At 38.2% G+C, this 72,089-nt stretch overlaps 1 protein-coding gene, 1 long non-coding RNA gene and 1 pseudogene across 2 annotated transcripts; all 3 read left to right on the top strand.

Moving 5' to 3' along the window:
- The first annotated feature begins 16,240 nt into the window (after window positions 1-16,240).
- Window positions 16,241-19,123, top strand: LOC120294166 (annotated as a pseudogene).
- Window positions 19,124-49,519: 30,396 nt separating this feature from the next.
- On the top strand, window positions 49,520-50,903 carry LOC108959814. The gene is made up of 2 exons (XR_005550847.1): window positions 49,520-49,643; window positions 49,708-50,903. It is a non-coding gene; the product is annotated as an uncharacterized LOC108959814 (long non-coding RNA).
- Window positions 50,904-51,631: 728 nt separating this feature from the next.
- On the top strand, window positions 51,632-54,818 carry LOC104446251 (disease resistance protein RPM1-like). Its single transcript, XM_039312514.1, has one exon. The coding sequence runs from the start codon at window positions 51,704-51,706 to the stop codon at window positions 54,557-54,559; it is 2,856 nt and encodes a 951-aa protein (XP_039168448.1). The 5' UTR covers window positions 51,632-51,703; the 3' UTR covers window positions 54,560-54,818.
- Window positions 54,819-72,089: the final 17,271 nt, after the last annotated feature.

Below are 72,089 nucleotides of genomic sequence, written 5' to 3' on the forward strand. Positions count from 1 at the left end.
TTTATAGATATTATCATAATTATATTTAAGTATATTCAGTAATCTCTTTAAAAGGAAAGTAGAACCTGTACATTAGTTGATATTTTTGCTATTTTAATTTTCTAGTATGCATAGTTAACTAAAATATAATTAAGAATATACGAAACACATAACTTGAAAATTTTAAATATGTAAAAGGTTAGGAACAACATTTAGACTAATATAAACACAAGAATTTGAACTATAGAAGTATTTGTAAAAACTGAAAAGTTAAAAAGGTAATAGAAAATAGCATTTTTTTGGTTGATTTAGGTAAAGGATTAAATTGAAAGGATATTATAAAATACGGGCACAATGTAATTATAAAACTTGTAAATAGGACTGATTTGACTTTGTTATAAAAAGTTGAAAGATTATATTGAATAAATTAAAAATTTAGGGACTAAACTGAGCATTTACTAAATAGTTAAGTGATCACATTGATTGAATTTAAAGTCCAAAAATAACATTACATATTAAATCAAAATTTATGATCTATTTTTCACTTTTCCTCTAGGATACAAAGAAAACCACAAATTCACTAAGAACCTCATTTGCTAACTCATAGATGACTCTTCCTAGTTCTTGGATTTGGATTGATTACATCCTAATTTAGTAAATATTATACTTTGATGGGAAGAATTACCAAAATTATCTTAAACCTATTACAATTGAATTAATTTAATCCTCTAAAATTTTCGTTTCGTAAATTGAGTCTTAAATTTTTGCATTTATATCAATTCAGTCCATCAAGTTAATTTTGGTTGGCCAATGCTAACGTAGACAATTTTTAATAATATTTTAATATTTTTCGAATTATTTATTTTTCTTTTTCTTTTTTTCTTCTTCCCTTTATCTTCATCTTGGTGACCAACCGGAGGCGAGATTAGCAAGTTCGAGTCTCACCTAAGTATGCTAAGGCTTGACCTTGCAAGGACGGCAAGGATGAGCCTTACCATAGCTAGGTAAGACTCACCCTCACCAACAGCTGGGGCCAAACTCATTGGCTAGAGGATTAAGATGAAAGGAAGAGAAAAAAGAAAGAAAGAAAAAGGGGTAAATAAAAAAATTGAAAGTATTATTAAATAAATTCAACGTCGGCACCGGAAGAGTCACATAAGATGGTTGGTGTCCATGTTAATATTGGCAAGCCAAAACCATCGGATGGACTTAATTGTCACAAATATAAAAGGTTTAGGACACATCAACAAAAATAGCAAAGAATTATAACTGAATTAACACAATTTAATAGATTTATGACTTTTTTATAATTCCCCTTTTGATGTCATGGATGATGCTATTTAAAATTTGGTAATGTCAAGCTAATGTAATGATTTTATCCTTAGGATTTAAATACAGAAGTTTTGAATTGAGAAATCGGTTTTGGTTATTTATTTAAAACTTTTGGTGCCTGTTGTTGCAACCTAAATAATTTAGAGATTGATGAATGGCAAAATTGATCCTCTTATGGTTGAACAATCATTTTTTCCGAAATCATCCGTCGTTCTTAGTCTCTACTTGATTGAGAAACCAAATAGTCGATATCGACTTTGAGTATGCTATACAACTTTAAAGACATCTTAGGAATCCTTTTGGCTATCTCAAACCTACATCTAAAATTTACAAAATACCCAAAATATTGTTAAGGTAATTAACAAAGGAAAATACTATATATCATATATGTAGGATAAAACTTTAGCATAATCACAGTCTTTTGTGCCAACAAATTACCATAGAAAGGGAGCCACAAACTAAATAAAGTTTGAAGGTATGGAAATAACACACTTGAACTCTCGTAGAGCAAGTAAGGGTGTGTTTGTTTATGTTTTTTTGTTTTTAAACACTTTTCTTTTTTGCCTGAACAAAAAGGAAACAAACGCTTGGGTGCGTTTCTGCTTTTTTGTTCTTTTGTTCCCAAGAACAAAAGAAACAAATAAGAAACACAAATTTTGTGTTTCTTACTGAAACAAATCTTAGAAACACTTTTGTATTTCTTCTTCTTTTTCTTCTTATTTTCTTCTTCTTATTTTCTTCTTCTTATTTTCTTTCTTTTTCTTTCGCCGATCGCCGCCTCGGCCATGGCCGACCGGCGGGACGAGGGCCGCGGCCTCGCCCACCACGAGGCTCGCGGCCCCGGGCGAGGGTCTCTCGCCCGGCCACGGCGAGGCTTGCCGGCTCGGCGAGGCTCGGCCCGCCTTGGCTGGGCGAGCCTCGAGCTCGCCGATTCGGCGAGGCCGAGCCGCCTGGGCCGCAAGGCTCGGCCTCGCGCCACCGCCGAGCGACGCCAACTGCGGTGGCTCGGGCGGCCGAGCCTCGCCGGCCGCCGGGCGAGCTCGGCCTCGCGGGACTGGCGAGCTCGAGCCCACCCAAGGCGAGGCCGACCTCGGCTGGGCGAGCTCGATCTCGCCCAAATCCGGGCGAGGCCGAGCCAGGCGGCCGGCGAGGCCTCGCCACGGCCACCGCCAGCGACGCCGACTGGCGGTGGCGGCAGGCCGAGACTCACGGCCGGGCGCTTGCTGCCTCGCCCACTCGGCGAGGCTCGACTCGCCGAGGCCGGCGAGCCTCGCCGTGGTGGGTGAGGCCGCCGGCCAAAAGAAGAAAAAGAAAAAGAAAAAAAGAGGAAAAAGAGAGAAAAATAGAATAAATAGAATAAAAATATTAAAAAATAAAAGAAATAAAAAAATTATACAAAATTATCAAACGTGTTTCTGTTTATTTTTATTCCGGAACAAATTTACCAAACGCATTTTTTGTTCAAAAATTGTTCCCAACAAAACACTTTTTTCTATTTCCTAGAACAATTTTTAAACAAACGCAAACAAACGCACCCTAAGTGTTTTCAATTCAAAATCTTAAACCATAAGGTAAAAGGAGACAATTTGCATATGAACTATTCAAACTCGGTATTCATGTAAAGTGGTATAACACTATAAAAAATAGTTTTTCTCTATAATGGCTAAAACTAGAGCTCTAGGTTGTAGGGGTGATCCGTTCTCGGTCCGATCCAATCCCACCCAGAACAGAACCAAACCGATCGGTCAAGGAACTAAGAACTAGACCGGCCGATGGTCCTATTCCTAGTTGGTCCGATGGAGGCCCCTCTCCTTTAAAATCAAACATTTGCTCTTTACCCACAAAAAGATCAAAATGCTACAAAAATTGAGTAAACATCACACATTGAACAAATACCATACTTAATCTTCACCAAAAGGCCAAGAAAGGCATGAATTAGCTTTTATTCACAATGCCTCTTACGGTCCTTGCATGATTGTTCGATGTGGGACTCTTAGCATTTTCATGGAAGGTTGGACACAGCAATAGAGATAAGCCAAGGGTCCCAAATTGAAGGTGTTTGCATGGAAGGCTAAACACCACAAGAGAATAGAGAGACAAGCTAGACATTGAGAGTCCCACATTAAATGGGCACACAAAGACGTAAGAGGAACTCCACCGTAACATCCTCGATTTTGACATTTAATTTGGTCCCAACTAGGAGGCTAAGTCGGATAGGTTAATCTTCTTGAAGAACAAGAGTCAAATAAATTAAACGAGGATAATGAGTGTAAAAGCTTATGTATCCCAAATAATTAATGAAAGGAGATGACTTATGACCTAAAGGAATGATGACAAGTGATCTTACAAGCCAAGAAGGCGCCACCTCTCCTCCATAGACTTGCCACCTTAAGTTTCATAGGTTTTGACTTTCCAGTTTTTCGAAACTACTAGACCTTTCCTGCTTTCCAATTTTATGGAGCTCTTTTTAGACTTCGAATTTGGAGAAACTTCCTCATGAAAGTTTTTCAAAACATCTTAATCTATAACATACTTAAATTTCATATTTTTCTAAGGTGAAATAGTTGGGAAGAAGGCCCAATCAATTTCCGTATAGAACCTGCTGAATATAGTGAAAACGATAACCAAGTTGCCTTCTAATTTTTATAAAATCTTCCCTTTCGAATTTTGACATGCTTCATAAAAATTTTAAATAACATCTATATCTACAATATATTAAAATTTCAAAGAGCTTTGTGAAAATTCGTATTTTGGAATGAGTCTCTCTCTGTGACCATTGAATTTACTCAACAAACGAATTTTTGGGTTGTGTGACGAATGAATTTTTGGGTTATGTTCAATGATTTGTTGCTCTTCCCATAGAACGAATTTGGCTTGGATTCCTCATGAAAAATGTTTTCCAAGGTCTTCTTTAAAACATATTAAAATTTTATAATTTTGTGAGCCCGTTTGATAAGCTAATAGTATTCATTTCAAAAGTTGTTCAAAACTGTTTTCACCTTAGAATGAGAGAACTACAAGCCAAACTTGAAGGGAATGGGGCTACACGCCTAACTTGAGGAGGAAGCCAATCTAGAGTCTTTTGTCTTGAGATAAGAATGTATTAAATGCTTTTGGAAGCTAGCTAATTAATGAGTTTAATGAGTCACACATTCATGTGATTAACTTGGAAAACAAGTTGTCCAAAGTCCAAGTTTCTTAATGAACAAATCTCAAGTAAATCTTAGGTTATGAAGGCCCTAGATTATAGGATTGGTGAACAAGTCAAGAACTAGCCAATTAGAAGAGGACATGATGCATCGAAAGGCTTCGTGTCTCCTTTGTCACTATAAAGAATAATGAACCAAAAATGAGCCTTGAAGAACAAGTTACTATGTGAACCAATCACAAGTGAACATCAAGAGACTTAGGCGCCAACTCAAGAGGATAGCTAGGCCAACTTGCCTCTTAGGCGTAATCTTGAGCTTGCAATAAAAATCTAAGAGGATGAGGCCTATAAATGGGAAGACCCACTCTCGCATTTTAAGGCTTAGTCCCTTCTCTCCTATCCTCTCCTTCCTCTCCTCTCTTTCACGCCCTTCTCTTCCAAGTCGCCATAGATGCCAATCGACCACCAAAGAAGCATCTTGGAGTTAGGTCCAAAAATAGTAAGTAGATTTTCCTGACTCTTCAATAGGGCGATGTGCTACGCTTATCAATTTTAGGATCATGTCATCATTTGCTTGTGTTAGCTTTGTATTGTTATGCTTGTTGTATTTCTATTGATTGTTGTTGCATTAAGTAAGTTCATAATCTCGCATGAGTGTCGAGCACGCTCGGATTCGAGGAGAAGTCTCGATGACTATGAACAATGCTAAAGCCTAAGCAAATGGTTCCAAGTTAAGGTCACAAGCCTAAATCACATCCGGCATGAGTTTGATTTAATAAAACACAAGAGTCGTTCATTAGTTCACCTTGTATGGCATGCATTCGGGCCTTTCATTAGTTAAAAGCTTAAACATAACATAAATCGGTTGATGCTTGAAATGCATGGGCTCATGATAGACTTATATGCTGATGGGGGATGCTGAGTCATTGCTTAGGGTAAAGGCCCGTATGTTGTCCCAATATTGAGATTGTAGAAGATGCCAGCCCAGTGAGGCCAATGCCGAGGGGTTGCCCTAGATGTCGTCTTGATAATGAGATCGGGACGATACCGATTGCCAAGAGGGGGATCAATGCCTAGTTGTTACCGGAAGAGTCGATTAATTTTGACAATATGATACTAAAAATAAAAATGAAAGTCCATGTGTGACACTTGCAAAGGTTGGGTTTGTTTTGATATGTATTGTTAAGTTCTTGCATCAATTTGAGCATATGCTTGAATTGGATCACTTAGTGTTTGAACGAGTTTCACGAGATACACGCATCCCTTTTTGTGACCGAAATTATCATAAGTCACGGATTTTTGGAAAGCTTGTTTATATGCACTAACTCATCGTCTTTGATTCTTGAAAGCACTTAGACGGTTGAGAACCTTTAATATACATAAGTAAGGCAAGGCACAAATCCTGCTATAGATTCGACATCGACAAGTGGGTGGTGATCTTATATCCAACGATCAACGTCGAGATGTCCTCCTATAGGAGAATTAAAGATTTCTACTACCGAGTCATCAACTCACTCTTGTTGTTCTCACAATTTCAAGTGTGATGGGTGAACTAATCTCGTTGCTCGTCCGTCCTAACCTCCCTATTGATATTATTACCACCATGACGTACATAGTAGACTTAGAATGGGACATCACTTATCGAAGAAAACTACTACCTTATGAGTCCAAGAAGGGAATGAACTTAGCATGGGGGTTGCTTTTGGGAGCAGCTTGGTAAAGGAGTTAGGCTACCCCAACCTTTTGATTGACTATTTATGGAAACGAAAATAAGTAGCCAATGACTAGGATAGGCATGTAATCAAAACAACTTTTATTATGTGAATATGTATATGAATATGTTGCTTTTATTTGCTTGGGTTGCATATGTCTTGCCCGTCTTCCATGTTTATTTGTACGAGGATTGTTTATGATTGTTTACGCATGTGCTTAACTAAAGAAAAAGACTTTCGGGACGTTCGATGTTGCCTGGGCATCAATGCTAACCCGCCGAGTCATGCTCTCGTGCTAGAGGTGGGGCGAGGGTGTGACAATCACGCCCGAACCTTTACGACCGCATGACAACCCGCGCCATCGAACATTTACTTATCCTTTGGTCATTCGATTGCAATGTCGTAGGAGGTGTCGCCAACCCAAATCGTAATGACATTAAAACACACAAGTGAAAACGTGAACAAATCTCCAATCATCAAATAGGGGATAGTTAAAACATAGTTATATATAAATAGAAAAGATTCATGAGTCATCATCTCATACATAGTGGCTTTAAAATTAAACAACCAGCTTCACATATCCGACACGCCCAACCACTTCACTACGACCTCCTCCAATAAGGGCCCAAGAGTAAACCTACGCTCTAATACTATGAGGGTGGTCCAAAAGTGCTAATACCCTTCATCTACCTAAGCCCCAATGGCCTTCGAGGTCCGGCCTCCCACACGGCAGCCAGACAGGTTGATCTAGGGTCAAACACCTCCCCATCGAGAACGTCACCATCCTTGGCATCCCAAATGATGTCGTCTTCAAATCGTCTAGCAACCAACGCACCATCAAAAACGTGGATGGGATCATGGCTCTCGCCGCCACCCAAAAATACCATGCCCCGAATCGTATGGCACGAGGTTAGGCAAACCCTCATCAACCCAAATGGTCATGACATATCTCATGTAGTGCACGTCGATCGTTCCTACTACCGAGTACTCGTCATCTCCGACAACACTCTGAGGAGGCCAAAACGAATCGACGGAATGGTTCAGTCATTCCTATGGCTCGAAAACATTTCAACAAATAGAAATGAGATAAACTTAATGAGTGAACTCCTAGACTTCGCATAGGGAAGTCGTGCATCTCGAAAGCGCCCTAAATGTGCAATTGTCTATCGATGGCATGTTGACACCTAAATTTTTCCATTTTTCATTTAGGATTTAATTGTCTACGAATTAGGAATTAGTCGTTTAAAAAACGAAAACAAAAACAACAAAAAAATAGAAAAAGGAAGACATGGAAGGGGCCGAGCCGGATCCGACCTTGGCCCACCCATGCCGCTTTCTCCCGCCTCCATCTTCGATGAAACCCTAGCAACGGTAAAGAGAGGAGGGGACAAAAGAAAAAGGGAAGCATGGAGAAAGAGAAAGAGAAAGTGCATAGAGAGAGGAGAGAAGAGACGAAAGCAGGAGGAAACCTTGGGGGAGAAGAGCGAACGGGAATGGAAGGGAGAGAGAGAAGGGAGGAGAGAGAGAGAGTCGAGGTGAAGCGGCATTGCCGCCACCGCCGCCGCCGGTGGTAGTGGCGCTGACCGACGCCGACCTCGCCGCCGCTCGACTGCCTCCTCTCTCTAAGCGACGCCTCCTCGTGCAGCCCTCCGAATGCGCCAATGCCCGACGGCCGCACTCGCCTCTCCGTCGCGTCGTCGCACTCGCGCCATCGAGCCCGCCTCAACGCTGAAGCCGTCGCTCCTACGCCCTGGTGCGCCGTGACGACCGCGCGCTCCGCTCACGAACGAATAGTACTCGCCGCCGCTACTCCCGACGCCGAACCACCGGAGACGAACCGATATGGGAGTATCTCGAACTCCGCCGCACCACCAGCCGGCCGCCACCGCTGTCTCGCTCTAGTCGCCGTTCAAACCCCCGCTGCACTGGTGCCGTCGTCACCCATCGCCCTCAACCCGACGCCGTCCGAGCTGCCTCGCTCGTCACCGCCGAGCGAGCTCCGCACCGGCCTCGCCATGCTGCCTCAGCCGCGTCTCGCTGGCCACCGCCGTGCCGACGCCACCGCCCGTCGTACCGCCGTTGCCATCCGAATCACCTTCGCCGCCGCTAACGCCGCCAAGAAACCCTAGGGTTTCGGCCAAAGGAACGGGTCGGACACGAGTCGCGAACCGGGTAGGGTTTCGAGCTATTTGGGTCGGTTTTTAGGCTTTTGGGCTTTTAGGGATTTTTGGATTTGTGGGTTTGGGCTAACTTAGGTAGTGGGCTTCTTCTTTTTTAAATAGAAAGTATTAGACCAGATTGGGCCCGCCGGTTAGCCTAATCGAGCCAAGGCAAGGCCCGACCAAGTCCGGCCTTGCTTCCAAGCGGGCGCCGGCCCGGCCCATTGGACCGAACCGGTCCGGGGGAGACCGGACCCGATCCGCGTTGACCGGGTCATCGAACCGAACCCGACCAGGTTCACCTTTTAAATCAAAAATTAATTTTGAAAATTAAAAATATTTAAAAATTTAAAAATATTTTCTTTAAAAATTTAAAATTTAAAATTTTAAAAATTTCGAAAAATCTAAAATGATGGGGTTTGATTAGGACTTGCCGTGTATTGCTATTTTAGTGTGATTAGACATTTATTTGCTCGTATATTAATTATGTTGCATGTTTTATTTACGTATCTAATTATGTTTAATTGCACGTGTTTAATTTTACTGTAATTAAGACCTTGATAGCTATGATTATTACTTTAATGATTTGCACCTGCATGATCACCTTGCATGTTAGTGGATAAGCATAAAATCAATTCAAGATGCTGGACAAAAATCATTTATTTTAAAATGAACAAGATTATGTATCAAAGGGCACTAATTAGTCAATTAGTGTAATCAAGTCTCCGATCCTAGATTCTCTGGTTGCGTAGGAAGTGAGGTACACTCTCATGCCTCACTTGGTTTCTAGCCGACCCCAATAGGCTAGTGGTAACTCCTTTTGTACAAAATTCCTAGAAAATATTCCAATGTCACGGGTATGGGCTTGGGAGAGCTCGTGCCTAATCATGGGCCTTAGGCCCGTCCTTAGGCAATAGCCCTAAACTGTTCTCCCAGGGGTAGGTCGCGACATGGCAAAACATGGCAACACACTTCTTGCTTTACTCTCATCAATCTCATAACAACTTGTCTACCATATAAGGCCATTAAAGTAGATGCATAGGCAATTTCATAACATAGACTTTATGTTCTCAAGCCAAACATAGGAATATGCATTATGATCTAAGTCATGCACTCATGCCATGCACTTTTCTCAAGTAACTCATAGATATATCCATGCCATATATGTGCAAACTATGGCATCATTCACATCATATGAAATCATCATTTATGCACTTTACACACGTGGCGTCTCGAAAATTGCATGACATCCCATACTACCATGCAACCCTCGAGATCATGCTTTCAAATTATTACAGCCACTCAAGACCCAAAGAAACTAAAGGTTCGCAAATCATCCGGCATAACTAAGCATCGTCTCGCCCCATTGAGCACGGCATCCCGTTGACTTGGGGGCATTCCAAGGAGTTTCATTCCAAAATCCATCTATAAATTGCATCCTATTAACTTGGGGGCATCCGAACTTAATTAAGCATTCTCCCACGTGAAACGCCTTAGGACGGGTTCACACCCCGCGTAAAATGCATTAGAACCTTAGGTGATCACACGGGCATACCATCACATACTACATTTCTTATCTTTCTCATTGAACCCATGTGATGCTCATGCGATATGCAACTTCCCTTGCCAAATGCCATCATTTGATAGACTTATCTCACTTATGTCACACACGATGCACCATTCACTTTCCAAACTCATGACACATAATTCACATATCATGTTTATCCACTAATTCACATGGCACATACACCATTTTTCATTTTTAACCATTAATCTACATGGCACATCATCCAATTGACATGGATAACCACTAAATCACATGCCACATAATCCAAAGAGCATATTTAACCATAGAATCACATGGCACATAACCTTAGCATATTTAACCATGGAACCACATGTCAGATAAACCAACTAACATGTTTAACTATAGTATCACATGAGACATAACCTAACTAGCATATCTAACCATAGATTCACATAGCACATAACCTAAATAGCATGTTTAACCATAAAATCACATAGCACATAACCTAACTAGCATGTTTAACCATAGAATTACATGGCACATAACCTAAATAGCATGTTTAACCATGGAACCACATAGCACATAACCTAAAGAGCATATTTAACCATGGAACCACCAAGCACATCATCCAAATGATATAGATTACCACTAATTCGCCCTAGACTACTCCCTAAATACAACGAAAGCCCTAAATGAAGGCTAGAAAGCCACTTGCGAACAATCTAGGCTTCAAACATGTCGGGGGAATGAACAACAAGATCGGACAGCAGCTAAAAGGCTGCTGGTCATGCGTCCACTATGCCCGAGGGAGTTAGACGATGGCTAGTTGCGGTCCAGCGGTGGCTGCGGCAATCCAGCGGTGGTTCTGGGCCGTATGGCCTTCAATGAAGGAAATAAGCAAAGAACGAGCTTAAATGAAGATGAAAATGGCTTGGGGGTTCAGCTATCCAAAGTGAGGGAGAGAAAGGAGAGCTCAAGATAGAAAATGGAAGTGTGAGAGAGAGAGAGAGAGAGAGGTGGCAGACGTGAGGGGGAGAAAAGGAGGAGAGAGAGTAAGGTCAAGTCCCTCATCAATGCCCCCATCACATCCCTTGTCCTTTGTCCATCAAGCTTATCCAATTTTAGAAGTAAATTAATGAAAGGATTTCACTCAAGTACATAGGTGAATGCTAGGCTAGGCTAGGTAGCCTTTTCCCCTTCCTCCTTACGCCCAAATTCCAATGCCGCTCCCCTTCCTTGCCCTTTTCCATTTTTACCCATTTGTCTTTAGTCCAATGGGAGGGCACTTAAGTCATTTCACCAAGATTTCACATTATTCATGCACTATTCATGTTTTTTTGTGCATTTAATGCCAAGATTTTGTTCAAAGTGGGCTTGATGGGCTCGAAGGGCCCATGGGCCTCCCTTGGCCGCCTACGCCTTGAGCGTGTGGGCCTTGGGCCGCCCACTTGGGCTGGGCTCAATGGGTCCTCGTCCATGGCCCGTTTCCACTTTTCCACACTCAAATGCCTCCGATGAAAAATCAATTTATAGCCCTTAAATGGCATTTCCCGATGTCCTCGTGGTTATTGATCCTCAAAACACTCTTGTCTAACGATCACTTGCCGGAATAATTCCATTCGAAAACCGGGTCGAAATGAGGATATCACAAGAACCGTGGATAAAAGCCACACACCAAAAGTCATAACCAAAGCATGAATTTCTCAACTTTTTGTCTAAATATTTGCATCTCAACAACATTGAAAAAATTCCTAATAATCAAGGGTTAAAATTATTTCATTAATAATTTTCTAGAAATAAAATTAAAGTTTTTAAAAATAATCGGTCTTATCCGAGCAATTCCATCCTTGGAATCGAAAACTAGACCAATATCACTGGTTCCAATTTTAGAGAACCGGGAATTAGATCGGCGCCCCAAGGACTAGACCTAATCGGCCGATTCAGTCTAATCCGGGTGGTTCCAATAAATCAGTTCCTTTTTAATTGATAGCCTTTTAAAAACTACTGATTTGCCTCCATTCTCCGTATTAACATATCTATTGAATTTTGTAAATTCACTTTTCTTTTCCAAAAAAAAAAGGCACACAATTCTTAGATTAGCCAACCATAGTGGAATAAAATAAACCATGTCTTAACTTCATAACTGAAGGTGTGAAATTTCTATTCAAGAAATTCGTTCGACATATGTTTCTTAAGTGGTCCATTGGCGGCAAGGGGCGAGGGTGTCGTGGCCCTCAAAGAACAAATCTAAAAAAATTTAAAAATTGTCCACGCAAGTGCTAGCCATGTTCTATAAGATAGACCACCGCGTCAATAATTTCTAACGAAAATTGGACGAAATGACTAAATTGGCAAATTAGTATAATATCTAGGATTAAATTGGCTCAATTAAAGGTTTATGATTGAATAGGTAAATCAAAAGGTTTATGATTAAATTGATCAAATTGAAAGGTTGAGAACTAATTTGATATAAATGCAATAGGTTCAAGACATTTTTGATAATTTTCCTCAGAGTAGAGTGTTGGAAAAATATAGCTTTGAATCAATTCAACAATCAAATTAGACTTTGAGGCGTGATATCACTTTTTTAAAGATATATTTGCCCCACAAAGTTGCTAATGATCACCGGCAAATATCCTCTAGGATACAACAAAGTCTCAAAATGAAAATATTAGCTAACAATTATAGTATTTCTTTAGAGTCTCTCTAGGAAACAATGAAAAGATAATTGTAGTTTTGGAAAGAAGACTCGAAAAAAAATGACCTCATTTTGTTCATCTAGAAAACTGACATATAATATATATATATATATATATACCTATATAGAACATAGGCAACTTTTGTGAAAGATTGCAAAGCGAATAAATGTATCCTTTTGAAAGAAGTTGCAAAATGAACAAATGCAACCCTTCTAAAAGGTTGCAAATTGAACAAGCATCATTTTCAAAAGTTATATTGAAAAGACACCTATATAAAAAATTCGAAAAATAAAAAATAAAGAAATATTATGTTTTAATTAATAAAATTTCGAACTTTCATAATTTCCGAAAATTCTCAATAAACAAAACAACCTTTGAACTAATTGAAGTTAATAAGATAACCGTACGGAATAATAAACAAAAAAAAAGAGGTTAATACTAATTAAACCGTAGGTGCGCAAGCGTGCAACGTGCTAAGTGCGCCTAATAATCACACCAAAATCACACAATTATTCGCGCACTTGTACGCAGATATGGTGGGGCCCACACTCAATCTTTTCTTTAGATACACTAAAGAGGTCTCATAATTATTAGGAATAAGTGCTGCGAAATCCTAAAACTTGTAACGAAAAGCAATTGAGTTCCAAAACTTGCAGTGCAATCAAGTCTTAAAACTTGTCAAATTATTTCAATCGAATTCTAAAGTTAACACTATCAGCATTTTCCGTTAAAAATGCTAACGTGGCATTTTAAATAATTTTTCATTTTCTGTGTGGATTTTTAATTATTTTTATTCGATTTTTAAAAAAAATTAGATTTGAAAACTAAAAGAAAAGTTAAAATTTATTTTTGAAAATTGTTTAAAATAAAATAAAATCAGTGGCTCCTCCGCCGCCATCATCGCCCATCGCTAAAAGGGCCGGCAATGCTTGCCGGCCTTGGGCGGGGGTGGCCTCGCCCGGGCGTGCAATGGCCGTCGCCCCTTGCAAGGGTCAGCCCGGATCTAAGCACCCTCACCAAATTTGGGCAAGCCTCGCCGAGATCTAGCGAGCCTCGCTAGCCCCGAGCGAGGACCGACGAGGCCTCGTCCGTGGCCGACAACCATCGCTAGCCCCTCCGGCGATGGGTGGCGATGGCGGGGAGGAGCCGCTAATTTTCTTTTCTTTTTAAAAAATAAATTTTAACTTTTCTTTTAGTTTTTAAATATATTTTTAAAACAAAATTGAATAAAAATAATAAAAACCATCTGAAAAAGAAAAATTATTTAAAAGGCCCCGTCGGCATTTTCCGTTAAAAAGGCTAGCGGTTTTAACTTTAGAATTTGATTGAAAAATTTGACAAGTTTTAAGACTTGATTGTACTTTTACAAGTTTTAGGACTCAATTGTATTTTTATGATAAGTTTTAGGACTTCTATAGCACTTATCCCTAATTATTAACTACCCACCTCCTCCCACTTTTCCTATGTGGGACAAGGAAACATACACTTAGTTTGTTTTGTAAACAAACTTCCAACAATCCCCACTTTGTTTGTAAAACAAAGATCAAAATTTAAAAATTTAAAACCAAACAACTAAAATAATTAAATAAATACAATTAAATGCCATAAATAGAAACTTAGGCCGGAAATGCCTAATTAAACACCGAAACGGGCCTAGAAAATTTCCGAACCTATTTAGATAAATAATACAATTTATCTAGTCTCTAATTAAGTCGATCTAACCACCTAACATGCATAAATGAATAATTAAATCTCTAATCAGTTCTAACTAACCACCTAAACCATACTTAGCCTAAACTAATCAATCCCTAAGTATCATAACTCCCAAAGCAGAGTTTAGTGAGTGAACTCACCAGTTTTACGATCCGATGAGTCCACGATGACGACAACGCGGACACGGGCGACAAACCTCCTAGCGACGAAGCCAAGTGGGCTCCAAAAGCGGCCTAAAATGGGCCTAACAGTCACGGCTGTGCGAGGGCTTCTCGATTATGTTCTTGGGCCAAGAGAGCTAGAATAGAGGCCGATTGACATGAGAACGGCGAGAGACGGGCGGATGAGCTGCAGCGATGAACGGCGGGCGACGGCAAGTACTCCGACAACCCGGACGATAGTCTAAGGAGCTCAACGTGGCCTGAGGAGGCTCATGAGAAGCGGATCGATGACGAAACAAGCGGGACGAGCGGCAGACTAGCGCGGGTTCGCACAAGGCTCATGGGCGGCACATTGAGGCACAACGGCGGCAGGCAAGAGTGCGACCGGGGGCGGTGGCCGGCTCGGCTTTCTTCTTTGGAAGCTCAAACACACTAAAAATGGAGAAAGCAAGCTCTGAAGAAGAAGATGAAGCCAAATGCCCAAATGGAGGGACCCCTTGGCCAAAATATCCTCTATTTGATCATTACATGGCCCCCACCATGTCTGCCCTATCCTCAACCAAATAGCAACCCACAAACTTCCCAAACAAGCTAATGAAATGGTCCAAAAGTGATGGAGGCCATGGCATGCGAATTTTGGGATAAATTCCCAAATTAAGTTCAATTTCCTCCAATTGAGCCTAAATTCGAGTCCATAAAAACCACCAAGGTGCCCACACTTTAATTCACATTTTTCTCGTCAATGTAACCACTTGTATCCCAAAACACAATAAAAATGGTCCCCTGAATTTTCCGGTCGAAAATGGCCTTATATTAAATTTTCGCCAAAATCTCGGTTTGCAAAAAATCTTCGAAGGATGAGTCGACGTTCTTAAAATAAATCGTGACATGACAGAACTTTCAATTTCTGAAATTGGGTTTAAATTCGCGGTTAATTTCAATTAGGCACGATTTTAGTGTGACCTAACCTACCGGATAGCTTTTATGAATTTTTGTGCATTGACCCGTGGTCGATTAATTTCGAGCCACAATAGACATCTTCGACACATTGGCGACTCTTGGTTGTCATGAAAATCTCGAAATTTCAAATACGGGCATAATGTACCAAAACGACTGAAAAATCGGTCTAGTGCCAATCAACGAAAATTTTGTAATATGGTGGAATCACCCACACTTTGATCTCATATCTCGGTCGAATCGACCTATATCCGATCTTTGATTGATTTTTAACCGTGCCGTAATGACCCTTGGAGACTAGCACGGTTGAGCAATTGATTCTGGTCGAATTCTCAAGTCTATTGCATTAAAATCCCTTCGTGGCTTCACCGCCAAACTAGTTATCTCGTGAGTGATCAGCTCAGAGAATAGAACTATATGCGCGTCGATGAAAAGCCCGATTCATTCAATGAAAAACAGAACCTGAAATTCGGATGTCACACAAGGGGTTTATCACACCTAATCGTGTTAGTTGATTGTTTCCAATCTCTTTTTTTTTTTATATGGCGGATGACCAGAACTTTGTAATGGTCTTGATTCTTGACATGTACAATATTTTACGAACTATACTGGTCTGTTTTCTCACAACGAATTGATTCAGTCTTAATGATAAAAGCAAACCACTTGGTTTATTTGCTCGTTTTTATGACTCTTAGCCTTGTGTAGTGATATTCAATGTATTGGTATTATGCACAGTTGCAAATGAATTTAGATGGAAATGAAGCTCTTCTGCCGATGGATTTTTCATTTTGAGTTTTTAATTCCCAATTGCTGAAGAGTGTACTGATTGAGCCTACAAGTGGCAATACTAGCATTGCCTTGGCATTCATGGCAGCAACAAAGGGCTACAGGCTAATCATTACAATGCCAGCATCTATGAGTTTGGAAAGAAGGATCATCCTCCCTGCTTTTGGAGCTGAGTTGGTCCTCACCGATCCTGTCAAGGGCGTTAAGGGGGCTGTTCAGAAGGCGGAGGAGATAATGGCAACGGCACCTAACTCTTAAATTCTTTAGCAATTCGAGAATCCCGCTTACCCAAAGGTCATGTGTGGTCAACTGTCATGTCTTCTCGGTTGTATATGCAGGTGACGACATGAACTTGAGCTTGGCTATCATTGTTCTGTTTAGATTCATTATGAAACAACCGGACCTGAGAAATGGAAAGGCTCGGGAGGCAAAATAGATGCCTTTGTTTCTGGGATCGGAACTGGTGATACTATAACTGGTGCTGGAAAGTTTCTGAAAGAGCAAAACCCTGACATAAAGGTAGATTGTTTTTATGATATTGTTTGTCACGTGTTGAACTCAGACAAAATATTGTCAATTTTGCGTGATTATCAACTATGGATGCCTTGAATAGAAAACCTTGTGCCTGAACATTCTTTTTGTGTTGAGAGCGCTGCATCAGCTGCATGTTATTCTTTTTCTCCCCTTCTAGTCTAAGTTCTTTACTGGTTCTCTTTTATTTGTCAGCTCTATGGTGTTGAACCTGTTGAAAGCCCTGTATTATCTGAAGGCAAGCCTGGTTAGTTCCCTTGAACATGTTATACCTTTCGCAATTATTAAATCTCCATGCACAATCTAGTTTATCATCCAATTTTGTTTCATTAAGATCAGTCGATGACTTGTGAAAGATTGATATGCTGGGGTCTCATTTTTAGTCCTTATAGTTCAAGGCTCATAGTTTCGCGTCAATGTATGGAAAGAGAGAGAAGCAATCTATGCAGAAAGCTGAAACATGAGCTGATAAATTGTCAATATAAATAGTCTGATCAAAGAAGAAAAGAACTGCAATTCTTTCAAATAATGATGGGGCTAAATATAAAGGTTATGACTCCCAAGATTTACTGTATGGCACATTGCCAATATTTCTAACGGAAGTTCTGGATTTGAAGTGGTGTTCTCATTTCCATATTTCAATTTGCGGCACCATTATGATACGTCGATGGAGCTTCTTAATTCAAGGCCTTATAACTTCTGGGGCATGTGGACTTCAAGGCGGTTTCTATGAACTTTGAAATTTGTAAAGGTCTCATCAACATCCTTGTTTGCCGCATCTATGGCCCTATTAAACAGTTTTGGAATGAGTAAATATTTGCACCTCTCTCTTCGATAGTTGTTTGAAAAACAAGCACTAATCTCTCTTGGATATTGCAGTTGCAGATTTAATCTTTTCTGGTTTAGATTATTTAGGTTGTCTAATAGATTGCTGCTGACTGCTTCCGGTAGGTCCTCACCAGATCCCAGGGATAGATGCTGGTTTCATTCCAGGTGTCTTGGAAGTTGGCCTTATTGATGGAGTTATTCAAGTAAGGATTCTTCTCTTCATTTGATAATTTCGATGAAAAGTAAACCTTTTATGGTGACAACAGGCTTTTGAAGTGATGTGACGGGCTCTTTCACGTGTCACCGGGAGCTTTAGTCATTCCGACCTCTGGTGGAACCAGTATGTTTGATTTCTCATCTGCTATTGGTCACTGGTCACATACAGAAACGATTTGACTTAGGAAGTTCCTAAGGTTTAGAAGTACTTCCTAAATCAAGCAATTGCAAACAAATGCCACCGCTGTGCTGATCTCCACAAAATGTGTTTTTGCTAGCTTGCCATTTTATGTAGATGTTGATGTATTGTTGTTATCGTTATTTTGCACTGGTACTTGGGATATGTGATAGACAATAATCATATTGATATTCAAAACACAGATATCAGGCTGCCGTCTCGTAGTGTAAGTTGTCCAATTTCCCACCTGCACCATCTGAAGGTCATACATAGACAATAATATTGGTTGAACAGAGTAACCTTATCTCTGGTGATAACTGGGCATGCGGCAAAGTTTCAAAGGCCATGCTTTCTAACCAGTTGAGGTTATTTGCTGTCACTGCCAAGCTTTACTTCGACCTTTTGCATCAGCTTCAATCCCTTTCATCAGTTTTATCGGCAATTCCTGAGAACAAATATATATTCTTTCCTGCAGATCAAGCGATGAAGCAATTGAAACTGCAAAGCTTCTTGCAGTGAAAGAAGGTTTGCTCGTAAGTTCCCATCACCTATCATTCCTGATTGTGCCTCTTACTTACGTTTATGGTCCACAGCAAATCCTTTTCAATTACATTTGATAGTTATAGAAGTAGTAGCTATCCCTGCAACTATATTTCAGAGTAGCAGGAGTAGCTGGGTCATCTTTTATTCTGATGTTACGAAACTAAACTGCAGGTGGGAATTTCCTCTGGCGCAGCAGCTGCAGCAGCAATTAAAATCACAAATAGGGAGAGAATGCTGGAAAACTAATAGTGGTAAGTCCTCCGTTCTTCATTGATCTTTCCTCTGAAACGAATAATGATGTGGGGTTCTTTTTGCGGTGCCTGAGTTGTCATGGACAAGTCGAGATTGTTTTCACTGGTGTTCCTGTTAAAGCGAAATAGCTAAGGGACTGGATAGTCGTAGTCCATGATGAGGGTTCTCTTAGGCCCTTGATCCCACTGCTTAGACAATAGCTCCAGGCTCCGCTTTTGGCCTTAACTTACTTGTTGGAATTAAAACAAGTTGCTTGAACTGGTAATGGGTTTGAATTACTGGTTGATAGAATAAATTAATCGGTGCAAGTTGTGTTTCCGAGCTTCGGAGAGAGATATCTCTCCTCTGTGCTGTTCGAGTCGGAGAGAAAGGAGGCAGAGAACTTGACCTTTGAGCCCTGAGCATTTCCAGGCTGACGTTCTTTTTCCAGACTAGAGCAGCATCTACTCTTTTCTGGGGCATTAAGATGTGCTGATGAATGTCTCAATGAGCTTCTTTTTCTTTCTCATGTCCAGCGTGGGGATTAGAATTACAGACCACATTTTGATTTCATCAATATAAAGTTACGCAGTATCAGGATTTTCACCCGGCTTCACTGCCTCATCTTTGTGCTCGCTCGAGGAGCACCTCGTGATTGACCTATCAAGATCTCCAACTGCTGCAATGACTTTGCCTTCTAGTGGTGCTCGCCTAGGTTCCACGTCCCCAATATCATCTAAATTCAGGGTAACAAGATTAGCGAGTACAAATCTGACACCTGTGAGAGTGAAACCTTCACGAAATTTATTTTATATCTTTCGAAATTGGACTTGTACACCAATGAAATTTAAGGGAAGCCAAATCTCGAAATAATACATTAAAAAAAAAGGCCACATTTAAACTAGATCGGGTTAGAAACCTTGCTGAAACAAGACAGGAGTTTCTAAATCCAGACTAGGTCAAAAAAGAAAAAGCTCTAGAAAACGGAGAATATCACAAAAAGAAAGCAGAGAACCAAATCAACCAATAAAAAGAGAAAGGGAGGGGAGGGAGAGATCTAACTCAAATCCTCTTTTCCATTGAGATTGAAGAAGAGGGTTGTGGAAGATGAGAGGGAGAGGAGACAACCCTAGGGAAAAATAGAAAAGGTGGAAGGATTTAAATGAAAATTCACGAGTTGTCATCAAGTCACCGTGACGGGTAGCAATATGGAGAAGGTCAAGCATTCTAAACAATAATTGAGCGTTCGCGCTCTAGCCATACTTTTTTGGCTGGGATTTTGAACGTCGTCAGAGTAGGCGACACCACACCTCTAAACAACCATGCCAAACTCGAACTGGAAATCACGTTTGTGGTTACAGCAATAGTTGATGATGAGTTCGTGCAACACACAAAGGATGCAAAGAGTCTCTTCGCAAAGGCGAATGATGCAAAGTTCGAAAAGCTGGAGGACGACCTTTTATCTATTGCTCAACAAGATCTGTATGTGAGCCAATTTTTAACAAAGGTAAGAGATCTTCGCAGCCAAATTATGAAACTAGGCCCTCAGAATCCTATCATGGAGTCAAGAATGAGGAGGATCATTATTCATGGCCTAAGACTAGAATACACTGATCTTTGTTTCTGCAGTGTGTGGTTTAACGGACATTAAAAGATAGTAAATTGTTACAAGTGTACCGATTTTGAGTTTTTGATAGTCAAAAAATTGGTTTTTGGTAAATTTATCAAAGATATATTAGTTTAAGATTTTTAGTGGTCAAAAATTAGTTTTTGGTAAATTTGTTATAAGTGTACCAATTTAAGATTTTTCATAGTATTAACCCTTATTTTTAGTTTTTTTGTATGTTTATCTTTATAAAAAAATTAGTATGCACAAATATAGATCTAACACATTCACAGAAATCACATCACGCAGGACCGTAGTAACTGTCAAGGGGGACTTGCAATATAGTGCAAAATGAAGATGAGAAGCTCTTGAACAAGTTTTTCAGGTTCCTAAACTCTTCAGGTCACACAAGATTTGGAAATTCTCATGCAATTTTTCCCGGTTCATTCGTGTGGTGCTCCTTTTGCTCGTAGCTTATTTGTGACATTGGTTTAGACATGTTGATGGCAAGTTCGCATTTGAGAGGTTTTTCTGTTTGTTTGAAGTGCAAATGTAAATGAATAACTGAGGATAATCCCACAAAAAGTCTTCGACTTTTTCGTAGAACATCAATATCATAAACTATTTTTCATGTCACAGACACCCGAAACTTCTATCAATGACCAAAAGATACCTACAATTACGCCATAAACATGTCCAGGTCTTCTAATACAGCAAAACTCACTCCATCGTTTCTTGCATGTGACAAAAAGGGGAGTTTTTGTCCATATACTAGAGGACTTCCCCTACAAATGGGTAGAAACAAAACCCCAGTCTTATCACATGATGGAGAGGCGGAACTGCAACTAGCCAATAGGAAATTTCCTGTTTCTATAGCAAGCTAGCATTGCAGTCTCATAAGATCGGTACAGTAGTTGCTTCACTCTCATACTTTTGCATTGTCACCCTATTTGCGGCCTCAATTTGTCTGTCACAGGATCGGATTCGAAAACTGCGACACGAATCCTTTCGCACCACTAAATCATATGATAATCAATTTGTTCCACTTATCCACTTGGGGCCTTGGATTCATAAGGATGAAGGATGTTGTGCTGTTTCCTAAACTTAGTCTGATGATGTTAACTGACCACACCAAACTCTGCCTTTGGATTTTTAAGGCTAAACATCGCAAACTCTCTCGTAGAAAGATATATGTCAAGGTAGAGGAACCATCTTAAAGCTTTTGTCCAAAGGTTGGATAGGATCGTGAAATTAACATCAAGATTAAACCTCAGATACCTTTCATTTCCAGGCTTCCAACACCAAACATATTATATTTGTGCCAAGTTAATCATAAACTTTTTGACCAATTTAGTTTTAAATCTTTTACAATTATGCAAATTCAGTCCATCTAACCAAAATTGGCTAGGTAGCGTTAACGTGGACGCCGGCTGTCGGACGAATGCTGAAATGACAATTTTTAATATTTCTTTTTCGAATTTTTAAATATTTTTGAACTTTTTAATTCTTTTTTAAATTTTTTCCCCACCTTCTCCTTCCCCCAAGGCCGAGGGTGGCGAGGCTGACCTCGTTGCCCCGCCAACCACTTAGGAGGGCAAGGCTTGCCCCCACCGGCGAGGCTCACTCACCCAGCCTTTGTATGGCCGAGCTCGCAAGATCGACAAGGTCGATCCTCGCCATGGCTGGGCGGGGCCTAGCCTCACCGGATCCAACAAGGCCTCGCCCAACCAAGGTGAGGTCAACCTCACTGTGGTCGGCGAGGCTCAACCTTGCCGGATCCGGACGGCAGCCTCGCCGCCACCGGCGAGGCTCGCCCAGGGATGGCAAGGCTCGACCTTGCCGATGTGGTGACAACGGCCTCGCCATCACTAGGCGAGGCTTGCTTTGCCAATGGCTGGCGGAGCGAGCCTCGCCAGCCCTCACCTGCCGACATCAACCGGCTAGAGGAAGGAGAAGGCGGGGAAAATAATGAAAAAAGAATTCAAAAAAATTTAAAAATATATATTAAAAATTGCCACATCGGTGTTCGCCACCAACATCCACCATTAGCGGTAGTTGGTCAATTTTGGCCGGATGGACTAAATTGGTACAATTATAAAAGGTTTAGGACTAAATTGGTCAAAAAAAGTTTATGACCGATATGATACAATCACAATAGGTTTAGGACATTTTTCGTAATTCTCCCAACTATATAAAATCTAATGAAACACTGACTTGGCTGTTTCTTCGTATCACTCTATCAATGTATAATATACTTGGAAAATGAAAATGCACCACGATCTGACTTAAGATCTCAACAAATGCTTGCTAGAGATCAATGATAGCTAAGGATGACAACTTCCTTGATGTTATGCTTGGGACAAATCCTCTGCTCTTGCTCTCCATGGCCCGTCACAATTAGCAACTAGAGCAATTTGAACAAAACAGAACGGATTAACGTTATATCCTGTCCTGTCCTCGTAATCACTATGATTTGGAATCCCATGATTTATCTTCCTTTCCCAAGACCGCTGCTATTATTTTGCAACAACCTGTGAATATTTGCAAATAATTATTCAAAATTCATATTCAAAACCGAATAGAAGATCATGAAAAAGAATGGGCATATACAGAAGGCAAATGACATCACACCCTGCTCGATGGACCATAGTCAAAGCAAATTGTGCCGGATCAAATTTGCTCCTAGGGTTATGGAGGATGGCCGATAGCTGTGAGACTACAATACGGTTTCTGCATGTTCAATTCAGCCATTGAATAAGCATTCTCTTTGTTCAAATCCTTGAAATGTTTGGAGTTTCTCATCTGTTCTTTGTCTTTTTTATTCAATACCTATAAAGGATCACATTTTATTTCAGTAGTATTCAAAAATAAAGAGAAGGAATCTGTAAAATTCTAAATCTGGCAAATAAACCTTATATGTTGCCATTTTTCAATGACCTGACTCTAATTACAGAACACAGAAAAAGCGTTTCATCTAGAAGCGTATGAAACAAATTTTATATTCCAATATATGAGAAATATGCCCATGAAATTTTTGAATTACTTATTGAACTGGGTATATTACATTTTGGAACATTACCTTATTTCCATAGATTAAATGCCTTCATTGCAACCTTGAGAGAGAAAGTTCTTCTTTCTTTCGTAAGGGAGAGATGTAGTGTGTTTCTACTTCTTTTTTCTTTTTTATTTTTTAAAGTAAAAGAACGTTTCATATTGAAAAACAAGGTGCCAAAGGTATTTACATTTGTAGGTTATGGGCTGGGTTAGCCCAACATGGGCGGCCCACCCATAAAACCCATCAAGTATGGCCGAACGATGGGCATGCCAACGAGTATCAAACCTACAAGTTGTTCTGGCTATGGAGAAAACGTTTCATTAGGAATTATACTTGATCGATGGGCACGCGAACCTAAATTCTCTGGCCTGTAATAAAAAAGATCTTACCTTACACAATAATATTCGGCTTATGCGGCCCAAATAGCAGTCTAAGCCCATCCATTTGCAGTTTGAACCTACTAGGCTATGGGAACAGATGTCCATGACAGTCATCATAAGCTAAGTGACTCATGCAGCGGGCCACAGTCTAAACTTGTCTAAGATGTAATGCTCACACTGGCCACTTTGAGTTTCTCAGATATCAGTCTAAGATTAAGTCTATCATCCTTTCACTATTGGTTGTCGTGGCATATTGTGCCATAAAAATTTAGGTTCACTCAAAATCTTAAACTAGTAAGTTATAAACCTATTAGACATATTAATTGGTTAACATTATTTATCCGGTATGGGACTACGTTTCTTTAACTCCCTCAAAGTTAATGTATAACACTGTGTTGCAACTAATCGTAAATTCATTCTTAAACACATAATGATTTATATTTTGACTAAGGAACACCTCAAGAGCCAAAACTTGACACATAGGGATACTTAAGTGCCATAATGAGATACTCAAATGTCCCATTTTTAAAAAAAAAAATGGGGTACTTGAGTGCCACATCCAACGAACCCCGTCAAAATCCTACTTGACAATTTTTTATTAATTTTGCTCTCTTACATGGCTTGTGGAAGGCTAACTTAGTAAAATGCAAAAACGGCGTTGTTTTGGCACAATTCGAATTTTAATATAAAATTAATTTAATTAAATTTAAAACAAAAAAAAATAGAGAGAGAGAGAGAGAGAGAGAGGGGGGAAGATGAATAGTAATCGGTAGCCGAGAGCTCAGCCCTCATCGTTGCCGCCACTCGCCATCACCGTAAAGGTGGAGGGTCCGTCGAGGTCACCCCGGATCTAAGCGAGGGCTCACAGCCCAAGCCGTCGGTTAGCTAAGATCATCGGCCTCCGGCGTGGCTGACCCCGATCGACCATCCCCCTACCTTCTCGGCGATGGTGAGGGGCAGAGGCAAGGCGAGGGCTAAGCCCTCCCCGTCAAATACTATTCATCTTCCTATTAAAAAATTATTTAAAATTTAATTTAATTAATTTTTATATTAATTATCTATCCACGCGCAAAAATGATATTGTTTTAGCACTTGTCTAGCTACGTCGCATGCAAAATGATATCATTTTACACTTGGCTCCTTAGAATATCGCTACATCAATATTTTGGCCGAATTTTCTCGCCATTGATACTTAACTAATTCATTTTACTCCGATTTTGACACTTAAGGGTGCGCATGACAAAATTTTTGAAACAAAAATTGATTTCTGCCAGAAATTGAGAAATTAAAAATTTTAGTTTTCGATTTCTTCTTCAAATCTATTTTTGGGAATAGAAATCAGCCAGAAATAAAAAATCAAATTGCATTATCAAACGGATTTATATTCTAAACCTGTTCCGAGAACGAGAAACAGATAAATACAAAAGTAGAAATTTTATCATGCGCGCCCTAAGTGTCCCCTCATGCTAAGATTTGGCATTCAGATGTCCCAAACTCTTTCTATTCATATTGGAAACTTGTGGTGAAACTTTTACATTCGATACCACATTGGAGAGTCGAGACCAAACATAGAAATACAACAATAGTTTAGAGATTGAGTATCAGCCACGGTGTTCCATTTTCAGGAATCAAAACTCCCCATCTTTCATGCTTCGAAGGAGGAAGGGCAGAATCAGATGAAAGAGGAAATGCATCATATTGTTTGGGGGCCTTCTTTAGTGGTATCTTTTGTCGGGCCGATACTTCTTCGTGCTTTTCTCATATGTTCTTTACGATGCCTTCTCCAGTGATAATTAATGATGAAAGTTCTTATGTCATTTGTCCTACGCCTTCGGAAATGCATGCACTTTTGATTAAATTCTACGTGTGAAACAAAGAAAGTTCAATACTGAGTTTGTCGCAGGTGTGGTCATCTCATTAAATAGAAAGGCGTATACTTTTGATTTAATTACATGTAAAACAAAGAAAGTCTTGGCATTGGATTTGTCACGGGTATGGACATCTCATTTGACTTATGGGGACACTCGAAGCATTGTGCGAAGAAGCGGTAGATGTTTCCTTCGCGAATTTGTCATTGCATACGTCTACCTAGTCGATAAGAAGTGGTTACCTACCTGCAGATGAAGAATTAAAAATAAAAGGCCAAAAATCTATTGTTTTGTGCCAAAAGTATTGACATTTCATGGGATAAATTTCTATAATGGATGATAATAGAACCAATAATTTTTGACACGGCACGGCACACAGCTAAGCATACTCAATTTGAGCTTAAATGGGTTGGAATCATAATTGGATCAATCCATTCAAACATGAAAATAAATGTGTTGCCGTGAGTTGAACCTTTAATCCTTTTAATCATTTATGACATGCCGAGATACATTTTAATTTATTGATTTATATGTTGAATATCTAATAATTGCAGGCTCAAGTTTGAAATACGACATTCAACAAGTATTTGACTTTTTATCTTAAGATTGAGCTTTCACCGATTTCGACCCCATTCAAATCAAACTAATTCACTTTTGTTAGACCCGTTAAACGGGTGGGTCGGGTCATAAATGGTCCAACCTAAATCGACCCATTTAATCCGTTTATAACCCAGTTCTCACGGTGCAAAATTTTGTACCCATACCAGATCTGACCTATATTCGACACATACCGGACCTATTTAACTAAACCTAAAAGGCTTATTTCACACACACGCACACACGCACGCACGCACACGCACGCACCCACACGCACACGCGCGCGCGCACACACACATATATATATATTTAAAAATGGTATTGCTAAAATAGTTTTATACAACACAAATTTAATAGATAATTTTTATAATTTTTCAAATAATTATTTTAAAATTTGAATTTTAATAATTTTATTATAAAAATTAAAATTTTAATTATTTTTTATTTTTATTTTTTAAGAATATAATTTTTAATTTTCTTTTTCTTTTTTTCTTTTGTTCCTCTTCTTCTTGGCCGGCCATGATGACAGCCAATAATCAGCCACAAGTGAGCTCAAGCTCGACACCGCGAGCTCGAGGCTCGCCAGATCAATAAGGCTCAAGCCTTGCACGTCGGCGAGGCCTCCGCCGCGTATCTGGCGAGCTCGAGCTCACCTAACGCCGGCGAGCTCGAGGCTCGCCAAATCGACAAGGCTCGAGCCTCACCGGAGGTCATGAGGCTCCTCCTCGCTAACACTAGATTCGGCAAGCTCGAGCTCGCCTCGCTGAATCTTGCGAGGCTTGAGCCTCACCCGACGCCGGCGAGTTCGAGTCTCGCTAGATCGGCGAGGCTTGAGCCTCGCCAAATCCAACGAGCTCGAGCCTCACCAAGCCGACCGCAAACAATCGCCGTGCGTGACCGGAAGGAGGAAGAAAAAGAAAAAAAGAAAGAAAAATTAATTATAATTTCAATTTTTATAAAAAAAATGTTTTGTAAAGTTAAAGAGAGAAGAGAGAAATTGTGATTTTTTGGTTGAAAATGGGTTCTAAATGCAACTCATTTAAGACACACTTAATACCCATTTAAGACCCACCTATTTTACGTCTTTAAGTGCTAAGTGACCCATATATAACCAATTTATGATTTAAATGGGTCATATATGGGTATAAGACCCATTTTGCCATCTCTAACTTTTGTCCTACCCAAATAATGATGATCAGGCCTAAGAATATAACTCACTGTAGTTGCAGTGCTTGTGCTGCAACCCTCGAGATTTTCTAGTCAAATCCTTGCTTCATCCAGAATGTGCTCTAAAATTGAATGAAGATTTTCAAGGACATTGCTAACTATTCTAAAATTTAAGTTATTAAATGAAAGTATAATTTAATATTTAAATATTCCAGCACTAATATCCAGCACGAGATAGCATCTCCTGACTTCAACATCAAGCAAAAATTATAGTGATTTGAAGGTCTGTCATGCATGCAAGAGGGAAAGAGTCCAATGACTTGATTTATTATTATTTGATCCGCATGATTAAGTTCATTTTATCTTTGTGAACACCTGAGTCCCTTCCCCATTCCAAAAACATTTATGTGTATGGATCACAAGTTGTTAATTTTGAGATTCCGTTCAGTCACTTGGCAATGTGAACACATAACATGAGGTATGTAGATGACTTTTAAGATCCATGGAAGCTCCTGACCCCATGGCCTATCCAATTGTTAAGGAATAATAGCAATCTCATGTGAAGTGTATAATGGATTCTCCAAAGCTTGAAGCAACCAATATTCACAAGTTGCGGCTCACAAATAGGCACATGATAGATGTCAGAGAAAAGCTCACGTCTCCTAGCTTGAGGTTTGATTTGCCACATACTGTCAACGTACACTTATGAATTGTGTAAAAAGTCCTACATCGAGAATTGGTATAGTGTAAAATAATTAATACATTTTACATAACAAATTAATTTAAACTTTTAAGTGAAGGTGAATTGAACTAGGTATGTTGACGAGCTCAAATTTAGGCTTTTTCTTAACAATCTCCTTAGGTGAAAGTATCGACAAGAGATCGACACTGTTGCGACCTAAATTTTGGGTGTTCCACCTACGATTAGGCTAATGGACTATCAAGTCTAAACTTAGCTCGGACTCTCCCAAGCCCATACCAATTCACGACTTAGATTCAAATATTTAACATGCAAAATATTATTAGCTATGAGTCTTCACTAATCAGTTTATGGTAGGTCAATTAGACACCTAAGTAAAATAATAGGATAATTATTTTACCCTACGAACTAGAGACTTTGGGTATGGGGATTTGATTATACTAGACTTTTCTAATGTTCTTTCGATACCTTTCTCTTTTTATTTAAAAAAAAATGTTTTGCAAGCAACTTGAATTAATTTTAATTTACTTCTCTAACATGTGAAGTGATCATGCATGTGTGCAAACCACCAATTTAACACCAAGATAAAGCAGTGAATAAATTGCAATATTTACTTCATGGCAACAAAAGTATCTGCAATGTTAGATCAAAATTCACATCAATAACCCTAGATTTGATTTCTAATTAACACGCAATCACTCAATCTTTTTTTTTAAATTTCTTTTGTTTAATGAAATCTAAAACTATACCAAATGACCTAATTCTAATGACATGCAATTTTTACTAAATGGATCTAGCAACAATCACTAATGACATTCATTTCATGAATCTAATTTTAGATGATGTGCACATAATATTTTTTGTGTTTTCTTGATAAATATGCAATCTATCATAGAGAATGGAATTAATTTATTCTAAGATGATTTTTTTGTATTTTTCATGAAATTCAAAATTAGAAAATTGCAAAAAGAAAAAAGTCTGTCGATTTCATCCAATTTATATCAGAATTAGGTTAGGCCAAACCCTAATTTAAACTAGAATGTTATCATAATTTCAATCTACCTAAAAAAATATATAAACTTATAATAAATTAGAAAATATTATCTATAATTAAATTACGTGCAATTTTATTTTAACATGCAATGATGTGCAAAGAATGCCCTAATTTTAGGTTTTCTTTATTTTTTAATAAAATTCGAAATTAAAATTGTCAAACAATTAAACATGCAAATTAAATTAATGAAACCAAAATCTAACATCCTAAATTTATGTTTTTGGTATTTTCTATTTCAAAAATTCAGAATAAATCAAATGCTTAGTCTAAATATGCGAATTACCCTAAAGCATGCGATATTCTAATATGAACCTAATCTAACTCAAACATATTCTAGGATAAATAAAGCAATCAAGATGAGACAAACACAAAGCCATTCAAAATTATCAAAGATACCATATATCATTCAAATCAAGGAATAATGTAAATCAAACTTGATTTTCTCACTAATAAATCAATAAATTGATCTTAAGCTTTAAAGATCAAAATATCAATTTTATTCCCGCTTGATTAATTATTTCATCTAAAACCTTATAGATGGAGTAAAAATCCATGTGCGTTGCAAATTAGGTGGCACATCGGAATTTTCAATTATGCATAGAGAAATATTTCAAATAAAGAAAACAAGATATAAAAAATAAAATAAGATAAAATAAATATGCCTACTAAAATAAAGTAAATCTACCTAATTTGATTTTTCTTTTTCTTTTTTAAACAAGGTTGGCAGTAGGTTCGGAGCTCCGCCGAGGCACAACAGCGCACGGCAAGGAGGCTCAAACGGAGGTGGCCGGGCCAGGGTGTTATAGATGAAGCCAAATATTTATTTTTAGGGGCTTTTTTGTCTTTTCTATCAGATTTCATTTTAGGTTAAAAATGATATCTTTATATTAGCGATGGCAAGACGCCGATCATTAAGACGCTAAAAAGGAAATAGAGAGGCAAGAAAAGAGAAAAGAAAAAGTGAGTTTTTTCTTGATGGGGATTCTCAATCTCTTTGTGCCCGATCTTGAAAGAAGATCGTCGTTGTATTCTAACCTTTTCAAAGTATAGTGGATTCGCAGAGTGCCTCGCGCGGAGACGTAGCTCAAGTTTGGGTGAACTTTGATAACAAATTTTCTAGCGTGTTCATCCGATTCTATTCTTTTATTACTATATTCTATCTAGTGAATTGTTTGCAAGCATTATTTTTTATGGAATCGACGTGCGATTTCGTAATAATTGGTATCAAAGCCTAGGTTGGCTAATCGAAAACTTTGAGGGTTTTCAGTGACGTTCAATTGAAAGCAAACAGGATGGCAAAAGATAAAATCATAATCGATAAGTTCAATGGAGAGGATTTCGATGGTAAAAACTACAAATAGAGGATTATCTTTATAAAAGATCTCTATGCATCACTTGATGGTTGGAAACCCAAGATGGCGGAAGTGGATTCGACAACAAAAGCCGAATGGAAAATTCTTGATCGAAAGACATTATGTGCGATTTGTTTAGGGTTGATGAAAAAGATAGGGTACCACATCGCGAAGGCAAAAACTGCAAAGAAGCCATGGATATTCTAACGAATATTTATGAGAAGCCGTCCACATCAAATCAAGTACTTTTGCTGAAGAAACTGATTAATATGAAGTGATCGATAGAGGTTCGTGGCAGGGCATATTAATAGTTTCACGCAAATCACGGGTCAATTGGAATCCGCAGTATAAATTTAGATATGAAGCTTCAAGCTTTATTATTTTTATGTTCTCTTCCGTAAAGCTACAATACCAAGTGCAGGGAATTTCGAGCACCATGAAGGATGATTTAACTCTTGATGATACTGTGAGTAGTATCATGGATGAAGAGATACGAAGGAAAGTTTCGGGTGGAGATAATTTACATCTACATCTTCAACGGCACTCACAGTGGATAACCGTGGAAGAAGTAAAAGTAGAGGAAATTTTAGCGGGCGTGGCAAATCACAATCAAGGGGTAAGAGACAGGTTGCAAAAGATGAGTATTGGTTTTGTCACAAAATCGGACACCGGAGGTTTCAATGTGAAGCCTACAAAAGAAGTAGTAAGATGAGAATCAAGGAGCTAATGTGATTAGTGATGAATTTTTGCTAAATAACTTGTGTTTGTCTGCAGGGTTTGACTTGACAATAGATAAATAATTTATTAATTCGGTGCTTCTTTTCATTACACATCGCAAAAAGACATATTTGATGATTATGTCAATGAAGATTTCGGACAAGTGGTTGTGGGAAACGGCCACATGTGTCCCATTGTTGGGAAAGGAACCGTGACTATGAACATCTCAGTGGAGGGCGTAGTTTGCGTGAAACTAGGCATATTTTGGAATTAAAGAAAAATCAGATTTCAACTAGTAAACTTGACAAAGAAGGTTTTGTGATAACCTTTGGCTGTGGAGAGTGGAAGATAACCTCATGGGTAAGAGTAGTAGCAAAGGGAAAGCGCACGGGCACGCTTTACCTTTTCCAATGAGACAATATCGGTGATATGGTTGCAACTACAATGGCTGGTAATTTATCTACTCTTTGGCATTATCATTTGGGACATCTTGGTGAAAATGTGTAAAGCAGTTACACTCGAGAAAATTACTCACAGGTTTGCAAAAAGTTGAGTTAGATTTTTGTGAGAGTTGCATTTATGAAAAACATAAGGCTGTTAGGTTTTAATTGAATGAGTGACAAAATAAAGGGAAGCTAGAGTTAGTTCATATTGATGTATGGGGACTTGCTCATGAACTCTTATGGTGGTAAGAGATATTTTGTCATCTTCATTGATGATGCAACAAGGAAGACTTGGGTCTATGCTCTTAAAGAAAAATCAGAAGTATTCGGGATATTTAGAATGTGGAAGACCATGTTAGAAAAAGAAACAGGTTATCATATTAAATCTCTAAAGTCTGATAATGGTGGTGAATACACAAGTAAAGAATTTGCAGATTATTTGAGTCGAGAAGGCATGCATGGGTTAAAGACTGTTCCAAAATCCTCAAGAGAACGGTGTAGCTGAAAGGATGAATATGACTATTCTAGAACATGCAAGATGCATGAGACTATACACAGTGTCTCCGGTACACTTATGGGCTGCCACAATTGATGCAGCTGTTTATCTTATTAACAAAAGTCCATTTAGTGCGTTGGATGGAGAAATACCACAAGAACGGTGGTCAAGTAAAAGATTAATTATTCTCATCTAAAGGTGTTTAGTTGTATTGCATATACTTTGATTGACAGGAGGATAGAAAAAGCTAGATGCTAAGTCCCGTAGTGCGTCTTTATCGGATACGGTGGTGACGAGTATAGATATAGGCTTTGAGATTATGAGAATAACAAAGTCATCCGCAGTCACAATATGGTATTCCATGAAGAAAAGATGTACAAAGATCGTCAGATAGAGCATGAGAATGTAGTAGAACCAGAGTATGTTGAATTAGACACAATGCTCATGAAGATATTTCAAGTAGATCAAAGTGCACTTGAAAGAGAGGTTCAAGATGAGCATATTATCGATGAAGAGGTAGTTCAAGAGGAACGCAGTGATTCAAGCAAACTAACAACCTCAAGTACTGTCTTGAGAAGGTCTACACGTGTGAGAAAGCCAAAGGTAATTTTTGATCCATCAACTATACTGTTCGAGCCATGTCTTATATACAAATTGGGGAACCATAGACTTACGATGAGGTAAAGGCAGACACATCTCATTTTGCAAGGAGTGTGCTATGAAAAACGAGATCAGCTCGTTATTTCAACAAAACTTGGGAGTTGACCAAGTTACCCACAAGTAAAAAGCTTTATTAAACAAATGAGTATACATGATTAATAATGAAGCGGATGGTAGTATTAGATACACGCCAAGACTTGTAGTCAAGGGCTTTTCTCAAAAAGAAGGGATCGAATATCCGAGATATTTTCACATGTAGTGAAAATGACATCAATTAGAGTTCTTCCGAGTATAGTTGTAGTGGAGGATCTTCATCTTGAGTGCTAGACATAAAAACAAGTTTTTACACGGTGACTTAGATGAAGAACTATATATGGCACAACCTAAATATTTTGAAGTCAAAGGTAAGGAGCACATGGTATGTCGCTTGAAAAAGCTTTGTATGGCTTGAAACAAGCTCCGTGGCAATGGTACCTAAAATTTGATGGTTTCATGCAAGAAAAGATTTGCACACCGTGAGTCCGATCACCGTGTTTATTTTCGCAAGTATGATGATGGTGACATTGTGTATCTCTTTATATGTTAATGACATGCTAGTAGCTAGTTCCAATACAAAGAGAATCGTAGAAGTGAAGAAGATGTTATCATCACAGTTTGTTATGAAAGACTTGAGAGAGGTCAAGAATATTTAGGCATGAAAATCATCAAGGATAGGAAAATAAGAAATTATGGTTGTCGAGGAAGACTATGTGAACAAGGTGTTAAAGAGATTTAACATGGACAAAGCAAACCAGTTGCAACTCCTCTAGCGAGTCACTTCAAACTTTCCAAAGATATGTGTCCAAGCGCTCGTGCTTTGAAAGATGAGATGGCGGTAATTTTATATGTATCAGCAAGGGGGAGTTTGATGTATGCCATGGTGAGCACGAGACTAGACATTGCACAAGCAAGTGGGAGTTGTGAGTCGATATATATAGAACCCAAGAGAACATTGGAATGCGTGAAATGGATATTGAGATATCTAGTAGGTACTTCCAATTACTCACTTTGTTATAGTGGTACATCTCTAGAGTTGCAAAGTTATGTAGATGCATATCATTCGGTGATTGAGATAGTGGTAAGAGTACCACCGGATATGTCTTACAGCTTGCAGGTACAATAGTAAGTTGGGTATCTTAACTACAAAAAGTAGTGGCTTTATTGACGATAGAGGCGAATACGTGGCGATCACGAAGCCTCCAAGGAAATCATGTGGTTACAAGATTATATGGAGGAGTTATATCGAAACAGCCAGTCAATATAATTTGAGGTGATAGTCAAAGTGTAGTGCACTTAGCAAATAATGTAGCTTATCACCCAAGGACTAGACATATCAAGAAGCGTTATCACTTTATCAGGTCGGCATTGAAAGATAATGAGTTAAAGCTACAGAAGATTGATGACTCAAAGAATCCAACCGACATGATGACAAAGGTAGTGGACAAAGAGAAGCATATTTTCTGTACTACTACCATTGGTATTACTCCATGTTGATTAATGAGGAGTATCGCAGAGGCATAAGTTTTTTAATTACTTTTTTTTGAAGAAGATGGATACAAAGTTGCTTGGTGCTTGGTTATATTTGTCTTCAAGTGGGAGATTGTTATAGATAAAGCCAAATATTTATTTTTAGGGTTTTTTTGTCTTTTCCATCGGATTTCATTTTAGGTTAAAAGTGATATCTTTATATTAGTGATGGCAAGACGCTGGCCGTCAAGACACCGAAAAGGAAATAGAGAGGCAAGAAAGAGAGAAGAAAAAAGTAAGTTTTTTTCCTTGATGGGGTTCTTAATCTCTTTGTGTCTTGATCTTGAGAGAAGATCGTCGTTGTATTCTAACTTTTCGAAGTCTAGTAGATTCGCAGAGTGCCTCGCACGAAGACGTAGCTCAGTTTGGGTGAATTTCGATAACAAATTGTCAGGCGTGTTCATCGATTCTGTTCTTTTATTACTATATTCTATCCGTAAATTATTTGCAATCGTTATTTTTGTGGAATCAACATGCGATTTTGTATCAGGCATCGCTCCCGCATGGAGTGCGGTGCTCTGGCTGCTACGAGTGATAGGGCTGTGTTGGTTGCAAGAGCGCAGAGACGCGAGGGTGATCGGTAGAGGTAGGTCGGCAGAGGCAATGTGATTGTGGAGACGCGGCGCTAGGGCAAAATCACGAACAGCAGGTGGCGTCGTGGAGGACAAGAAGTGGCAGCGCCGAGGCGGACGCAATGGTGAACGAGCGAGCGAGGTTGGGTTGTTGTGGCTACAATAGGGGCAACGAGCGATGGTGCTGGTGTGCAGCGTGAGCTCACGGGTGAGGCGAGCCGAGGACGTCGCCGCTAGGTCGCAGTGCATCAAGTAGAGGGAGGCACAACGACTAGCTGGTGCGGCGGCATTAGTGCTTAGGTGGAAGGCGATAGGATGTTGCGGGCACGGCGAAGGCTAAGGCACCGGCAAAGCGAGGAGCAGCAATGAGCGGGTAGCGGTGCTGCGCATCGCGGCGAGTCCGACGAGGGTGGTGGCAAAGGCAGTGCTAGCACGGTGGATGATGCGGGCGCAAGGCTAGCGCAAAACCGAAGACACAAGCGTCGGTGCCGGGGAAGAAGACACATAGTGATCCTCTTTTTTTTCTTTTTTCTCTCTCTCTCTCTCTCTCTCTCTCTCTCTCTCTCTCTCTCTCTCTCTCACTCACCTGTCTATTGGCACGTCTCTCACTCTACACACTTTTCTCTTCTTAAGCACCTTTTTGGCTTTTTTTCCTTTTCCACGAAACCAAAATTTCTCTTTTTGAATTTCAAACTCCAATAAACAAAACCCAAGGAAGAGCCCCCTTTAGGACCTAAGCATGTTCTTAAACTACTCATAAAGATAAAGGCGGAGAACCGCCCTAGAGTGGGTGACCTTGTACTTGCCTCTCCATTCTCTTGGTTGGTTGGTAAAACATAGACTGGGAAATTGGGGCTTGTTGGCAAAGAAGGTAGACTCTCGTTCGTGGAAACGCTACGGCTTTTCATGGGGTAACCAATCCTTGTCCCTCACCTGGCGTGAAACGAGGTGGGTAAAAATCCCACAATCTCACTCTACACACTCTCTCTTCTTTAGCACCTTTCGACTTTTTCCTTTTCCATGAAACCAAATTTCTCTTTTGAATTTCGAACTCCAATAAACAAAACCCAAGCAAGAGCCCTTTTGACATACACGCACAACCCTTTTTATAGGAGGAATTTGATCTTTGCGGTATATTTTGTTTCCAATTTTATTTGTGCATAATCCCCTGAATATATCATTGAAATATACGCACCTCATGTAATATTTCTTTTTGTATTTTTCAAATATTCCATCCGAAACCTTTTTTGCCCAAAAATGTCTTCGATGTATATTACTTGAATATATGAAAAATCTCATGTCGTATCAACGTTTACCATCGGTCCAATGCAAAAATGGAATAAATAAAACGAAATAAAATCAATGTTTCTAAACTATATGTTATGCAATTTTAATTTTATTTTATTTTATTGGTAAAAATTAACCCATTTTTTATGCAAAAATTTAAGTGTCAACAGCACCTTGTGCGTGCTTTGTTTTTGTATGCCATTTTTTTTCAATTATCTCTATTCTTATGTCCGGCCAATATGTAGTGTATCTAGGGTTTCAAATGGGAGCTACACTGCTAAAATTCTTGGTAAAATGAATAACTTTTTCAGCGGAATGGTTCAGAGATAATAGTGATAGATTGTGAATCTTAACTGGAAGAAATACTTGGTTCGGAAAGTTCAAGTCATTTCTTTTCCTTTTTTTTCTTTTTAGTGTGTGATTTGCTGCTTATGTGTTTGAGATAATATGCGGGCTGTATTCATGAACTCCTTGCTATGCTATCGTCGGTATCACCCAAAGTTTAGTTGATGGTTTTTAATCTTTTGAAATGTTTGCTCTTTCTAGAATTAGATAATGCGGCTGGGTTTAGGGCGATAAGTTGGTGCATGTGAACCTTTTTTGGTCACCTCGTGCCAAACCGCGTTTTCTTGTTTCATAGACAGAGTTAGCAAGGTAAACTAATATTTTAAGAGGAAGGAATTCGGAATTTTCGCTTTCGTCCTTGCACAAAAGCAGACAAGGACGGAGTTCATATGTCTGGGTTTAGGGTCACCGCCCCTTATTTTGAACTGTTTTCGCATGTTATGCAGTAAAAATTCACGTCCATTCAAATTTTGAACTAGTAAGTTATAAAGCTACTAGAGACATTCATTGGCTCACATTGGTTATTCGATATGGGATATCGTTGCTTTAACATCGTTCTAACTAATTGCAAATTCATTCCTAAGTTCCATGATGTTTTAAAAATGTAAAATATGATTCATGTCAGTGTTTGTCATACCACGTAGAACAATCGGCGTTGACTAGATCGTTGTATCAGCGTTTTCGACTAAAATTAACCGATATGACTAAATTGACAAATCATTAAAAGATTTAGAATTAAATTGAAAAATTATCAAAATGTTTAGAACTAAATTGAAATAACTAACAAAATTGGACAAAATTGACCGTTGTATAATAAGTTTATGACATTTTGAATAATTTTTTAGTGATATGACCATAGTATAAGTTAACATTTAGAAAGTGACTAAATAAATTCACCGAAATGCCTTGTCACGTTTTTTTCGTGGAGGGCTACTTTTGACTAAAACATTACTGACAGCACGATGGCACACGGCTCCATGGACCCGTCTTCTTTCAATTATCACTTTTGCTCGTTCATTGAATTTTCGGCACGAGGACGACCCGTCGTCTTTTCCGCCTTCCTGTGCAGGCATCGCCTTAGATGTCGCGTCCACCCAACTTTCACCGCGAGTAGGCAACGACTATAAGTAAGTGGTTACTGTTCCCGGTCAATGAACTCCCAATTTTCCCGGTTTGCCGACCGGCTCGTTTACACAAATCACAACAATGAAGGAAGAATTGCCAAATTCAGCCAGTAAGCTCTTCTAATCAAAACTTTGTCAGATTTTCTTTGGCGTACCCTAAGAAAAAGACGAATCTTTACTTAATACTAGGGAAAAGCTATTTTCCCACGGCAAGAAAGTGCTCCTAGCACTGCCTTCGTTGACGAGAGGAGACTGCCCTCGCACGAAAACCTTGCTGCTCATCCTATAAACTCTGGTAAGATGGAATCCTTACTCGATCTCATTATATCAGACAGAAGTGCATTAAAAATTAAATTTTAAAGATAAACCCATTATATTTGAAATAAAAGCACTTCTCAATATCATAGCAATCTAAAGGATTAATTTACGCATTTTTGGTACTATATAAGTAAGGAAATAGCTTTTCCAAATTTTGTGGAATTAGAATGCTTAAATCCTTTTGGCTGAAAAAGTTCTATTGAATTCCTAAACATCATCTGTTTATACGGACATAAAGCCAAAAATCTGAACTGTGTGCCATTCCTCGAAATATTGATTATTGGCTTCATATTCTATTTTCTTTAATGAGTAAGATGGGGTAATACTATTATCTAAAGGGAAAATACCAAAAACAAATCATAATTTTATTGATTTGATACTAATTTAGTCATGGACATTTTATATTTGTGCCAATTAAGTTCATCCAACCAATTTTGACTAAAAATCATTAACATGGAAGCCGGTTGTCTTACATGACATAATTAGCACTAACATGAACAAATTTTATGATTTTTTTCTGAATTTTTTATTTTTTATTTTTTTCATTACCTCACCCGGTGCCATCGCCAACCGCAAGCAGGGTAGCCCTCACTTGATTACGAGGGTTGAGCCTCGCCACGCTGCAGATCTCGAGGGCCGCCCAAGACCTACCACAATGAAAAAAAAGGAAAAGAATAAGAATAAGAATAAAATAAAAATGTTATAAAAATTTATAAATTTGGTCAATGTCAACGATCTTGCCACGAAGGACGACCGTCGTCTATTTTAATGATTTCCAACCAAGATTGACCAATTGACTCAATTTGCATAAATACAAAATTAAATTAATTCAATTGAAATATTTAAAACTGAATTAATATTAAAGCAATAGGTTTACAAATTTGTTTATACTTTCCTCGTTATTATATATACAATCACCGACAATTGATTACCATAAGATCATATAACAAAATACTACAGCAGCGACGCCGCATATTGTAGCAAAAGGCGACCGACAAATTATTGTAGGATCACTATAGCAAAATCACCGTTCATTTTATACTATTCATCACTGTAATGCTTTTTACTGTTCATCACCCTATAAATAACCGCTTCTTCATAGGAAGAACAGTTTGTTTCTTCATCTTCTCTTCTTCATAGGAAGAACAGTTTGTTTCTTCTCATTTTCACTTTGAAGATCTCTCCCTCTCTTCCAACCTTCTATATACATGGGCCCTATGGTGAATAAATATGTTTTCTACGATTCTCCTTCTTGTGCCAGTTACATGAATAGTTTGTCAGGCTCCTTTCGCTTGTAATACATGACGCAAATCGCATGAGGACATCGTATACCAGGTATGTCCCATGATCCACAAGATCAAGTTTGCTTTTCTATGCTCACCACAAACTTTTTTTTTTTACTATGCTTCACCTCACATGGCAATGAGCGCTATGAAACCTTGTTTCCTCTAAATCAGTGACTCGTGGGCAAAACTCACCATTCCATCTCGCGGCCACTTACTTCTTTTCTCGAATTCTTCTCAGCCCCTGGACTCTTATGTCCCCAGGCATGGATGTAGTGTTGCTTTAGATCGCCTCCAAAAGCACTTTTGTCAAGTCTCACCTTGTGGTTCTTCCTCCAATTCGCATAAATATGTCTAGCGCACATTCAATGTTCTGCCAAGGGCGAGAGTCCTAAAATAACTGGAACTAATCCCGCAAAACATATATCTAATTTGAAAGTGTATCTAAATATGTCAAAAAGCATTTACAAGAACGAGACATAAGAATAAATACATAACAAAGGCAAAAAAAAAGAAGGTACCTTCTGTAAATCAGATATTAAGGTCCATGCTTTGTCTTTACTTTCAAGTTACATCCCGTATCATGCCCTAAATTAGCAGAGACCATGACCGAGAATCCTTTGTCTACCTGCACTTTTGTACATCGAAGGTTATGCTATTTTTTTTTTTTTTTATTGCCAAAGTGTAGACACAAAGGTAGTGTCTTGCATGAGCAATTCATTCATGTTTGTACACTAAACAACTAATGTTCCTTGATTGAAAATCTAATCTAATTATTGTCATTAAATCTCCATTATTTTTCTTTTAGACTTTTGCGGTTTATCTTCCAAATAAAAGAGAATGCTTGTGAATCTAAATTTCAAAAGAACTTGGTGAATTAAAATCGATCTAATGTATTTGACCCTTTTTCTTAATTTCGAGATTGGAATAAACCACCATTTTGTGATAAAAGAATTTAACAAGAGTTTTGTGCATGTTGTCACATATTGCGACACACAACATAAATGAAGAAAATGCAATAACATCTCTCAATGTGATAATCTGTCGTAATATTTCAATTTTGAAATCTTCCTAATTGTGTGGTGGATGTATTCAAAGAATTCCTCGCGGTGTCCAATAACAGGTAGATAAGAAAGAATCTCCAAGTTGCAGTGTGCAATTACTATTGGAGAAGAGACCTCACAGAGCTCTTAACTTCGGAGGAGACCATATTCCAATTTCGGAATTTACAGATGAGTGGCGAGAGCATAAATATTCCTGATCCTGAATGGGACCAGAAAATAAACAAATTGAGAGCACTAGAGTCGGTAGAAGGACGACAACGCCAAGTAGAATTCATATGTATTGCACCTGTGTACACCGTCGCAAAGGGAGGGGACTTGGACAAGTTTATCGAAGCCCTCGAAAATTATTCCGTTAAAGAGATGGCCTCCTTGTACGACATTATCTGCACAAGGGGCCTATGGGAAAACTCGCTGTTCCATGTCGCAGCAGGTATCGAGAATGCCAACATCCTCCGCGCCCTCCTTGAGGTCATTGATGACGAGCAACTCATCGCCCAGCCGAACCAAAGTGGGACACAGCCCTCCACGTCGCGGCAAGAGCTCGCAGGAGGCACACGGCCGAGTGCCTCCTCAAGTTCGACAGAATTGTGGACCAATCGAACTGGGAGGGGAACACGGCTTTGCATGAGGCTGTGAAGAACGGTGACTATGAATTGACCGATCTACCGCGCCAAGGCTCATTATCGGTAATAAGATGAACAAGGAGGAAAAAGTGCCCACTGTACTTGGCGGTTGAGACGGGGAACTTGGAGATTCTCTCGCGTTTACTAGAAGCGGTGGATGAAAATGAAGACCTTTCGTCCCAGATTGAAGGCATATCGCCGGCTCACGGAGCCGTGGCATCGAAGGATAGGTCAGTGATTGTACTTACGGTTCGCACTTGGGTAAATTTATTAGCCAGACCATTTATGCGTGTCTAGTTTGATCCACATGAGATAGTTGAACCTATAAATCTTATTCATAAAGCAGCCAATCTCACATTTTTATTCTTCTCCTAAAATGGTTCAACATTTTTCCTAGAGCCCGCATCACTTATAGAAGATTTCCCATAAATTTTGGACTTGGAACCTGGCAAGACTTACCCCTGAAGACATCACTTCAATACTTCAGTAGTCAATAGTCATAGTAAGCCATTGTAGATACTACACTGCTTATATTATTGTCCAAGGACCTTTTGTAAAACGGGAACTCATGTCACTGTTGCCCTTTATTACTCCCATATGCTAAATTACTACGTGGAGATGAATGTCTCTATGCTTTGAAGCAATCTCTAATGTCTATACTAAAATTATCTCCCAAAAGTATAGAATTCAGTTATGTCTTCCATGTAATATTTAGAAAAATACAATGGATAGTAAAATTACCAAACCCTTGTCATGAGCATGACTTCATTTCTGCTCTCTAATGATGTAGATATGCTGATAGAGATGTCAGAGCGGAGAAAGGGTTTAATCTAAGACTTTTGGTGCTCTCCATCTAGCAGCATCCGAGAATTACGTCGATGGAGTTGAGCTCTTGGTTGACAAGTTCAATATGAGTTCCTTTGAGCCCAATGAACAAGGCTATCTTCCGATCCACGTCGCATGTAAGATGGGTCATCTCGAAACAATTAAGGTGCTGCGTCAATTGGATGTTTCATTAAGGATGTGGCCTTATCGACTGGAGAAGATCTCTTGGCTGGATATGACATGACGGAATCCTTTATTTGATCATAATTGATTCGAAGATTAATGATCCGATGATTGACAAAGTATACTTGGAAGGTTCTACTTATGGAAACCGAGATCCTGATTGTATGGGCGAACGGGATTGATGGGCTATCGACATGTTCTTTAATAGCTCGAATAATCTTCCTAATTGATTCCGTCCAACGGGTAGATTGGAGGAATTCCTTTGGTAAGTGCCAACGGGTATGATGACATGAAGGAGTATATAAGGAAGACGTTTCAGTTGTTCGAGAAGATGCACGATAGAAGAATTCCAAAGTCTGAAACTCCTTGTTCTTAGTCAATTCATTTGCTGAGCAAAATCTTGTAAACAAAAGAGAGTCTATATTCGTGAGAAACCTTGAGGGAGTGTGGTAGAACATCTACTTTGTGGAATCAAGGAAAAGCTGTGCTGTAACTTCTCTTTTGTTCATAGTGAAATCCAGCCGGTGGGCTGTCAGTGCGGAAGAGTGGACGTAGGCTTGGAATAAGCCGAACCACTATAAATCTTGTGCTCAATTTTCTCTTCCCTAACCTTTACTTTACTTTGATCATATTTTCCTTTCTATCGTTTGCCTAGAATCGCTTCCGTATCTCGAGAAATTGTTTGTGCACCTATTCACCTCCCTTCTAGATGCTTATACTAGCTATCTCATGCTCGACGTATTACAATCCTCAAACGCTTAGCCATCCACGCCACATCATTTAACTCGACATCGGATTGAACCAATTGCACCACTGCGAAGACTTTTAACCTTCGCTCCTTCTCGTCATTACCAAGCCATCTAAGCCTCAATTGCAATACCCTTGTTTCACGGCGACGACAACCGGACACCGCGTCACCACCAGACTATCGCCATATCGATCACCAGCGCCATCACCACCTCAACCTCACTGCAACAGCAGCATTCATGAATTCTAGCTAGTGTGAGACCGTGCAGAGAAGTCAACTGGCCAGCAACCTCCGCCAAATTCTTCCTCGTGGCACGAAGACCACAAGTAGCAGAAGAGGAAGTCAGCCTTTCCCTCGTTCTCGCTTCACACCGCAGCACACCCAACACCTTGCCATGTCTTCCCTTAGAGTCAACAATGGCGACTAGCTCTGTGTCGCCTCCCCCAACACTTTCTTTAGATGGATGACACCTCAATAGCAGCGAAACGGTGAAGATTGAGTTGGAAGAGAAAAGAACGGAGCCGCTCGTTTTCTTCTTGCTTTCACCACCTGAGTCTTCCTCTGTTTCTTCCATTTTTCACTTTAACTTCACCTTTGCTTGCACCACAACCCCCGGCCACTCACAGAAGCCAACGACGCCAGCCACTGCACCTCATCTCGTCCTTACCCATACCAAGAAACAGCCACAAACCCCACTCGCTCTTTCCTGCCAGCTTAGCTGCTCACGTCATCGCCGTCAACCGCAACATCTTCTCGGCTCGAACATCAACGACTCAGGAGCCGGCCGAACCACGACCGCAGTCCTTTAGGAGCCAAGGCAACTGGGTACCCTCCATTCTATCCTATATCAATCGATTGTTGTATAGCGAGGAGAGTTTCCTTAGAGTTTCTTGAATTTTCGTAATCCCATAAATGTTTTGTACTTAGTCTGAAGTTTCGAAAAAGGTTATCTAGCTAAAATGTTTGAAACCTTAGTTATCGGGTCCATGTATATGTCATGGAAGTATTATCCATTCAATCTCATGCACACTCGAGCTTGGAACTCCGAAAACTTGAGCTAAAATAGTGGATGTTGTCTAAGTCAGATTTGGTTTTCAGTAGGATCCTTGGTTTTGCGAATTTTGTATTGACTTGTGTAGTGTGAAATGCATGGGGGTATCCTTCACAAAAGTCATCCCTTATTCACTTTTCTACGACATACTTTAAATTCAAATTTTTCGGATTTTGTATGACAAAAATATATTTGAAAAACAATCAAATATATAATCTATTTCTACATACACTGAACCGACCTTTCTCTTATTTTTATTTTCCATAGAATTTTTAGTCAAGAATTTTAACGAGCATCCTTTATGAAAATTGTAGAGTAATCCTAAAATATCATATATAAAATTTCCATAATTTTTCAAGATTGTTTAGTTGGCGAAACCATGGCCTTATGGGTTCTGTTAATTGCCAGAGTACCCTACTATTTTAGCATGAATTTAAAAAATTGTATAGTGTCATAAACAGGGGGAAAAGTGTCAAAAAAGTTTGAAACCTTTTTTTGGTGCCAATTTAATCATAAACATTTATATGTTGTGCCAATTCAGTCCTTTCCAGCTAATTTTTACCGGATTTTGCTGACTGGATGCCGTCCGACCGATGTGGCCTAATCGGTGCCGACGTAGACAACTTTTAATAATATTTTAATATTTTAGATTTTGATTCTGATTTTTGATTTTTGATTTTTGATTTTTCTTTTTCTTCTCTCTTCTTCCTCCAGCTGGTTGCCGGAGCTCGGTGATCGCCGGACGCGACGGCCGGATCCGGTGAGGGCAAGCCTCGCCCACCCGGCGTGAGGCCACCCTCGAGGCCTGGGCGATGAGGCTCGCCCTCGCCTGATCCGGCGAGGGTCGAGCCTCGCCCATGGCCGGCGAGGGCGAGCTCCGCCAGCTCGGTGCGAGGAGGCGGCCTCGAGCTAGCCTCGTGCCGAGCTAGAGGGGCTCGCCCCGCCGGCCATGGGTAAGGCTCGACCCTCGCCAGATCCGGTGAGGGCGAGCCTCGCCGCTCGCATGAGGCCACCCTCATGGCCACCGGCGAGGTGGCTGGCGAGGTCAACCTCAATCTCGCCGGCCATCGCCTCTAGCCGATCACCGAGCTCCGATGACCAAGTGGAGGAAAAAAAAAGAAAAAGAAAATAAAAAATAAAAAAATATTATTAAAAATTGTCCACATCAAAGACTAATCAGGCCATGTCAACCGGCCGGCATCTAGTCAGCAAAATCCAGCCAAAATTGGCTGGAAACGACTAAATTGACACAACGTAAAAATGTTTAGGATTAAATTGGCACAAAACCAAAATGTTTAGGATTTTTTTGGCACTTTTCCCCATGAACAGGATAAACAGGATAAGAGGAATGGCCAGATGGTGAGCTCATTAGCTTACGGCGTGTCATCTGATAGGCATAGGAAAAATGTTGCCTTAGTCATAATGAAATGCAATTTACATTCCCTTTTTATGTTATACCGTGTTATGTAGGAACAAAAGTATCTGCTTGCCAAATTAGTGTCATATAACTGGGCACCAACATCCTTTTAACTACTTGGTAGTTAGCCAAGTCTTCTTTATATCCTGCCCTCTACAATCAACTGACACCTCTGGGGATTATAACCTCGGTTTCAGACATCCGAAGACGATGCTGGAAAGGTACTGCTTCACCCAAGTGACGTCAAACTTCTCCGTGTATTTCAGACTCCTAGTCCTAGAACACAGAGAACAGACTCCAATCTGCAATCTCCTGAGGCAACCCACCCAACGACTTGTCTGATGATGCACAAGAAAGGAAAAAATATGTATATCAGATGTAAGGACCACAAAACAATAAAACATTTACATAGGGTGAATTACATTTTGGCAATTATAATATAGCAAATTGTTTACTCTATTTTATTGTAAATTAAGATGGTTCCAATGGAACACGCAATAGACGGAGAAGATAAGATGGACGGTTTGACAAACTATGAAATAGCCAAATGAAGCTTCTGTGGGTGCGTGCATGATAACTCATTCAAGTCGACATACATTGGTGCCTCTTCAAAAAGTCATTTTTTATAGTTTGTTTGTCTGACAGGGGACATTATCTTCTAATATAATTAGACATATTATTAGCCTCTCCATGGAGCTCTCAAAGTAAATTGCACATCCCTTAATACAAATTTGAAGAAAAATAGATTAATATTGGACATTTTAAATAAGTTTATCAACACTTTCCTTTTAGATAAATCACAAAAGTTCAAAACAAGATTTCTTTCAGAAAAGAATGAAGGAAATGGAGAAGGGTTTTCAGCAACATACGATCTAGGAGCAAAACAAAAAAGGTTTCTTTTAAGAATACTGATATGCAGAATTAAAGAAAACAAAAGTAATAATGAAATTTTTATTGGCTTCTCCCGGGAGTGAAATGAAAAAACATAAATAACATGCAAAATCAGTATACGACTTATACAACGATAAGTGAGAAATCGAGAGATCAATCCATTCTCCTGTGGTTGCATAGAGAACACTAAAGCATTACCACATCAAGTGAGTTGGAAGAATGGAATATATCTGCCGCATAAGAGAAAAAGCTAATGCCCTAATGGAAAAAATAAATAATTATACTTATTTATTCTTATAATCAAATTCATTAGCAGATTACTCAAATAGAGAATTTTTACCGGAAAAATGTATCAGAACAGCAAAATGCTCTCCAAAGGAGACCGAGATTTGATTTACGAGAATCGTCACGGCCAGGATGGTCATAGGAAGCTTAAGTGGATTGAGATAGCATGTTGAGAAGTTAAGCCTATTTAATATTGACATGAACAACATTCATCTTTTAGGCGTAAGAAGAGAATATTTAAAAAATAAAAATAAAATTGAAGCAGGTTCCTTTTCAATCTTGCATGCATTTATTTTGCAGAAAATGAATGATTTGTAAAACTTTTTCTTGGAAATGATTGTTTGTATCACTTGAAATAATTAATCAATGAAATTTTTTTAACTATTGATGACAATTTGTGTTTAAAATTTTTTATGGATGATGAAGATATTTTTTGTTCATTCATTACAAGTGATCATTTTTAGAAAAATATTTTAGAAATTTTTCATTTTTCACCAAACTTTATTAGCCAATGTATATATTTTCATTATTTGAACGCATTTGAGAAAATTTTTTGCTTTCAAAATAGTGAACAAAAACATTCATGGTTTATCCAACCTAGAGGTAGGCAAACAAAATTCCAAAGATGATTTTTTTTTTTTTTGGACCTAATATTGTTTTACTGTGTTCAGAAATTCCAAATTGATTCAAATATTGGTTTACTCTGTTCGGAACTAATATGGAACCAGAAGAGTTAAGAAATTATTTAGGGAATTTGTACATTTTCAAATATATGCCAATTTCATTGAACTAGAAAGCTTCTTATTCTATTTCATCGTACTGTACAAGGCCTCTTAAATATTCAGATAGGAATGACAGACATGCCCATAGGGAAATGAATATCATCAAGTTGTTACACTTTGGAAGGTGGTATCTGTCATACGATGGGATTGATAGAAATTCTTTTGTCTTATTTCATTAGGCTTTTCAAGATAAAAAAAAAAAAAAAAAAACTCCGCATCAACAAGACCTCCTCCACCGCCCCCAGACGAACTATTTAAGTTATGCTCTCCATAAATTTTATTTTGGTGATCCTTGCAAAATTTAGATCTCAAAGTCAGAATTCAAGAAGAAAATATTGGAAGATCTGCCGCGTGTTTGTAATCGTTTTATAAATAGACTGTGCTTTTCAGGATTAGTGCAGAATTAGTGTAGAAAGATCATGATAGTTTTTGGTATCGGGCCATGTTATATTATTCTCATAGCAGACAAATTTTTAGTAATTTTTGTGAATGGATGCTATATTTGATCAGAATTGGGGGCCACTAAAATTAAGATGAATCACATGTGGTAACTCTCACTCTATTTCCACCCTTTAAATAGCTTTAGATACACTCTAGAGTTTAAATGGTTCAAAATAGCCTTCGTTGAGACCCCATTAGTGGTAAAATTGATGAAAAAGAAAGAAAAAATGACCAATCAATCTAACGGTTTTTATAAACCTTTCTTAAACAACATTTCTTCTTGTTTTATGTTCAAGTTAGAGAAGTCTACATGTCCGTTGCTTTTTTACAAGAATTGTCTAAGATTCAAGTATTTTAATACATGCAATGATTGGGATTCTAATTTAAACGAATAATAATAAAGTACATTTATTTACAATGTTTTTCTAAAGTTCAATTCGAGATAACCCTTTGTAATATACAGTTCATTAGTTTAAGTTTTTAATAGGGAAATTCTTTAGTTAAAGTTTTGACCTCTTTATGGGATAAGTGCATTGGAATTCTAAAACTTATCATGAAATTGTAATTGAGTCCTCAAACTTTTTCAAAAGTGCAATTAAGCCATAAAACTTACAACAAAAGTGTAATTGACTCTTAAAATTTTCAAAAAGTGCAATGAAGTCATAAAACTTTCAAAAAGTGCAATCAGTGGAAGTTTTAGGACTTGATTATACTTTAATGATAAGTTTTAGGACTCAATTATACATTTTGAAAATTTTAATACTCAATTACACTTTTGTGAGAAGTTTTAGAACTTGGTTATATTTTTTTAAAAAAGTTTTAAGACTTAATTGCTCTTTCATGATAAATTTTATGGCTTCTAATGTACTTATCCTATTTATATTTAACAGACATTAAATAACAAAGATAACAAGGGTCAGACCCTTTGCAAAAAAAATTCCATTATAGAGATCAGCTTAAGCACATTAGTAAACAGAAGAGATGAAATGAAGTCTGTGCAAAAAAGAATGGATGATGACTGAGGTGGCGAAATAAAATATCATTGTTATACTAATAGTGTGGATAGTCTTGAATTTTTTCATGACAATACGTAATTTTTACACTTTCAATAAATAGCAACATTCACATTTTTCATTTGTGATTTTTATTAACTAGTTTTCTTGAGGTTATTTTCGCCAACTCAATAAGTTAGGGAGTATTATAGCCATTTAAAGGGTGAAAATAGTGTGAGCCTTTAATTATAATGGATATTTTGTTTGGTAGTCTTATCTTTTCCAGCACTAGATGAGATCAACGTGCTTATTCTTTCAAGAGATTTAGATTAGTATTCTTCATTTGTAACAATTTCAACGCAATCAATAGAAAAAAGCTCCCTATGGAATAGATTGAAATGAGTGAAGAAAGCTAGTGCAATTATAGAAACTTTTACACTTGTAGGGAGAAATTTTATAGAAAAGTTAAAGTTGAAGGACAAAATTGGAAGTTTCAAAAAAATATCCTTGAATTTAACGACATTTGTGGCGATTGAACCCATTTATTCCAAAAATCAACTTTGGACTTTTTTTTTTTTTATCGATTCTACTCTACTCCTAATATAATTCTCACTTTTAGACTTTTACTTTGCCTCCTTACAGAGTGTGTGAGAATTGAAACACATACCTGAAATTAAATATTTTCCATCCCAACTCTCTTGAGAAAGTAGGGATTCAAACCCCTGACCTTCCCCATATGAGAATAATGGCCACTGAATTTGGGATATTTTAATATGCAGAAGATTTATGTAAAATCTGTTAAAAAAATATAACTTATGATATTTCATGGGTTTTCATCGAAAATTAATTCCGTACGCATAGTGAAAACATTATAATTTCTCCTTTGAGTAACGTGTACGTCCCGGGCAACCTTGCAAATAGGGAGGGAACTAGCTTGCATTTGTAAAATATGTTCATCCACATGCCTTGGCGCTTGGAATGGTCCAGTCTAGACGTTGCCATCACTGATCAAGCTCATTTTCAAGGATCACCCAGAATTCAAGTTTTACGGTGACAGACTTTTTTTTTAACTTCTTGAAATCTTGGAAGAATTCACCCTCTGAAATTCTCGCAGGGGAGTGTCCTGCCTTTCCTCACAAGTGTGTGCACCAAATGTTTGATAAAATGCCAAGCGGGAGATAAAAGAAGGGACAAGACGGAAGACATTGCATATGCACACCAAGGTATGAGCGACTCAGAACATGCGTCTTGAATTGCCTCTTCTTTTTCCTTTTTTTGGGTATGGTGTGTTCATTCAGTAGACCAGTGCTGGTAAAAGTAGCTTTCTCATCCTCATGGGATCCAAGTCAACTCCACCTAACTCGTGTTCTTATTCGTATAGACGCTTTGAATATCTATTGGTGTGACCCTGTTTTTAGGGTTTCATGTCATTGGTGATTGAGGATTGAGTCTGATAACTTCCTTATATTTTAGTACCTCAGTTATAATTAATGTCCTTTTTTCAATTTTTGATTTGTTGTTGTCCCACTCAGTCTTGGTCTAGTTCTGTAAACTGTACAAGGGCAAGAACTTTCTTGGAGACTAACGCCGAAGTATTTATTAGGAAGCTTGATAGAGAAACCTCTTGATAGCATATTCAATGATGATCTATTCTCCTAAAGCACACAAAAATTAAAAGAAGAGAAGTACTAAATTTCACGCAAGTAACCTCAATGACTTGTTCTGAACCAATTTAGATGAATTTTGCCCCAATTTCCAAGGAAGAAATGGTTTATTGGACATTTCAATAATGTCATCAAGCAAAGGCATTTGGTTCCCTGACAATCAACCGAAAAGATGTAAACAGTTGATTTTGTATGTTTTGGCCAAGAAAAAATGTCCATCTAGTACCTTCCTGCAAAATGCTAATGGCAGTGGAAACTGTTGATTGACAGAAATTGTGGAGAGACTTGTAGGTGAAAGGTGAAAGTGGTATCCCGGGCTGTGGAGGTGTAAAGCGGTTGAGGAACTGGCTTGTTGCTTAGATGGGACAGATACGGATTTGTGGAGATTGGGTTCCTTGTACAAGCTTGGAGGTTGTTCGGATTGCCGATTGTGCTGATCGGGTTTCCTCTATCAATTAACATATAGATTTACGTATATGAATTGTATGAACAAGTTATGTGTATGCAATCTTGACCATTTTGTGCTTGAGATGACTTAATAGGGTAATGCCACAAAATTCAGTTTGTACAGTGAAATTCATGAAATATCTGAGCTCATTAGCTTGTTCATTGCCTTACTTTAGTTGAAAAATTCTTCTACTTCCTACTGAGAAATGTTACTTGAATTTTCTTCACATGGCCTGGTCAAAAAATAAATATGGTTTTTGCAGTACTCAGTGAAAAGTCCGCAAATTTCACTCAACCGTTCAGGCATAGAAGGATTATCCCGGCCTCTGGTGATAAAGTCTTGATTCTGAAGAACTCTTGACCATTATGATATTCTGAACCGATCAAAATTTCTGTACCTCAATCTTAGCCAAAAATCAGCCCTACAGTTGCAATGCAACATAACGTTGTGATCAGGCTGGAAGTGGTGACTAAAATATATTTGGATATTGTGAACTCACAACAGGCACGTCTAAATTAAATATTCCTGGAGTCAGATATGAATTTACTCCAATAAAGTAAAACATGAAATCTCCTATGAAACTTCCCATGAATTTACCGTGTATTATATTTGACAGCATACTGCAAGATATTTCTGCTGAAAATTAAGAAATTTTAATTAGCTTCTTCAAATCAGATGGAACACAAAAAAACTAAACATACTTGCGGACTTTCCACATGAAACAAGAAAATTAAATAGATTGCTATCAAAGGCAAGAATATTCGACAAGATCATGTAAAATCGAAAGGGATGTCACCCAAAGAAAAAACTATAACTTGTAAAATTTGCTGATCAGACATGGATCCCACACAAAGCAGCTGTAGATATAAGATTCACTAAAGTTAAGACAGTTTAACAGTTTGGACATTATGACAGGCCTCAACTTCTGCAACCACAGTCTAAAGCCTTTAGGCAATACATAAACCAAAAACCTCACCACCACTCACCAGACTAGAGGCATGGCAGAGAGTCCAGTGACTTACCTACTCAACAAGCTTGCACAATTCGTTGAGAACGAGCTGCAACTCCTGACAGGAACCCAAGAAGAAGCCCTCTTAGTGAGAGGAGAATTGGAGCGTATCCGGGCCTTCCTCAGGGTTGCAGATTCCCTTGAAGAAAGCGATGATGAAGTCAGAGTGTGGGTGAAGCAGTTGAGAAACACAGCCTACGACATGGAGGATGCGCTCGACGAGTTCTTGCTTCTCCTCAGACATGATCATGGGGTCGGGTTCATTGGCCTCATCAGCAGGATGTCCTGCTGCATCAAGAATCTGAAGGCTCGATACCGTCTCACATCCGAGATAAAGCGCATAAACTCCAGGGTAAAGGACATATGCAATGGGCACCGGAGGCTGCGCCACAAATTCAGCAGGGCTCAACAAGATCCGGGCTCGACTGGAGCAGACAACACATGGGTGGACCACCGAGGTAATGCCCTTCTCCTAGATAAAACTGACCTAGTGGGCATTGAGCAGCCAAAGAACAAGCTGGTCAGGGGGTTACTTGATGGGTCTCTTGTGCGGGAGGTCATCTCCGTTGTGGGAATGGGAGGGTTGGGCAAAACCACTCTGGTGAAGCAAGTTTATGAAGACCCTGCCGTGAAGAAGCAAGTTTATGGGAGGATTACTCTGTCTCGGTCCTTGAAGATCGAAGAGCTGCTTAAAGACATGCTTGATCAGATCATGAGGGTGATCAGGAGACCGGTCCCTCCAGGAGCCTACACTATGAATAGCCTTTGGCTGAAGACGATCATCAAGGACCTGCTTCAGAGGAGGAGGTACCTGATCATCCTCGATGACGTCTGGCACATAAATGAATGGGATGCGGTCAAGCACGCCTTCCCCAACAACGGTAATGGAAGCCGGGTGATCATCACAACCCGGAATGCTGATCTGGCATCAACTTCCTGCAAGGAGTTCAATGGGCAGTTAAAAAATATGGAGCCACTTGATCCCGCTCAGTCGTGGGAGCTTTTCTGTCGGAAGACGTTTCAGGGGAATCCGTGCCCTTCCCACCTGGAGGAGATATGTGAGTACATTTTGAGAAAGTGTGAAGGACTACCGCTCGCAATTGTGGCCATCAGTGGTGTTCTGGCTGCAAAAGACAAACGGAGGATCTATGAATGGGAATTGGTTCGTTGCAGTCTTCGTACTGAGATTGACTGCAACGACAAACTCAAATACTTGAAAAGAGTTCTTTTGCTGAGCTTTAATGATCTGCCCTACTACCTAAAATCCTGTTTCTTGCACTTGAGTTTATTTCCCGAGGGTCAACGCATTAAATGTGGGAGACTGATTCGGTTATGGGTCGCAGAAGGATTTGTTGAAAAGAAAGAAGGAAAGACCCTCGAAGACGTTGCTAAGGACTACTTCATGGAGCTGTCAAACAGAAGCTTGATAGAGGTGGCTGCTAAACGAAGTGATGGAAGGGTAAAGTATTGCCGGATCCATGATTTTCTGCGGGATATTATCACTTCAAAGTCAACCAATCAGGGTTTTGCAGAAATAGCCAAAGAAGAAAATCATGAATGGCCAGATAAAGTCCGTCGCCTGTCAATACAGAACACCCTGCATGCTCTGCAACAGAACCGGTCCTTGTCTCAACTTCGCTCTTTATATATGTTTGGGATGGAGAGATCTCTTGTGAATACAGTTCTAGCCAGTGACATGAAACTGCTCACTGTTTTGGATATGCAAGCAGCTCCCTTAACAAGGTTCCCTGCTCAAGTTGGTGATTGGTATCATCTGAGATATCTAAGTTTCAGGTTCACTGAGGTGAGTACACTCCCAAGTTCTATCGGGAAGCTTCAAAATTTAGAGACTCTAGACCTTAAACAGACAAATGTCACTGAATTGCCTGTTGAGATCTTGAAACTTCAACGACTTCGTCATCTCCTTGTTTATCGCTACAAGAATATATCCTATTCATCTTTCAAATTCGGTTTTAGGGCCCTTAGGGGAATAGGAGCATTGCAATCCCTTCAAAAGCTGTGCTACGTAGAGGCAGATGACGAGAGTAGTGGCAGTGTGATGAGAGAGCTTGGAATGTTGACACAACTGGATAGGTTGGCCATTCTGAAATTGAGAAAAGAAGATGGAAGGAATTTGTGCTTGTCAATCTCGAAACTAACTAGGCTTCAAGCAATATCTGTAACTTCTGTTGATGATGATGAGTTCATTGATCTGAAACACCTCTCTAGTCCACCTCCATTCCTTGAGAGAATCTACTTGAGAGGACGCTTGAAGGCTTTACCACACTGGCTACCCTCTCTCAGTAGCCTGATGAAATTGCACCTGAAGGGCAGTCGCCTAAAAAATGACCCTCTTGTGTCTCTCCAAAATCTGCCCAATCTGGTGCATCTTGAGTTGCTTCAGGTTTACGAAGGAAGCTCACTGTGCTTTGAAGCGGAATCCTTTAAGAAGCTAAAGACTCTGGGTCTCGATTATTTTGACGAACTCAGGTGCGTAGAAGTGGAGAAGGGAGCAATGCCTTATCTTGAGAAGTTTATCATTCAGCGTTGCAAGTTACTAGAGAAGCTTCCATCAGGTTTTGAATACCTGAAAAAGCTGAAAGTGCTGAAGATTTTTGATATGCCGGATGAGCTCGTCAAGAAGCTTGTGCGAGGTGAACAAAATGATGACTTTCAGAAAGTTGCGCATGTTCCACAAGTATATTATGGCTACTGGAAAGACGGGGGTTGGGATGTCCAGTTAATCGATAGATCAGTGCAGACAGATCAGTGCAGAGAGATCAGATCGGTGCATGTTCCAAGCACTAGCATGAGTAGCACTCCGTACCCACCATGTTGGAAGTGAATGTAATACAAAAGTGTAACTTTGAGTCTGCGAAATGTTTCTGACTTAGCCGATATAGAGAGATACCGCTAGGCACAAGGTAAAAAGTAATAGCAAGGTAATAGCGCTATTGACCTGGCTTTCTCCAATTGCGACAAGAGCATATTGCCGGTGAATGTGAATGTAACGTCAGGCAGCTGTGACTGCGAGTCTGTCTGTAAACGACATTTAGGAGTCGTCAAAAATAAGTTAGTAATGTCTGGAGATACATTATAAAATTGTTCGGACTTTTTCAGTCGTAGCTAACATCATCTGCCTGTTCTTCATGCTCGATGCCTATTCATGTAGTGTCCTAAATTATTTTTGCCACTTTGAAAGTGCGAAGTCTCAAATCACTTCTGCCCTAACACATTTGTTAAACATACTTAATGAGGAAATTGTCTATTTTGAAATATTGATTATACAAATCACGAAAGCAATTAGTACATTGAAAATTGTAATATTCTCTTATTTAGTTGCTTAAGAAGTGTCTCGGAGACTTCTTTCTTTTCTTTTTTTTGGCCAAAATCCTGAATATTAAAGGTGTGTTTAATAACAGCAAGTGCTTAAAACTGAAATTTTCACTGCATTTAAGGTATCTTTCATTTTTGAATTAAGTCTTAAAAATTGAAAATTCAACACTTCACTTAGTTAAGTGAAAAATTTGCTTAGTATGGTAAGTAAGGGAGGAGCTACTTAATTTATTCAAAAGAAAATATAATTGATGGCAAGTAGAATATTGCCAAATATATTGCTAAAACATCTTAACAATTGTCATTGCCTTATGTTTCGTGAGAAATTGATAATATTCAGCTATAAATTATAATCATCAAGAAGCTACTTCTTATTGTATTTTTCAGTACTTAATGTTGTTCACATTTAAAATTCAGTGCTTAAGGATTCACTTCTTTGGTAAAGTTATTTAGCAATGACTTAAAACATTTTATCAAGTCCGAAATTTACTTGATATGGTAAAAAAGAAGAGGTTACTAAATTCATTCAACTGACAAAGAAAAATATTTAGTGGCCAGTAGGAGCTTGCAAAATATATTGTTTAACCTTCAAATAATGATGGTTGTTCTGTAGTATACAGCACACAACTTCCCTTTATGAGAAGACAGTGCAATAAGCCGGGAAGCCTAGTCAATAGAAAAGCAGGCTCGTCGAGGGAAGTACTAAACAAGGAATACAGTCAACATTCACAGCTGGGGAGCTATTTGAAAGAAAAACAACATTCAAGGTCCAATTTTAAATAATTAAGAGACGAGGGTCTACTTAACAAGGTAACAAACTAGGAAGGCCTACTCAACAGTCTAAACCGAAAAAACTGAAAGAGCTGATAATGGCTGTGTCTTAAGCAGGCACGTTTTCGGATTCATAGTTGAAGAGGGAATTCGACAGCATGTTCACTTACAATCCTATCCAATCCACTACACAATTCATAGAATGACCACACAAATTTCCACCTGTTCTTGCAGAAACAAAGTAGTAACTATCTGCAATCTCCTAATGGTTAGTGCCTAATAAATATGAAGGTCCAATTACAAATGAAGTAGACTTTAAGAGCTGGTGCTGCTGCATAGTGATGTCTTTACAGTGAGTCAGATTGAGGATTTTGGATTCTAACTAGTAACTTATTTCCTTCAGTTCTCTACGGATAATAGGGCTCAGTGGAGGAGCTCTTGCCGCCTCTCATTATCCTAATCGATCTTGCATGACACACCCATGACAACTTCTTTAACTTACCTAGAAGGGTGCCATCAATTTAATACTATCAAGATATCTGTTGATGCCCCTCTATTTTTAAAGCTAATGTCACCTTTTTCAGCAATAATGGAGATTACCAGTTTCTCAGTAATAAGTCACTTGATCTTCATGTACCTTCGTGACAGCGCTAACTTCAACAAGAAGTTGCACAGAAATTGCTAGGTGAATGCCACTAACCTACTTCTTGCCTGAGCTTCTGTGAAGGTGACAGTTCAAAACTCTGATCCACTATAAAGTTCTGTATGAAGTTAAGTTGCTTCGTTACCATAAAGCCTAGCCAATTCTTTTACTTGATGAAGCAAGCTTTAGAAAGCTTTAACACAATGGTACTCTGAAACAAAATAGCTGTCTGCGAAAGTTTAGTAATTTTCACCGGAAACACTTATCTGAAATTAATAGCCAGCCGATAGCCATTCAGGAAAATGTCACTCTCATTAACATCAATACGAAAATATATCATTTTTTTTATATTTTCATTTTATGATATTTTCATAACCGACCAAAAAAAAAAAAAACACATCAATATGAAATATATTTAGCAGTTGCAATTAACTTTCCTAGTAAACAACATTTTTTTTATTAAAAAGCATATCAGAAGTTTCCGAGAAGTTTCCGAGATATAAAACAAGAGGGGATTAGAAATTAATTAAGTTTCCTATCGTTTCCTTTGAATTGTTAAACTTAAACTTAATAAAATATTCACGGAGTAGTTATCTTAGTAAACGAACCAAGCAAATTAAGTAGCGTGCAATCATAATAAAAGATATCAATGATGGTCATTTTCAACTTAGTCAAGAGTGTAATGTTTTTCAATTTGCTAAGCGGGTGTGCATCAGGAGCAAACAGCCATTAACTGATGAAATGACTAGACATCATTAGCTTGACCATATCAATACCAAACCCCCAGCCTATGCAAGCACTATGTCAGAGGATGTCAGCAAGTGTATTGACCGAACTTCGGCATATGCCAAACAGAGCATGGCAGAATTGCAGTGAACGACATACTTGGCAAGCCCACGGACTTCCTAGAGAATGGGGTTCAATTCCGGAGAGAGGCCCAGGAAGAAGTTACTTTAGTGAGGAGCAATATAAGAAATAATGCGGAAGAGAAAATTGTGTAAAATTTGTATATTTCCGTATGTTATAATAAAGAGCACACGATCCTATTTATAGGGTTTATTATATGACTATTTAAGGTAATATAAATAGGAACATATGCAAGAGTAAACTGACAATATCAAGTGCATTGCTTATATCAGACAAGTAAAGGAATAAGTAAAGTGAAAAAAGATGACGCACATAGATCTTTATAGTGATTTGGCTTATATCAAGTTTATGTCTACTCTCCTAGATTAACCGTCACTAATAGGCTTGAGTTCACTGGTAAATTTTTGAGGAATTACAATGTAGCCCCTGTTGTTTTTCTTGAAACCGGGTAGATCACACCACCTAATCCCAAGCATTATTACCCTCGCACACTTCTCAAAAGAGATTATAACCAATGACAAACAATCTCAGTAAATGAGTCCTAATTGTAAAGATGGATTGAAGATCTCTATGTAAAAAGGATTAAAGAAGCTCAAGGGTTGGACAGAAAAATGGAGATTTACTAACAATTTTCAACATTCTCTCCTTCTAATAATATCGTACAATTGTCTATCTAAAAGTTCTTTGTGTAGTGTTTTTGTTGTTTTGTAATTAAATTGTAAGCAAGTGTACAAGGATGATAACAGTACTTGTGTCCTAATAGTGTGATCTATCGATTGATAGGAATAATACATGCTAATTATAACTTGACTTAAGAATTACTAGAGGAAGCCAGCCAATATTGAGGGTCCAAGGGGAGATAAGCTTAGGGATAAAGTTGAACTTCTATAAATCTCCTAACAATCTTCTATGTCCTCATTATTAGCTTTTTATTAACAACATCCGAATTGTCAGTAATGCTTTCACCTCGACACCAACACGGGGCATATACGACATGATTCACCAACACATTGTTTCTCAAAAAATAAAAAATTCCAACACATAAGACATATTGTATATTAAACGCATTTTTTTATATATACATGATTAATTATCATTTTTATGATTATTTTAAACAAATTGATTTGATTCAAATTCAAAGATAAATAAATAATGAAAAAAAAAGCCGAGAATGAATATATACTAAAAACATTAATCCAACATTTGTTAATATCATTCATTATTTCAGTTTGACAAATTCAACTCCATCCCAAAAATCCATAAAACTTGCAAGAAAAAAAAAACAACCCATATTATGCACTCTCGTGTCAGAATGTGTTGAAAGATAAGAGAAGAAAACAAACTTGGAGGGTTAATTTCGTGTCACAGGAAGTGAAAGTTAGAAGAGAATAGAAGACTAGATTTTTCTTCTTTCCCCTTTTATTATTTTTATTATTTTTTTACATATCTACATATTGACCCATCATTTATTGAAAAAATTTATGTGCATGTCGGAATCATGTGTTGAAATTCCGAACTCATATGTAAGAGAGTGTCAGGAGAGCTAACCATTTTCCGACACCTATTGACTAGGTGTTGAAGGGTGTTAAAGGATGTCGGAGGGTGTTAAAGAGTGTTGAACACATGTGGAAATATCTGACACAATATAAAGACTCTCAAAGAGTGTCGATACTTCCGAACCTATCACCATTGACTTGCCACCAATCACTGTCAGATTATGTTTATTGTCTTCCACAAAATAAATAAATTTAAAAAATCTTGAAAACAACCTATTCACTTCACTCCCCTATAAGTTGTATGGTTATAGCCAACATGCAGAAGTGTGCAAACAATGGACTGAAACACTCAATGTAGAAAATAATAAACACATAATAAACAATTATATACATAAATTCAATTAATGCCATCCTGGGCAATATAAAGAAAAAGAAATCAACCCAAGTCGTCTTGAGCAATAACTAACATTGCCTCGTTATTGCCCAAGGACTGGGACCCCGTGAATGGTAAATGAGTCTAAATGTGTTTGTACACATTCCTAAAATAAAACATATATATGAAAAGAGAGTGAATGTGCACATATGACATGCTATGCAAGAGCATGTCCTAAAAAAGTTACTTTCCTGTATTAAGCCAACAAACATGGAAATGAATGTCATCATAAATTAATCTAAAAAATTCTATGTAAAATGTAGCGCTAAGTCTAGTAAGGGGACATTCTAATTTAATGCTTATTATGACTCTTGCAAGATAAAATCCTAAAGAGAACTATACAAAACAGGAAGTGTACATCTACTCTAGTTGATACAAATATGCAATCCCGAATATAATTTTATGTGATTTTTTTTTTTATGAAAATGCAACCTGAAATTACTGATATGCAAGATATTATATTTTTACTAAAATTCATTACACCATGTTATTCATGGCAATGACGTGCAAATGTGGTAATTACATAATAATCTAAATGGCCTAGATATGCACTAAAACACTTATTCATGGAAAATTCTAACTTGGCAATAGTAATGAGCCAAATATGTGCAAAATCTTATATATGTCCAAATATATACACAGGCGGCCATTCTTAGCACAATGTTCCCAAACTCAGCCTCCAGATAGAATGGGAAGCTTGGTTCAAGCTTACAGGAAAAGGATGTTTGTTTTGCGAAAAACAATTTTCGGGAAAACGTTTTCCTCATTTTTTAGCGTTTAGTTCATTTAAGAAAATGAGTCAATAGAAAATGTTTTCCTAGTCAATGGAAAATGTTTTCCTTCTAAAGCTTAAATTCAAGAAAATGATTTTTCCTTTGAAAGAACCGGAAAACGTTTTCCAAAATGTTTTAAGGTCCTTGTTTAATGAAAATTTATTATTAAAAAGAATTTATAATTAAAAAATTTGAATTTGTTATTATTATATCTTTTCTTTTCTTTCATCTTTTTTTTTTTTCTTGTTTTCACTTTTCTTTCTTTGCCTATGAATGTAAACCCTAACTCCTCCTCCCTTCTCTCCTTCTCCTTCACTCCCTCCCTTTCATCACCGCCGCCTCCTCCAACCCTAGCCCCTCTTGCGCTTCTATTGGCTTCGCTCCCTCCTCTTCCTCTTCGTCGACATCTTCTACACCTTCAATCATTTTTCAAATGCAATCCAAACACCAGAAAATATTTTTAATCACGTATCACCAAAAAAAAAAAAAACACTAACCGTTTTCCTGAAAACATTTTCCAAAAACATTACGTTTTCCGTGAAACAAACACACCCTAAATGTGACTAGGCATGAAGTGTTTGACTGACCTTACTAAACAGGCTGCAAACTCTAGATAGAATGGGTAAATAGGGTAATATTTATGACTTGGGGGTGTAATGCAGATGTATCTTGAATATCGAAGTCTTTTTTTTAAAGGGCTTTGTTAACAAGTGACCCCATAGTACTTGTTACCTATTGCTAATAAGGAAACGTTTCCATTTCCAATGCTCTGATTGCACCTTGTGTGATGGCCATGTTTTCAAAATAAGAATTATTTTTATTTGAATGTTTTGGAGATCTTGTTAACAAAATCCATCTTTAAAATGCTATTTTTCCGAAGCAAGTTCAGGAGGAACTACTTTTTTTTTCTTTTTTTTTTGGCTTGGTTTTGAACCTTAGACTTTGACGTTCTCACTCTAACTCCCAGACACTGGACCGCATGACTCAGTGGCGAGGAAGTCACGCAGTTGTTCACTAAGGAAAAGAGCCAAATTCCTGAGCAGGTGAAAAGCTTGGCATGACACAAATTTCCGTCAGGGTGATGAAGACAAATTTATAATAACATATGATAGTGCAAAGAAGGTGCTTGAGAAAGCGATTTCAATTCCAAAAACAAGATTAGCTATGGGGACTGCCTTTATTTATTTATGTACTTACGCAATACCAACATTAGATTATCACTACCACCGCCCACCAACGAAGGAGAAGAGTTCAAATCACAGAGGCGTTGCATTATCACTTATCCACTGATTCTGTGGTGGTGGCTTGTAATCATTTTGTATAGTGGTTCCCGGGTCACCAAAAAAAAAAACATTAGATTATCACTACTATTTGTAATCTTGCAATCTTGCTGAACCAATTCAAAATTTCCTGACATTTCACTTGCTTGTACCTAAATGCTATTAACCCTTGACAGAGCATGGAAACTTCTTGCAATTGTCTGAGTGTCATTTCTACATATTAAATGGAACTTCTCTTAATAAAACTAAAAAAAAAAAACAAGAATCATACCTTGCTTTGATACAATGACTAGTGAGGTGTCAAAATGGGTCATGGACCAATTTTTGAACTCAAACTCATATTTTATTTATATGAGTTGTATATGGGTCAGAAACTTTTAAAAACCTAATCAAAAGTGAGTCTTGTTCAAATGGGTCGAAAATGGATCGGAACTTGTGACCCATTTTCAACCCATTTAATATATCAAGTGGGTTAAAACTCATTTCCAAGTTCCAACCCAAGCCTCACATAATATTTCCTTCTTTAATTTTAAAAAAAATTTAATAAAAAATTGAAATTTTAATTATTTTTTTTATTTATTTCTTTTTTTTTTTCTTTTTTTTCTTTTCTTTTCTTCTTCCTCCTTCCTTAGCCGGTGGTCAACACAACGATTGGCTAGGCGAGGCTCGAGTTCGCTGCCCTCACATGAGCTTGGGGTCATCAATGACTGGTAAGGCTTAAGTCTCGCCTGATCTGGCAAGACTCGAGATCGCCGGTGTCAAGCGAGCTTGAGTCTCATCAGATACGGCGAGGCAGAGCTCGCCCAACATCTAGTGAGGCCCAATCTCACCAATTTGGCGAGGTTGAGGCTTGCCGATGACTAGCAAGGCTTGCCTTGCGATTTGGCAAGCCTCGAGCTCGTTGGCATTGGGCGAGCTTAAGCTCACCCGTGGCTAGTTGCCGGCCATCGTCAGTGGCTAGTGACTGGCCAAAGAAAGAAAAAAAAAGAAAAGAAAACAATAATAATTAAAATTTATATTTTAAAAAGATAAAAATAAAAATCATTAAAAGATTTTATGGAAAATAAAAAAAAAATGATTAAAATTTTGATTTTTTAAATATTTTTAAAAATTATAAAAATTATCCTTTAAATTTGTATTGCATAAAAGTGTTTTAACAATACCATTTTTTCAAAAAAATCATAAAAATAAGTTTTCTTAGATTTAGTTAAAGTTTTTCACATTGTAATTTTCAATTACTCAATAGTATGTTCACTTAGACAAGAGAAGATATGCATGGTACAATTCTTTATTAATATTTCAATTTATAGGCTTTTTAACTTTATTTTATTTTATTTTATTTTTAATTTAATTTGAAGTTTTAATCCAATTAGCATATAGCTTAAAAAGGGCGTGAGTTTCCTAGAATATTAATAGGTTTTAGAAATATGGGTCGGGTCAGGCATGAGTTCAATTTGAGTTGGGTTGGGTATGGGTCATTAGATTTACATTACATAAACATGGATCAAAACGAGTTAAATTGGTCAAATATGGATCGACCCATTTGTGACCAACGCACCCATTTGACAGGTCTAACCACTCACATATCTTTTTCTTTGCAAATACCATTCACATTTCTCTAAACAAAACTTCACATGGAGATGGCCAATTCAACATTGCATCACAATAATAAAGAATTTATTTGTGGGTTTATATAAGGTATCACTAGTGTGGAATATTGTTATTTTTTCCTAAGTATTCATGAAAGGAAAAACTCATTTATCAATGGAATGAATTTATTTATCAGAATTAAAAAACGTAGACATATCAGAGCTTGGATCTTGCTATGATCGTTTTACATCCCCATTATACCAAATAAAAATACCAAAAACGGTCCCTTTCACAAGTGAAGTAAAAAATCTTGAACGAAGATTGAGATGGCCAACGAAAGCTAATGAACTGAGTAACCTAACAGGAATTTTTTCCCCTGCCTTACAAGAATCAACAATTGCCTTTAAAAAATTGGTTGTAGGTAATATGATTAAGAAATCGGTTTATTAGTTAACTAATGTATCGTAAAAAGACAACTATAAAATTTTGCAGGCCAATTCCTTAATTAATTTTAGAGAGTCTCATCGGATGTTATTAATATGGCTAAGGACAACCAGCAAATTAATTTTTGTTTTTGAAAGGGTGAATGGTGATGGCGGACTTGTCCCAGTTTGCCCCACAGCATCAAAGATGACCAAAACAATTAAACAAGGTACTAGGCTAAAAAGAAGAAGAAATCTGGAATAGAGAACACCAACGCACCCAAGATCTGGAAATGCCCAAAAGAAGGTACCCTTAAAATCAACATCGACGGCTCTTTTGTAGAAGGGTCGACTTCTGGAGCTATCGGCTGCGTCGCTCAAGACAGCAATGGAGTACTGGCGGATAGATTTGTGAAATCGGTGCGGACGATCTCAGCTCAGCAGGCGGAGGCTTTGGCTTTGGTCGAAACCCTAAACTTTCTTCATCTGAATGCACGAACGGAAGACCCACTTTTACTTGAGTCAGATTGTGCGGTACTGTTGGGATCAGTTCAGGTGGGAAGCAGAATGGGCTTTGAGTCCAATGCAAATGCTGAAACTCTCTTGGGAAAAATAACTGTAAAAAGCTAAAGAAACTTAATCCCTTTGGGTATAATATATTTATTTTTTTTTATTTTTTTGACTTCAAAATGATGACTTTGGCCCATTGTAGAGAGCCCCAAATAAGGTAGGGGACTGGATTATAAAAGCCCAGCGGTGTGGATCCCTGCCTCACAATTGGTTGTCCAATCCCTCATGCCCTTTGGGTTTTATTGCCTTCGGAATCCCGTTTTATGTATTCGAACTTGTTGCGATAATAATGCAAATCATTTTTCTAGCAAAAAAAAAAAAAAAGGTAGTTCACTCGCCATATCCAAAGTTAATCGAAGTGATAGCCTGCAAAATTATATACTTGCTGTCCTTCTATGATTTATGAACCTTACAACATTGTTTTCTCGATGATTACCTGCAACCAATTTTTGAAAGAGCACTCGATAATATAGACTTGTAAGAAAAAAAAAAATAGTTTACTGTGAGCTCCCGGATTCGGAAATGAAGCAGTGGATTTTTATGTGAGGAGCCAAGTAATCCATGGTCATCATCGCGCATCGAGTGAATCGTAGAATTTGGCTGATGAAGTTGTCAGTCTCAGGAACAACTTCTGTTGGCCGTGGATCATGTTATAACTTGCTGAGTCTACATGAATAGCTCTGGATCCTGTCAAAAACAAACACTGGAGCTGCCTCGGATGAAACACTGCACATTTGCTCATCTTTCATAAGATAGTCCGGCACAACTTCTGGCCCATCAAGCCGGACCAAATGTGAACTTGACTTAAGTGAATGTTTCTTGTCATATCACCGGGCCCAGCCTCACCACTTCGATGATACAAATTTCATCCGCCACAGAAATTTCACGCTGATCCTGTCGTCCATTAGGCGAAGGATTCAAATACCCATATATTGTCCCTGATCTTTCTTAATACTAACCGTATGAATGCAAGTCCATGTGCATATCCAAATGTTATTACTCAATACAGGCGGGTTTATGAATCACAAGTTTTCATTAAGACAAAATGTTGGGTATGTTTGAACCTACTCAACTTTATATAAATCATCTATTGAAAAATTGATACGTCTAAGTTGAATTTGCATTTTGCCATGCTAGGTCTCTTTACTTTGACATTTTTTATAGACTATTTGAGACATCATATGTGCACACTTTGGAAGCTAATTCTATGAAACTTAGAAATTAAAGATATTATAATTCGGGATAAACATATAGAAAAGGAAAACAGTATGGGATTGTTTGTATGCGGGTCCCACACGGAGACTCGATCCTGGCCTTATTGCTTCACTCGTGATTGTTGCTGTTAGCAATATTCTGGGCTGTTACTTTGATTATTGTCAAACTAAGTGTGTCCAATATGCTGCCTTATTTAGAGGATTCCGCATATGTTTGTGACTATGTTGATTTCTGAAAGAAGTAGAAAGCTGATATTATGAGGTGATGACTGAATTACCTAAAGGAAATCCAAGGTGGACACTATGGCTAACGGATCTGATAGCACGCAGACAACTGGCTTATCAGACGTGAACTTGCAATTCTTATACAGGTCGACCTCTCATAGCGGATTGACATACATGGCTGCACCTTGTGGCTGGCTAGGCTGCATATCTCCTGAACTTAGAAAACAGATGGGGTGTTCACCACGGCTGCAGCATGGGATTTGGTCAGACACAGAGAATTTAAAGTCGGTTGGCATCACCTCGTGGCGTTGCCTCGTTTGGTTGAAACCAAATGCGCTTAAGATTGCTCTCATGGACTGGCCAGTCCTAGTAGGTTGCAGACTTTCGATAAAGGATTGAAAATTGAGCTGCGTTGATGGAATATGTGTTATATGCAAACTGGAGAATGAATAAGAAGATCATTCGTTCTCCTATTGCACCTTTTCAAAGCATATCTGGGAGCATTTTCTACAGTTTTTTGGCTTCATCAGACCTGCTAGTGGCTGCCCTGCTTCACTTGCCTAAATCTTGGAAGCTGCACTTCTCAAAGAGTTGTTGCCAATGTCCCTTTTTGTTGGAATTGCATTTGAATCTCTATTGCAGGATGGCAAAGAACACTTGCTAAGTCAAATGCTTTTTGCAGACCTTGCAAGGTCAGATTTGATTGATTGAGTAGGGATTTTTGCTTTTTGCCAAAGTGCTTACCTTTTGTTGACACCTAATATTTTAGGAAATAATAAATAAAATAAAAATTCGGTTTTGGAAATTTTTTATTGAAAATATATTTTCATTTCAAAATTCAAAAAATTCAGTTTTTATTTAATTTCGAAGCATTTTATTGTTGGAGTCGCTTGCAAAAACAACTTTGAGCGCTTTCAATATAAAAGGAGAGGCTTCGAACCGAGTGAAAAGGGGGGGGAAATGAATTTTCGAAACATTCACAAAGGGAAGTAGAGTATTCGTGAGAGGAAAGTCAAAAAGTTTTCCTTCTTTTTGCTGAAAAGAGAAGACGTGTGTCAGAGAGAGCTGCTGAGAGAGAGAAACCGGTGAGAGAGATGTGAGAGCGAAAAAAAATTGAAGAACTTTCTCCCCCGGTTGAGAAGAGTGAAAAAGTCTTCTGCAGAAAGTACAGAGGGATAGTGACGTGACAGAGAGAGTGACAGGTGAGATCAGTAAAAAAAAAAAAAAAGACCTACTGTTCATCTTCTCCAGAAGTTCTGCGCATCCGATCCCTGCACCGTCGGTTCCTGCGCCGTCGGCCTTCGAGCAGCAACGCCGCCCCGCCTCCGTCGGTGATCCGCCTTAGCCAGCCCAGCGCCCGAGCCTCCACCTGCTGCCTCCACTGCTCGCCCGCACCGTTGCCACACCTCACCCGCGACTTACTGCTTGTCGCGCCTCTGCCTCGTCTGCAACCCGCCGGTTCGCGATCCAGCCGGTCCTCGCCGCACCGCCCCGCAACCGTCCGAAGCTCCACTACCGCCGATCTGCCGGCAACTCACGAAGCTGCTCCTACCTCGGCGTGCCTCTGCCGCTGCTGTCTGCGCCCCACCGAACGCCGAGCCGACGCCCCGCAGTGTCCCTGTTCGCGAAGCCACCGTTGATCCGCCCCGATCAGTCGACGCCGCGACCCGTCTGCTCCCGCGGCTCTGTTTGCAACACCTGCGAAGCCTCTGCTGCTCCCGACGACCTGATGTTGCTGTGAGCCGCGACCTATCTCGGCTTCAACCTCACGACTTGACGCCTCACACCGGCGATCTGCGATTGCCGGCGCCTCCGCCTGAGCCCCGCTCCGACAGCTCGCTCCGTCCGACGTCGCACCAGCCTCGCCCGAAGCCCGGCGCCGCCTCTGCTGGCCCCGACTCCGCACAGCACTCTGCTCCGCACCTTTGCTCGAGCCCAAACCAGTCACTGATTTTTTTTTGCTGCAGCTCCGAATTGCCGGACCTCGCCGGAGCTCCGCACCTCCGCAACCTCCGATGGACGGTGACGCCACCACTACAGACGCCGTCCCTCACTGGAGCCGGTGACCAGCCGTACGAGCTGCCGAGCTTCTCTTTTGGAAGCAAAAAAAAAAAAAAACAAAACAAAACAAAAAGAGAAAAGCAAATTAGGTAGTTTGTTTTTCTTTATTTTATTTATTTTGTTATTATTCTTCAATTTAGAATATTGAGATGTGCTTTTTTTTATAAATCTCGTAGGAATTAACTGCAGTTATATTATCCCAAATTATGGTAATTATTAATTTGACCCGTAAGACGTCGGGTCATTTTTTTAATTACTTTAATTTTTAGGAATTTTGATAGCATTTCAATTGTTAAATCATTATAGAATTAAAATAATTGTTAATTTAATCCGTGAGACAATGGATTATTTTTTCGGTTATTTTAATTTTATCTTCATTCTTTAAAATAATTACTTGTTTGGAAAGATTAAAAAAAAAAAAATCAAAAAGTACATAAAAATCTAAATATTGCATTAGAGCATTTAGGTTTAGTAAATTAAGACTGTATTTTTAAGGTTAGTAAATTAGAATTGCATTTATAAGATTATAATTTTTAGATTATACTTTTAGATGAGTGATTTTTGTTAGGGCTAATTTTAAATAATGTTGGCATGTCTTGATTTTTTTATATAGGTTTTAAGATAAGATATATTTTAAGTTAAATTGATTCCTAAAATAAATTAAAATATCATTCACTTTAGTTAGTCTAATTAGTTTTTTTTTTTTAATTCCGAATTTCGATAAAAAGAATCCAAAAAATATTAGGTACATATTAATTAATTTGCATAATAGGTTTAATTAGAATTTATTTACTAGTAAAATATTGTCATATCTAGAACTTAAGTACTTAGGTCCATACACATTTCATATTAAAGCAACACACCTAGATATTTTTAGATTAAGTCAATTTTCAGTTCGTAAAACAAAAAGAGAAACAAAAAAAAAAAAGCGTTATGCATGCCATATGAGTTATAGTTTAATTTTTTTTTAATAAAAAAGGAAATGCTAAAAGATGATCATTGCACCATTAAGTTACCTTATTTTCAATAAAAACATTATGTCATTAAAAAAAAAAAACTAAAGATCATTTCCTTGGTTAGTTAATAGGTTAATTCAAAATTAATCTCATTTCATATCATCATTATTTAGCATAGGTTGCATATATGCATTAAAAAATGAATCATAAAAAAAAATTATAAAAGAGCATGTATGTAGAAATATTATGTCATTCATCTCATATCATGTAGCACATGCATATTTAGGATTATATAAATTAGATTGCATACTATAGTAATAAGTTTAAGTCATATCATATGAACTACATCTAGCATGTCATTAAAATAAATCCATGCATATTAAGTTAAATTAAGATTGCATATAATTAACATTTTTAAAAGAAAAAGAAAAATTATGTGCCATGTCATTTAGAAATCATGTTTAGGACATATATTTTTATTAGCATTTCTTTTATTTTTGAATGTTATATTATTAATTGCGCACCTGCATGACCACCATTTGCATGTTAGTAGTTTAAATTTAAATTAATCAACATTGCTTGCAAAATATTTTTTAAAATTAAAATAAAAAGGTACTGAAAGGGCGTTAAACTAATCTAACGTAATCATATCCCCGGACCTACTGAATCTTTAGTTCGCAATAGTAAAATATTTTAAAGTATTCTCCAAATGAAATATTTACATGTTTGAATAGATTAATTTTTTAACATCAAGTCGCGATTGGTAGGACTTGGGAGGGTCCGTACCAAGTCTTCGGACTTAGTAATCCATTAGCTTTTTTGAGTAATTCACCTAAAAAGAATTAGGGAAGGTCGCGACACCTCTTTGCTGTTTACTTGCATTGATGACAGACACTAGTCGGCTGGTCCTTCCACATTAATTGGTTTTGCAATGATATATATTTACAATTCGAACAAAAAAAGAAGAAGGGAGTGACAACATAAGCATTGTGATAGATGGGCTCAAAGCCCAGCCCATCCATTTTATTCCTCTCCAAGAGATGATGCCATTGAATTCAACGGACAAACCAAGGAAAGAACAAGACTTTTATCAGAGGAAAAGGAGAGAACGGAACTATTTTTGCACGGAGCCAATCTGAACCTCCAGACAAGCTGAATCAACTCCGAATTGTAACACCGGGTAACCATTCAAGCCCATTATTCGTTTAATCGGAGTATCTCTCAAAGTTAGGTCATAAATCCTAGATTATATCGATTTTGGAGTGTGAGGTTCAGTTGAGGTGTGGTCGAGCTATGGATATATATGGAAATAATAATTGGTGGTGTTGTGGAGCTGTGTGATTTGACGAAAGTTGATTTTGAAGTATGATTTGATCGAAACGAATTTCGAAACTTTTGTGTTCGAGTTACATGCAACAAAAGAAGATTAACATTTGTTATAAACAAGTTTCTTCGTTGGCTTGTAGGTGTCGTTAACAACAATCGAGCATAATTAGTAGAGTCTTTCCTTAGAGTAGTGTATTACTAGGTTTTTTATATTGATTTTCAATTAACTCATATGAATATAAGTGCATCAACTCAAATAACCATCGTAGGTTGGTTTTCAACTTTCCTAAGTAAGTAGTGCTATCTCTTTTTTGAGTTTGTAAACTCATATTTCAAAAGTAAACTAATGTTTGTTGCAAAAAAATGTTGGATCATGTATTTACTACTTTTTGATTATTTATGAATGGTTTAGGAAATGTTTTATGAAAGGCATCTCTAAATTTTATGGAAAAAATCGAAAAATTTAAAAAAAAAAATTGTAAAATTTGTCCACGTAGCATGCCAACTATATCACATAGATAGCCGGCATTGACTAGACCGTCATATAAGTAATTTCTTGCCAAAATTTGTCAGAATGAGTAAATTAGTAAATCATCAAAATGGTTAAAACTAGATTGGTAAGTTGTTAAATAGTTTATGACTAAATTATATAATTGAAAGGTTTAGAATTAAATTAATTAATCATTCAAAGATTTAAGAGTAAATTGATATAATTAAAAGATTTTCACCGTTTAATAAGTGGAGGATTTTTGTAGTTTCATTGAGGAATCTCCAGAAGAGGAAGAAGAAAAGAACGAGAGAGAAAAGAGACAAAATAGAGGGGGCGGATGTACCTACCAAAGAAAGAAAAAAGGGAGCAAATGTATGATGCAGACTGAGAAACAATGCAGACTGAGAGAAACAAAAAAGAAACTTAAAACTTTGTTCACAGTCTTTGATGAAGTCAAACATGGGGCTCAGTCGTGTACCGTGCAAGATCCGGCCCGAGAAACTTTCTATGGATTGGGTCGCACTTGGCATTTTCATTTCAAATAAAAAATGGAAGGATTGGCCTGGGTCTGCACAATCAGGGATAGTTAACACTCTCATGTAAAAAAGAACACCATTCCAAGCATCCTCCAATACTAATTGATGAGTTGACAGTAAAAAAGATTGAATTGTTAGATGAATGCATAATTTAATATTTAAATATTTTAATACTTCCTTCACATATGGGTTGGACTTTGACCAAAGACTATAGCTCAACATTTAAATATTTTAACACTCCAATATATGTAGCTGAACTTTAGCCTAAATTGTGCGTGGAGTCCCAAAAAATTTGAACTCAAGAGCTCATGCTTTCATACCATGAAAATTTTTATGATACATTTAAATATTAGATGAACGCATGGTTAATACTTAAGTATTCTAACAGTATTAATATTGAACATGCTCATTGAAGCAAACATGTCGACACGACACAAATTGCCGTCAGATGATAAGTGATGTTATGGCAATTGAAAGGGAAGAGCACATGGACCAGCTCGTTGCCCCTCCAGAAAGTATCTCCTCTATTTGTTTTAAGGTTAGTAACAGATGTAATCACCTCGATAAATCAAACGAAGAGCGTGAGGTTGTGATTTCAATTTCAAAAAACAGAATTAGGTGAAGAGTCAATTTGTTGTTCATGAATGTACTCAGCACTACCATCATTAGATTATTATTACTAATTGTAATCTTACTCAGCTGATTGGATGTTGCTCGACATTTGACATATTTTTGCTAAGAATGCAACCAACACTTGAAAGACCATGGAAACTTCTTTCAATCATCTTGATTGTCATTTTTGCATATTAAGTTGAACTTCTTGTTTTTAAAAATAATCACTTATATCATTTGAAATAATTAGTCAATATAAATTATTTTTATTATTAATAACAATTTAGTTCGTGAATGATGAAGATATTTTTTATTCATTAATTTTTATAAGCAATACGGACCATCATTTTTAAGAAAATATATTATAAATCATTCATTTTATATAAAACAAACGAAGCCTTAATAAAGAAAATAAAATAATTCAATCGAAGTTGGTATAGATGAAGGAAAACAAGATGACTTCAATGAGAAGGTAAAGGCTTGTTCCCACGAAATAAGATGCATGACTTATAGGGTTAAATCTATGTGTGATGAGTACCCTAAGTAAATGAAGTATTTGTATCTGATTTCCATTTTAATTTGTCTCATCTGAATATTTCTTTCCGTAGCTTGATCCTGGCCGCGCCAAATTACACAGGTCAGAAAAATGCCAGGTGTGCCGTGTATGATTTGTTTTGTTGCTTGACTTAAACAAATCGAAAACTTCGATGCGACAGCAGTCCTTCTGGTTAAACAAATAATTGCCATCAATAGTGGAACTAGAACTTGACCCTG

The sequence above is a fragment of the Eucalyptus grandis genome, chromosome 5, assembly GCF_016545825.1.
Source record: "Eucalyptus grandis isolate ANBG69807.140 chromosome 5, ASM1654582v1, whole genome shotgun sequence".
NCBI classification, from domain to species: Eukaryota; Viridiplantae; Streptophyta; class Magnoliopsida; order Myrtales; family Myrtaceae; genus Eucalyptus; species Eucalyptus grandis.

Bases quoted from the DNA above. Each gene is read 5' to 3' on its own strand.
- LOC104446251 (XM_039312514.1), top strand. From the start codon at position 51,704: ATGGCAGAGAGTCCAGTGACTTACCTACTCAACAAGCTTGCACAATTC.